Consider the following 51,384-nt stretch of genomic DNA (forward strand, 5'->3'; position numbering starts at 1 on the left):
AGCTCATTGTCTTCTGTGCAAGGTTTTATTTTATTTTATTTTATTTTATTTTATTTTATTTTATTTTATTTTATTTTATTTTATTTTATTTTATTCATTATAGATGTTAGGAATCTACCCTCTGCAGCTGCTTTTTGCATATTTTAATATTTTCAGCAGATTTTCCCTCAGCCTTCTTTTCTCTAGTTCATACAACCCACGTCTTTGCATTCTTTCTTATAGGCTGTTCTCATTCCCTTTGTCTACTGGAATTTCTCTCCTCTATAACAGATGAAGCTTTGCTAATGCTGAGTAAACTGGAAGGATTGCTTCAGATGCCTCACAATGCCTCCAAGTATCACATGGAGCTTTCTCATAACAACATGGTGTTACTGAATAATGCTTTGCAGTAACCCACCATAAGCTCTTTATCTCCTCCTGGAGAATTGCTGTGAAGGCTTGTATTTGTGCAGCTGATTATTCTTTCATGACTGCTGCAGCTTGCGGGTCTCTGTTCTGGAGATTAGGAAAAATTCAGGTTGGACATTGGGAAAAATTTCTTTACTGAGAAGATGGTCAAACACTTGAACAGGCTGCCTAGAGAGGTGGTTGATACCTATTGCTTGCCAGTATTCAAGAGACGTTTGGACAATGCCCTTAGTTATGTGCTTTTTTTTAATGTACTTTTGGGTAGCACTGAAGTGGTCAGGCAATTGATCTCTGAAGGTCACTTCCAACTGAACAATTCTGTTCTAATTTAGGCAGCACCTTCAGTTTGTCAGGATCTCTTTGAATACCATTCCTCTCTTCCAGTATATTTGCAGTCCCTCTTGCTTCATGTCATGTCCATGTCAGGTGAGTTGACTCCAGACTCAGTCATCTCAGCTGGATCTCTGCTGACTGCAGTGGGAAGCCAGACATCTGGCTAAGACACAGGTCTAAATCGAGGTATTTTGGTCTGTGAGCCAAATCCCACCTGCTAAGTTCTGTGCAACACACAGCATATATACACTATTTGGTATATTCTAGCCATGTTTTGGTACATGTTTTTAGAGTGCAGGAGAAAAGAAGTGAGGAGGATAATAGTTACAGTACAGAGGTAATGCTGCAACACTGGAATTTTTGGAATTTTGCTGATCTGAGTAGCCCCTAACAGTAATTAGCAGTAGTCATGTGAAAGGGATAGTAGGTCTTTCTAACCATGACCTATGAGATCATCTTAAATTACTGATGGTGTTTACATTTGTAATAATTGGTCTTTATCCCATGAAAGAAACAGGGGATCAGGGAGGAAAATAAAGTAATAGGAACAGAATGAAAAGCATGTATCAGCAAAATGTTAAAGTCGAAATTTGTTTGCCTTACAACTGGATTTCCTTTTAAAACTTCTTACCACATGCAGGAGAAATAGGTTTGGATGCTGGTAGGAGAGATCACAAAATGCAGAAGGTTATATGGTGCAAATGTAGTTTCAGCTGACAAGTTTGTCTAGAAAACAGCTTATATTTATGGCTATTCACAACCATCAGGTTTTGTTTGTTTGTTGCTGTTTTTTCTTTTTCTTGCACAAGTGGCATAAGGCCAGCAATTCATGAAAATGCAGCTGAAATAAATAAACACCAATATAGGAAAGAAGAGCATCTCTGTAGGATGCAGAATTTTAAGCCTATTTAGTTTGGATTTAGGCTTTGTCTTGTTTGTTTTTGTATTTTATTTTGTTTTGCTTTCAAAGTTCCTTTCACCCTTCTGGACTCTCCTTTGTCTACAGTGTGGTTGCACCCAATTCTTCCATGGAGGCATCACTTTAAGTATCCTCTTCTACCTGTTAGTGATTCTCACCTGTAAAGGCTCAAATATCATTTAAGTATGAAACTGAAGCTGGATCACAAAATTTGCTCTTCAAAAGCCTTGGCTGCTAACTGAGTGTCTGAGCTTTGTTTCACTTTTATTGTCCCAGCTACATAAAGCTAGGACGCTGGAAGGTAGACTATCCCAGCTGAAATTGTCTGAGACTTGCAGTATCAACTTTGTTTGATGCTCAACAAAACCTCACAACAACTTATGTTAGGTGCAAGAAGGAGCAGGAGCTCAAAGTCACAGTATTTCATATGAAATGACAGCGGAGTTAGAGAAACACTGCTGGTATTTCATGCCACCACCCTTGTAGAAACAATGCAAGAGTCTGTTGCATGCTGACCCCACAGCCCAGGCTCACTGTAGCCACCAAACATTTTAGTTTGCTCTGGGGCAACAAGCTAGGGTCAGTTGTTACAAACCTCACCTTTCCATTTGCTGCCAGTATTTCAATGGGACACAGGGCACCTGCTGATACCTCTTGGATGCCCATGTAAGGTTCTCACCACTCTACAGATACCAGAGGATGCCCTCAGTATAAAGCTGCTTAAAAAAAAAAAAAAGTGCTGCATCCCAGGATGCTGGGGAGTATAAAATCATGGTAGGCAAGATTCGAGGTTATGTCAGGCTCTTCTGAGAGTATGAATTGATGTTTCTGGCAGCTTTACGAGAAATAAGAAAAGTGGAGTGCAGTGTTTTTGCCTTTTCATGTCTTGCAGGTTCAAGGACTCTTCCTATCCCCTTCTGCTGTCCTAAGCTATCCCCTGATACTGTCCAGGATGTCCACATTCTTCATTCTCCTGAGCTGCCACAGGCCTTGCTTGTGGCACCACTGAAAAGAGCCTGGCTCCTTCCTCTTTGCACCCTCCCTTCAGGTATTTATGGACATTGATGAGACCCCCCTGAGCCCCCTCTGAACAGCCCCAGCTCTCTCAGCCTCTCCTCACAGGAGAGGTGCTCCAGACCCTCCGTCACCTTTGTGGTGGCCCTGCACTGCACTCTCTCCAGTATGACCATGGCTGTCTCATACTGGGGAGCCCAGGGGTGGACCCAGCACTCCAGGGGAGGTCTCACCAGGGCTGAGCAGAGGGGAAGGATCACCTCCCTCCACCTGCTGGCAATACTTTGCTTAATGCAGTCCAGGATACCGTTATGTTCTTTGCCACAAGGGCACGTTGCTGGCTCATGTTTAGCGTGGTGTCCACCTGGACCCCCACAGCCTTTTCTGCAGAGCTGCTTTCCAGCTGGGTGGCAGCTCCCTGGGTGCAGGACCTTGCACTTTGCCTCGTTGAACTTTACCAAGTTAAATAAAGAATTTACCAGCATCCCTATGTGCCCAGTCAGGACAAAAGTCCTTCTCAAACAGATTCCAGAAACCTTTAATTTTATTTTTTTTTCAACTGGCGGGGAGCGCAGCAGTTAACATAAACTGTGCAAATCAGGAGACCAGCACTGCTGCCTGGCTCTTTCCTCGCAGGGCTGTGCCCAGCAGGAGCTGCAGTACGTGAGCTCCACCTAAAGGCTCAGCCCCAGCCCCAGCTGCCGCCCAGGAAAAGGAGGGAGAAGCCGCAGGGACCTGGCGATGTGCGAGGGGAAAACGTGCATGACTCTGCAAAACGCAGGAGCAGTGTCAGTAATGCCCTTTGCCTCCCTCGCACTGGGCATGCTGCTGATCCAGCGTCATTTTGTATTTATCGCTTTTGATTTTATTGTGTTCTCGGTATCTAAGCAGTTCAAGGTCATTCACGCAGCAATTTTGTCTGGCAGCAATGGCACTATTAAGGTTTAAATGCATACAAATGCATTTATGAATATATAAAGGTAGATCTGTGTGTCTCTGTATTTTTCTCTTTTACACCTAGTTGAAAAACTATAAGATAAACCATTTCCTACAAAGCTGTGATTATTAAAATCACGGCTAAATACTAAAATGTGCGGCTTTTAAGTCTGCACGGTCTTGCTGCAGCAGGTCACAGGTTTCTTCTGCCACCCTCCCATGTCCAGTTACTGAGTGTTTGGGTGAGCCCTCTGTGTGACACCGTGGAGATGTCTCTGATATTAGCGCCTAGATCCCAGCATCATGATTGTTCCCTTGGGTTAGAGGTTCAGTGGAAGCAGGGCAGGGGAAAGGAATGAAGAAACTTTAATGAGCAAAACTCTGAATTTCCCTTAGTTAAGGGCAGCTGATTTATGAATATCTGATGCTGAAGGCTAGGCTGACAACATCCTGAGCACGTGCATTACAGAGCTAGATCCTTTTTCCCTCACTTCCCCCCGGCCCTACTGTAGTTTTAGCAAAGTACATAATATGGTGTCTTTGTTCCCCCAAACTTCCTCTGCTTTGTTTCATTCTCTTCTGCAGTTACATCCTGTAGAAAATAACTAAAATTTTAAACAATTTCAGAAATGAGAAATAACACAATTTCTAAACACCTTTCTAAAAATTAATTGTGCTAATAATTCTCTGTCCGTATCCCAAATGGATCAAAGCAAGAGTTGGGAAAATCTGCAATTTATATTAATATTAATTTAAATAAAAAGTACAGGTGAAAAGAGTAAATGTAGACATGCAGCTTCATATGGGATGACCCTGATCCCTTTTATAAAGGCAGCAACAGGACTTTGTGCCTGGAATATTTATTTGGCTACAGCAAGCGTCCCCTAATGTGACCACAGAGAGCTGTATCTGAGATTCAGCTGATGGATTTTGGTGGACTTGGGTGCCTACTGTGAGGTCTCACTAGTGGAGAATCATGAGAGAGATTCAGGCTACCTGCTTGCTAAATTTTGTCCGTGCCATTGGTTGTGAAAAGTAGCTGCTTTCCAAGAACAGTGGAGAGGAGCTAGGAGATGTGCTTGCTCCTCTCCAACTAGCTGCCACTCAAGGAGGGGTAGAAGGCTGTGAGGTTCAAGAGACATGGCTGTGAGATAGAGCTATTTTATGCATGTATATACATCTGCATTTACACATTGGTATAACAAAAAGATCAAGAGTTCTTAATTTTAATAGCACCAGATTCGTCCTTGATAAATCTATGGGGCTGATCACCCTTATTAATGTTTAACTTCTGCAAGAGCATATTTATTTCATTTTCAAAGAGCAAAGCAAAGAGTCAGCAATTTCAATACTTGAAATACTTCCGATGCATTTTCAATACGATTCGTGTGAATTTTGCAACCAGAATTTCTAATATATTCAGACACCTGCCTGAGATGTCCTCAGCCCTCAGCGTTTTGGACAGAAGCCTCTCTGACCAGCAGAGGTTACCTCTGCCTTTTCTTCAGGGACTACCCAGGAACTTGCATCTGCACGAGGTCACTTGGCACACAGAACACTGAAGCCCAAAGAGAAGACTGAATTTTCTGCCAATGTCCAGGATATTCTTGGCTTACTCAGACTGCACTGCCTTTAGTGACAACTGTGTCAATGATTGTGCTGCCTCTCTTTTACAAAGCCTACAACGCATACTCACCCAAGCTGGTAGAGACTTTGATTTCAGACCTTCCTACACATAAACAGAATGTTTGACCCAACACACACTGTCACAGAGAAGGGGCAGGATACTTAAAATATGCAAGATCATGGGTTCTTTGTCAAATCACAGGTTATTTCTGATAAACACAAAAGGTAGTGGCACTATAAGTTTTTTTCCTGCAAGCAAAGGAAGTCAGCAACGTTTTAGTGTTTCCTGCGGTCTCCATGAGTGCACTCAATGCATCTGAAATGTAACACCCCCACTGCTGGGATGGGTGGCTTTCAAAAGCAAACCAAGCCGGACTCAAAAACTTAATTGAGAAAATAGAGGGCACAGGAGTTAAAAAATCTGTATATCACATCTTGAACAAACTGCAGGACCACCACAGTTGAACCAGCCTTTCTGTAAGGGAAGACAGTGCCTGAAGGGTGAGGCACAGCCAGTGGAGGGAAAGGAGAAAGCTGTGTCGTTGGAGTCTCAGGGAGAAGATGCTTTAGCAAAGAAAATGTCCTACAGTATTATCTGGACAAGTAAACCTCTCCCTCCATTTGTTGTTCAAAACCAACCAATTTAAGAAGCACATACACAGTTGTCACACTTGAAAAACAGAGCTTAAGAATCTAGAGTGGGGTAAGGCTAAGAAATTAGGAAACTGCTTCATCTCCAAACACCATTTAGACTCCTTCTCATGAGCCAAACCCTGTAGTTTTTACCTGAAGCCTCATTTTCCTTTGTTTCAAAATGATTTTTGAATCAAAATTTGATTTTTACCATGAGTAACCTTGTGTGCTTCATTCAGCACTCACTTGCCTAATTTTCTTATGAAAATGTACCAAAATATAGTTTTATGAGAGTCTTTTGGCAGAAGAGCTCTACCTTTTGTTAATGTTAATGTAAAGATTGCCTGACAAAGCTAAAAGAAGAATTTGGAAGTTTGATTCCTTATTTAATATCCATTTCTAGCTATTCACAAGCATGTTTTGCCTCATGACGCCTAATTTCTGTTTTTATTACTTCTGTGCATTTATTTGACTCAGCAGTTAAATTAGATGATGTGGAATTCACTTCACCTTTACACCCAGCAACAGACTTTATGATCACAAGGTGATGATTTCACTAGAGGAATCAAGCAAAAGGGGAAGGAATGTGGGGTGTGAGAGGGGGAAAAAAAATAAGTATCTTTGGTTGAAACACCAATACACAAATACCTTCTGTGCGACCTGTTTGAGCAATTATAGCTCTTACACTGTGACAGTGAAGGGATGTGGAAATAAATACCAGCCAAGCTCTTCTCTTACTATAAATATTCTTTTTTTTTTTTTTTTTTTTCTAAATTGGCCCAGGAGGGGGGGGTCTCTTCTCAAAGCCCTCTTCTGACCCCATTGCAGGACCATCACAGGGTGCCATGCTGCCCACGCAGCCAGCAGAGCTACCAGGAGGCAAATTGTCACCCACACCTTGTGTCACAGCCCTGTGGCCTCCTATTTGCACTGGCAGAGGAGGCCAGTGGTGGCTAGATATAGCAGCTACCCTTAAAACATTTCCCATTCCTCAGAGAGCTGCTTGGACTGCTTGTGTGCTTCGAGGTTTCACATATTTTTCAGTGCAGTTACTTGATTATTGTTGATGTTTTGGATAACGACAGGAAATTTCTCTATCTAATGAACAGTAGAGGTTGGTGCTTTTTTGGATGATGGGGTTTTTAGACACTGGAGGTTGAAAGAATCGAAAAGGGATGCCCATATGATCTTCCATATAAAGCAGTCTGGTGATAATGCCCAGCTCACGCTCCCAACCTTCACCCTTTGATGTTCAAACCATTCTTTAGAGAGGTGAGAAGAATGGCTGACAGCGTGGAAACAATGCATGGTGTCTAATGAGCTCACTGGGGCTTGTTACACATGGTTTTGACATTTTAATCTGAGTCCCCCAGCTTCTAACAGTTTGATTCACCTGTTTGTTTGCCTGCAGTGCTGTGATGTTAAGAACTGGCCACCTCCAAGCCATCTCATGATGACAAAGAGAGTTCATCCCAGGCAACACAAACTCCTCCCTAACCAATGACTGCAGGTGTATTTGTCCCCTCTAATTTTCCACTTAGGACTGATTGCCATACTGCTCAAGGATTTGGCTTGTGAGGTCCGTATCTGTCACCCACCTGCCTTCGCATCCCAAGCCTATTTGCCACAAGGAATTAGTGGCAGAGGAGTTTGGCTTTGCCCTAGCAGCCTCAGTTACTCCTGTGTAGACCACAGGACAGCTGCCATCCCTGGCAGACCTCGGGGACCTCCTGCTACATCAGTGTGTGTCTCTGAGCTGCTGCATGTGGCATTTGCTACAGACAGACGGGATGGAGCTGAACAGATGGACCAAACGCTGGGCTTGGGTAGGACTTTCTGTTCTCACCACGGTGCGTCAGACACTGCTGAGCAGGAGAGCAGCTCCAGCCTGTCTGAGAGATTAACTGTGGGACAGTGCATGTTGATCCTACCAAAGAACAGAAACTGCACTGAACCTGAGTCCTTACTTGATAGGGATGTCTCTGGCATCTTCATTTCTGTCCAAATAATGGCTTATCTAGGTCATTGTGGGCCTACAGCCCATCCAGCTGCTGCCAAGCTGGATGGTGAATCCACCAGCGCCCCAGGTAGCAGATCATTAGGTAAATCAAAACACAGCCCTTGTGGCTCAGTGGATAACACTGGGGTTCAAATTTGGCTTTAAAACTCCTGTGGGCACACCAATGGGATTCTCCTGCCTGTCATTAAAAGCAAAAGTGATGCTCAGTGGTCTACAGATGAAAATAAACCCTAGGTTTGGTCATTACTGTGTTCAGTTTTGGGCCCCTCGCTACAAGAAGGACATGGAGGTGCTCAAAAGAATCCAGAGAAGGGCGACAAAGCTGGCGAGGGTTCTGGAGAAAAAGTCCTACAAAGAGCAGCTGAAGGAGCTGGGTTTGTTCAGCCTGGAGAAAAGGAGGCTCAGGGATGACCTTATCACTCTTTATACATGTAAGTACATTAAAGGAGGCTGTAGCGAGGTGGGGGTTGGTCTGTTCTCCCACGTGCCTGGTGACAGGATGGGGGAACGGGCTAAAGGGGTGTTTTAGGTTGGATATTAGAAAGAACTTCTTTACTGAGAGGGTTGTGAGGCATTGGAATGGACTGGCCAGGGACGTGGTGGAGTCACCATCCCTGGAGGTCTTTAAAAGACGTTTAGATGTAGAGCTTAGGGATATGGTTTAGTGGGGACTGTTAGTGTTATGTCAGAGGTTGGACTCGGTGATCTTGGAGGTCTCTTCCAACCTAGAAATTCTGTGATTCCGTGATTATTTTAGTGGCTCTGCACATCAAGAGTTCTACCCAAGTCAAGAAAATACTCCACTTATTATGTATCATTTTAATTTTTTTTATTTTCTAGAGTTTGAGTAATGGCTTTTGTGACAGTTGCCATGTGTCACATTTCCAGGTTTTTAGAGGGGAAAAATGAGTCTCATGACTTTTCACTTCTAAATAGTTCCTCAGCCACTGAACTGCGATGCTGTGTACCACAAATAATCATTTTAGCTGGCACTGGGTAATCCCAGCACTACATTTCATACCGGGTTCACTTTTCAATTATATATTTGCAATTTCTGCTAAACCACAGTTAAAGTTATCCAGCAGTTGTCTGCTAGATTGGTAACAGGTAACCCTTGCCAACGACACAGTTTGTCTGAAAACCAATACAATGAGGAGACTGAGAATACACTGACAGGTTAAGAGGTGGTGTGTGGGACTGATGCCCACCCTCTGTCCAAACGCCGACTTCCAGAGAGCAGCGCTGCCATCCAGCTGACCTTCTTCCCTGTTCCCTTGCTGCCCTGGGCCTATAGAGAAGGCACCCCTCTGTCGTCAGGGCTGGGCCTGAAAAAGAAGAAACTGGCAAAAATATCCTTTCAGGAAAAAAAAAAAAAAAAAAGGTTTCTCAAAAACAAGTCCACGTGCTTTTGCCTTTATCACAGACTGTGCATTGGTACTGGCAGCATCCAGGGCCCCAGGAGGTTTTCTGCGTTAGCTCTTGGCTCCAGCCCAGCTTGGTTAGTCGTGTCCTTCCTGCAACCCCATGCTGGGAGCACTGGCCTCACCCAGGGTTACTTCTCAGGAGCCTTCCCCAGCAGCAGCATCCTGCTGTGGTGGGCAGGCCCCTAGGAGTTGCACTCCTCGCAGTGGCAGGAGAGGATGTAGCGGTAGGTCGCGGTGAGCCGCATGCCACCCGAGCAGCGCAGCCGCATGGCTTTCAGCTTGGAGGTCTGGGGCCGGCAGCAGTGGCAGGTGGAGCGGAAAGGCTGCTTTAGGACGGTGCTGAAAGACACCATCGGCTCCGAGCGCGACGTCTGGCTGCAGCGTCCTTCGCAGCGAGCCAGCAGCACCATCTGCGAAGGAAGAGACAACGGGTTAGGAAACGTGCCTTGGTGGCTGCGAGAACGCATGCTAGCACCTGCAGATGGGGCAGGCCCTTCCAGTCTGGCTGACCTTCATTCACCTCCTGCATCTCCCCGCCGGGGTGGTGGCACCTGGCCCCATGCATACACTGCCCTGGAGCTATGCCCGAGTGAGCTGAGGAGATAATGTGGATGGGAGGAAACAGGAAAAGGTCCTTCTGGGCACCCAGACACCATTACTGATAAGAAATACAGTGCCTGGCTTTCTGAAAGCTGACCTGAGGACTCCAAACAGTTGCAGCCGGCCCCATTTTCCAGGCACAGTGACTGCAGGCGTGGCTTGCTAATCCTGGGGTTGCGGCAGCCAAACCCTTAAATCATCAGCCAAACCGATGCTTCAGCTGGATGTTTTCCAATGTTTTGAGTTCATATAGTAGTGATCAGCAGAACTGGTCCTCAGGGCCAGTAAATCTCTCAAATGCTTAGATATATAAACATATAAATTAGCAATATAAAGAAGCAGCTTAGTTTATGGCTTCTAAAGCAGTAAGTTTCTAGCTCTGTTGTCTGCAAAGATCACCTGGAAGATGTATTTGCAATTGTGTATGTATATGTTATGTATAATTATATCAGTTGTGTCTGTATAAAATGCGCTGCATAGCATAAGGCAGTAAAAATGTAAATAGATATGAACTCCTTGCTAAGTGTGAGGGTTCACCAGTGAGATTTTCAAAAGCAGTACAAGCTCCATGGATCTTCTCCTGGGTGCACCGACTGAGCTGTACCCAGGATAGGATAACCTGTACAATGGGAGGTGCTAAGGAATGAAATCCCATGAGAAGCCACCTGCTTCCCTTCCCAAAAATCCCTTATTGAGCAGGTGAGATAGCTACAGTCTCCCAAGTTCTATATAAAATGTGGAAATGATGTCTTCATGATCAGGTGATCATGTGGCTAGAAACAACTGGTATCACCTTGCAGAGCTAAATTTTGTAGAGCTATGAACAACCTCTCATACCTTCTTGGGGAATTAAATATTATTTAAGTCCAAATCAGCTAATTCTGGCTAACGAATACAAAGTTCAATATCAACTTTTTGTAACATCCAAGCAAGGTAAAAATGTAGCAAAGGTTATAAAATATCCACTAATAGAGTAGTAACTCTATCCTATAACCAAAGAAGATAATTGCATTTTAACTCTGTTGCACACATCTCATGACTTCTCCAGACAATCCAAAAGGACAACTACAGATATGACAGCAAATATTTTACAATGTTAAACACCTCTGAAATTCTTTCACTGCTCATACTTGACTGGCTACAAAACACCAAGTACAATATACCATCACTGCCGGTGTCCTCGGGAAAGGCACTTATCATCCATAATGAACATACTTTGTACAGTACTTAAAAATGTCTCTTCCAAGCATAGATGCATGCTAAAATGGTTACTTGGAAATGCACTAATATATTAACAATTACACTTCAGTCAACATGGGCTGACCACAAAGAAGTTGCCTTCATGAGCTGATGTGCTGGCTTGGTACCTACCACCTTCTTCCTCAGTTTAATTAAGAAAGAGGTTCTTGTTGCTCTCCAATAAACTTGCCATCTTTCTTGATTCTTAGTATGAATTTATTGCCCCCTTTCTTTAATTCTGCCTATTCATAAGAAAATTCACTTCAACTGTTAGCAATACAGGTATGGGAATGAAATTCCTGTATAATGTTGAGCCACATGTAAGCTTTGGATGTATCAGCAACGTCAGGTTCCATCATGCCAGTGTATTTAGTGTGTATGAGAAGAGGGCAAGGGACAGTTACTACAGTCCTAGCACCCCGTTACTGACAGATGAACATCCACTTTTATCCCCTGGCAAACAAAACTCCCTTCCCATAGTGAGTCAGGCAGCTGGTGAAGAGCGACATTGGTGTCTAACCTTGTGTGCATTGCAAAGGAAAGACAGCAGATTAGGACATTTAAGACAATCAGTTTCCTTCCCTGCATCTTGAAGCCCTTCTTAGGCCCCCCACTCTGAGCAGGTCATCAGAACATGAGCAGTCTCTTCCCCAGCTTCTGGCCGATGAGGAGACCGAGAAGCAATCCAGCTGCAGCCTGCAATCACTCAAAGGAGAGTTATAAAGACAACACAGACAAATGGTCTTCAGGAATGCCAATAGGGGACATAAAATGGCCACCAGCTGCTTTCTGGGAGGTTCAGGGGACCTCCAGAGTCCCCTCCAACCAACATTTCTATGATTCTGTGATTTTGGATCGAATGTGACAGCACACATTTCTGTACGATGGTCATGACTTCTAATGTTTGATGCATCTGGAGCTGGAACAATTAGTCACTTCTAGCACTTTTATCCTAAGGAGGTTATGGCACACATCTGCTCCTGTATTGGCAGGTACTATTGGAAACACCAGGGGAAAAAAAAAAAAAAAAAAAAAAAAAAAAAAAAAAAAAAAAAAAACACATCAACTCGCTAAGGAACAGGATTAAGGACTACAGAAGAGCTGCAGTGCAAATAGAGCAATAGGGCAGAATTATCTGATGTGTCGATACCTATCTCACCCTTTCTAGTGCAAAACCAATCAATATTTCTTCAATACGCAACTGCATTTATAATTGCTTAGCGAGCTTTTTCTTTTAAAACATGCTTCATGCTTTGGATACTCTAGTTTCAAACTCAGATTTTGCTGGCTACCTAGTTTTACCATACCTCAGAAGAGGATGGTTAGTATTAATCACATCAAATGCACAGTGCTGGTTTTACGCCTTATTTTTGGATTACAGTGTAAATTTTTACAAAAGGCATTACTCCATGGCCCTCTAGTCAAGCTTGCAGGAGAAAAACTGTTCAGATTTCCCATTTTGATGCCTTTCTAAACTTCTGGACTAACCTGAAGCCCTCGGCATAATTTAACCTCCTCTTCATAGATCCCAAACAGCACCAGCAGATTTTAGCAGGTGTGCAAATGAGCTGGAAATAGCATGTACTTTAAAAGCTTTGCTTTGCCATTTAATCAATTGCACCAGCTGTTTATTGCAGCGTATACCATAGCGCAATAGAGATTATCGCCTGAATAATTAGTAATGATCTGATGGCATAGCACAGTAATACAGTAAGTGTATATATAGTAAAAATGTGTGGGTACTTTATAACCTGATATCCGTGCCTCTCGGCTCCCCTGCTCCCCCGCACATAGTAGCCTGTGCATGTCACCTTGCGGTGCTATTCACGGGAGCGCAGTGTGATGCAAGACGAGAGGAGCAGGGGTTCTGCATGCTTGTTTGAGCAGCTAGAAAAATATATTTTCTTACTTAAAGTCAGCAAGCTCATAAGCATCTGATGGCTGGAAATTTAGAACTGGTTTGTTACAGCGGGTGTCTGTAGTCCTCTGCTCCACACCCCTCAGCAGCACACCGAGGCCTAGAGAACAGATGTGCTGAAATGCACAAGCAAAGGCTTGACTTGCACACAGCCTAGCCACAAACAGGAATAGCTGCAAAGCTCACAAGCCACCTCTTGAGCAAACGTCTTCATCCATTTCCTAAATCTTTCTTCATCTGGCACGTCTCTCTGGCCTGGATTCTTTGCTCCTAGGCTGTCAATGGTAGCACTCCTCCAGCACATCTGGAGGAAGCACTTGTGACAGCCAATACTGTAATTTATGAGGATCTGATTGCACTGGTGAGATGATCCAGCACATTTAAGATCAGTGACAGAGGTCAGGCAGAAACCAGTATGGTCCGGAAAGGCAGTATTCATGAGCTGACACACATATTTCCTTGAAGTCAAAGGAAAACAGAGTTTTTCAGGAACAAATTTCTTTCTTTCATCCCTCCTTTGTATCTTCTATACATTTTGTTACTATAATGGACTACATTTCTGAAGGCTTTGGAAACCTGTTTTCAACATCTGCTCGAAGTCACAAGCAAGAGGGATTTTAATGGCTAAATTACATTAGCTGGACATTTCCAAATGTAACCCAACTACTTCCCATGTGGGTACAATTGGCAGCCTCCACAGAGAGTTATGGCGGACACAATCCTTTTTTAACCAAGACAGGCAGCAAATGCAATGCATCTTGCAATTTCTGAAGCCATTTTTAACTTCTGTAATTCTACGCTGCACTAAATGGGAAAACATACAGAGTGAAAAGGGACGGCTTGGTGGAACCAATGCGTCATGCCAAAAATGGGCAAAGTCTCTGCTTGACAGAAATTGTCTGTCCAAGCTCCACAATAGAAACTCAGTGGAAACAAGAGGTACCACAATTCCCACAGCTATGCCAGCAGAACTTGCCTTTTTTTGGCTTGTTTATATTTTATCACTATATATATATAGGAGCAGGCATTGTGTCTAATTTTCATTAGCAAGTCTAATATCGATCTGTGTTTATATGCTAAATCCAGAACAGAAGCCATATGTCTAGCAGAATGATTCAGATTCCTGAGACCTTAAAAAAAAAAAAAAAAAAAAAAAAAAGCTTGACTTAACAAGCAGAAAGAAGGTTTCTAGGAAAAGTCAAAATTGTTCTGCTTTGTATGGAAACTTTTCAACTTTTTTCATTTTCCACTTCATGAGAAAATCCATACAACTTACAGTATTGTTAAAACACTTTTCTTGAAACTGTTGTGGAATTTGGGAAGACAAAAGATGTGATAATATTTTCAAACATGATTTCCATTAAAGGCTTGATTTCAAAAAAATGTCACGGACGTTTTCACAGTTAGAGTTACATCATGTTTATGTCAACAGCTTTTTTTTTTTGCTTTTTTTTTTTTCTCAAAGCCCTATTTTAAAATAATATGTTTTTCATTAGATTGTCTTCCTTGTTCTTATTTCCATCAGTCTTACTCCTACAAGCTTGATTGCTTTTCTCTGTCATAGGGATGATAAGAAATTGAGTTGGTGGTGGGATTCCTTCCTTCCTTCCTTGTCTCTCAAAGAGAAGGAAGTATTTGTGTTTCCTTCACAAAACCAGTGCCCTATCTGATGCCTGCACCAGCTGGGATTTTAAGAAAAACTAGGAGAAGAAACAGAGCAAGGAAGGCAGGAACACAGTAAAAGGGCTTTGTTCGAGTGATCAGGAGCATGCACATCTCAGCCATGGTGCAAAACAAATGACAGCATGCTGGAGAGGTGCAGTCACAACTCCTGGTCACAGGGACACAGGCTCCACCTAACACAGTTACCCTAAAAGCCACTGAGACGCCCAGCCAAGGAATCAAAGCCCATGAGTTGTGCAGGAAGCAATGCCCTGAACAAATAAGAAAACCACAGATGGGGTGCTGTGGGGGCTGTTTTGAGGGATGTGGGAGTGTGTTTAGCACAGAGGCACCAGTCCTGGGGACAGGAGAGGCTGCTGGAGAGGCAAGAAGCAGAGGCAAAGCTGTGCTGTGGGAGCTCACTGCAGCCAGGGATCGGAGGGGTGCCAGCCCACAGGAGAGGACAGACTGGGACATGAGAGCTCATTCTCCACACAGCCCAGCAGGCTGTGAGATGGGTGTAAGGGAGCCCCAAGTTTGGCCTTTCCACGTGCCCAGTTTGGAGGCTGCCGGGCCCCCTAGCCCCACTGATGGTACCCAGCCACTGCCACAGGCACCTCTTGGTGCTTGGGCACTGGGCTGGGATGATTTTCTGTTGATGCGTCTCTCTGTGCTTTATTCTACACGTTATGGCCTTCTGCTGCCAGTGGTATTGCCTCATCCACACGTTGAGCCCAAGAAACAAATATTCTGCATGCAAAGGGACTCAGGTGGAGGAAGAGGGGTCTCTGCAGCCAGCGTGACTCCTCCCTTCTCAAATCTCCCAGGCTTGATGCTGCTGGGCTTTGCTCCTAGGCAACACCACAGCTAGCCTTCCTGCCCTAAAACCCACCATGCACTCATCTTTGATTGCTCTCCTACATGTTCCAGAGCCAGCAAAAGTGCTGCCGTGGGCTGCTGCTCCCTTCTGCCAACCCAGGGAGCTGGGTGTGTGAGGCAAATCTCTTTCTGAGGGACAGAAGGACGGCCAATGTGGAGACAGCATACACACTGGTTTAGTTCATTTGGAACAAATGAAGACAAGACAAAGAGGACCAGCAAGGATTTTCCCATTGTTTCTCCCTATTCTTTTTCTCTGCACAATGAAATAAATGACTGTGGGCTACATATACTGACCGTTTCAACACAAGATTTTTCAGGCTTGAAATCTCAAAGGAAAGGCAAGCTTGTATTTCTCTCTGTGAAGCCCTAAAGTAAACATCCAATTGGCATTCTTCACAAAAACAAAGGCCTTGAAACTAAATGGGGAAAAAAAATCAGAAGTGTTTTTCACATTCTTTTTTCATTACCACTTTATAGCTTGATTCTTTATCTCAGTGCTCAGTCTCACAAGCTGTAAGTTTACATGCTCTGGATTAAAGACTCACTTGCAGGAGGGGTCTCACTGGGATGATCTACACTTCCAAACTTGCCCATCTCCTTGGTGCTGGCAGCTGAGCCCCGAACTTGCTCCTTTGACTTGATTCACTTAGTGCATGTTACTTTGACCCATCACTGTGTGCTTCTCCTTTTGAAAAGGTGAAGAAGAAAAGACCCAGGAGACTTCCTCTCCACCTGACATGTACGCTCAGGTGTCTCTATCTCTGTCTATCTCTGCATTTGCATTTTGGTCACAGGGAACTGATACAGAGGGACTCACGCAAAAAGGCTCATTTTAACAACTCCCCTGCCAGTCAGTGAGGGGGGTGAGAGGAGCCCTTACCTTCGAGCTGCACTTGTACAGGGGGTGGCTGATGGAGTCCACATAGTGATGCCTCATGCAGCGACTGGGGTCAGCGTCGATCATGAAGGAACTGTCTGTTTTACTGTCCGCATCTCCCATCATTGCCAGGAGCGAGAGCATGGAAATAGAAGCCGCAAGTACATGATTTCCCATTGTTGAGGAACTTCGCGGTGATAACAGCAGAGGGAGGTAGAGTATTAAAAAAACTCCAAGTCGTGGGACCCAGTTCCTCTCCAGGATAGCAAAAAGTCTGGTTTAAGTCTCTTAGCTGTCATTCTTCTGGAGTTAGAGTTTACTGAGATTGTAATCCATCAGAGAATCTCCCGAGTAGCTGGAATAAAAACACCATAAATCACAAACCTAACCAAAAAAAGCTCTGGAGAAAAACTGACATAAATAATAATAAGGCTCATAGGATTTTTGCTTGCCAAAATACACTCTCTGAGCAAGCATCATTCCCACAGTAGGTACAGCATGCAACATTAGGAATGAGATGTCAAGGCCTTGTTCCTTTAAGCCCTGCTCTGTCTTTCTACTAGGGAGAACCTTTTAACTTGTAATATCATCAGTGCTGCAACACCCATCTTTTTGACTTGGTGATGTCCCTAATGGGGTCCCCTCAAAGCTGGTGATCAGTAACACATCAGAGCATGTTGCAAATGGGAAGGAGTGCTTATTCTCTCAAAGTGTCAAAAATATGCTTGAGGTGCTGGGGGGGCACAGCCAGGCTGCCTCCTGCAGCCCTAGGGGGAATTTCCCAGGCAGTAAACAGGAAGGATGCTCCACAGGCTGTGTGCTGCTCTCCTGCAGGGACAAGGGATGCACTGAGTCCCAGCCCAAGCATAAGCAGAGCAGTGCCTGTTAGTTAGAGCAAGATCTTAAAAATCACATTATATTCCTTAAGCTCAAAGTACCTCAAAGTAAGCTATTGATTGGGGAAAAAATAAATATGCAGGTGGGGTCACACAGATTGCCACTTGGTCATCTAGCTTCTGATGCATGTTGGAGACCACCCCCTCAAAACAGGCACAGGACAACCCTGAAGAGAAGCTCCCCAGGTGGGCATCTCCCTGGGCTGCTCCACCACAGGCCCTTGGGAATTATTTCAAAGCTGGTAGGCTTAAATGGGCGATTTACTTTTGCTTTTACTACAGACAGCAATGGCTTGAAAGAGCTGTGAATCTCCCACCCAAACATAACCTGACCGAGCAAAGAGCAGCTGTCAGTACAGCTAAAAGTGTAAGGACTTTCTGAAGAAAATCGGGGTAAAAAAGTTCACCGCTCATGCAGAGACGTTCTTCCCGAGTGCCTTGCCTATTTAAAGAGATGCTGCGTGCCTTTATTGCCTTACACAAGCTCTTTCAAAACCGCTCTCTGCTTTGCTGGCGATGCTCTGAAACGACTGATACTCATCTCCCAAACAGCCTGAAACTGCGAGGCCTCCCCACCAGAGTGCTTAATGATTTGTGTACTGCTTGATGGCTCGCTCCAACACTTTTGCAAGAGGAGTGCATAGCAGTGGTAAACACTTCCAGAGCTCGTCCAAGCTGGGAGTCGGGACTTGTCGGGCTGAAGTGACATACAAAGTCTCACGCTGTGAAGAAATGTAATTAGGGATACTCTGTGTGTTAGACAGTTTTAAAAGCCTTTTTTGGGTTTCAAACTATTGTCCAAGTGCCTAAATAGAAAAGGAAAAATTATGGGACTGCATCTAACTGACGATATGTATTTTTTCCCAGACTGTTACCTATGACCTGCTGTATTTCCTTAAGCAAATGTTTTTCAGTGGATATGGCACTGAAAAATAATACCATATTTTCACAGTATATGGAGTTTAAGCAACATTAAACACTCAGGATTTGGGATACATCTGTGCACAATCTCCTTCATCTCAACAAATATTCCTCCAAACATTTTAGCAGGGCAAGACAGAAACCTCCTGGTCATGGGAGCTGGGACAGAGCCTCCACAGAAGCGAGATGTACAACTGTGGTTCATAGAGACACTGTCCAAGCATTAGCTAACAGGACGAGTGATGCACTTTTTTGTGTTTAACCTTTTACCTACTTTCCTATTCTTTATAAAGAGGCTGACCAAAACACTCGGCTTGGCAAGGTCTCTCTCCAGCATAGCTAACCAGTATTACACACCCAGTAACTCCCTCTCTGTCCAAGTAAATTTACTTGATATTGGATGGTTTCATCCCATTTACCACTATGTCCAGGGATCCCCATTTCCCACTCTCTCTGTCCCACTGTCATTTTGTTTGTTTCTCTATCTTCCTATGGTTTTGATCAGCGTGATCTAATACAGCGAGAGAAATCTGGAGTCCTGGCTCAGCTTTCAAAGGCTTATCTTTCTAGTTTTCTTCAGGAAATAATTGGATGACACAGAGTCTGCCTCATGAAAATACTGTGAGAAAGCTGGAAAGGAGCAGGGAAAAATGTGAGAAAAGGAAAATGTGTGTACCTTCTTTAGGATAAGTACAGCACAAAATCTGTACAAAAAGTATTAGCGCTCTCACAATCTTTTGAAATCTCTGTGATACTCTCCTGGCAAAGGCGTGTAGTGAGATCTGATAATAAAACTCCAAAAGAAGAAAAGAATGGTGCTATCACATTACTTGTTAGTAAAAAGAGAGGCGTCTTTTGTGACTCATCTTTTGTGAAAAAGCTGGGTTCTGCTGTTGATGGGCATATTGGCAATATGACTTTGTCTGCATTGGAAGCAGGTCTGCGAGCAATATTGGGATGTTTGCACATCCAGTATCTACTGCCATACTTATATGAGGCATACATATACATTTCTCAAGTACAAATACCACATATAATTGAGCTATACAGAAAAAAAAAAAAAAAAATAATCTCACAGGTAAATTTAAACATACAGAAGTCAGTATGCATTTGGAGCAGCAGAAAAAAAAAAAGGTTGGGTAAAAAGGGTCTAAATATTTTCCCTCAGGTACATCACCATAGTGAGTATTTTGACATGACATTTCCATTTCCAACCGAAATTATGCACTGGCATTTCACTTTAAATTAGCATTCGAAATTTATTTCTTTAAAAGAAAAAAAAAAGTTGTAATCCTTTTGAAATGTTGTCTGAAATTATAAAATCCTACACAGTACATGATATCAGGAGTGGCATCTGTAGCTTCCTGTCTATCCTTCTATCCAAAAGCAGAAGTACATATGTAATCATTAATCAATATGTATGTTCTTAAGATGACATTTTGTGTTCTGTTTCATTTTGTCAAAATCAAGAATTTCACATGGAAAATTTTTATTTTATCTGAGCTGCCTTTTTCCTGGTTTCTTTTCATGTGAAAATTTGTGGTAAACAATCAACCTGCCAAGCTACCAAAGAGGAAGCTAAAACGCTTCTGCTTTACAGCATCCAATAAAGAAAAAGATGCAACGGTGACTTCATCTTCCTAGGCTGAAAATTGGCTACAAAAATATTTGGCCCAACAGTGGATGAAAACCACTCCTCCCCGTTCTTTCAGAATTCACTGATACGGGCATTACACGTTGTTAATAAAAGGCTTACAACGCACTTCCCCTATAAGTACTTTTGGGGAATTCATATGGACATAGCATGCTAACTTACAGCTGTTATCCAAAACTGCTACAGCTGTTACCTAAAAACTGCAGGGAAAAATAGAAGCCATCCCAAAGCAAGACCATACAAACATGTAACCCAAGGTTGTATGACACATGAACATCAGGGCAGAGTTAAGGTTACTTTCCCAACTTTTCATTATCATTAACTGTTTTTTGAATGCTGAAATAAAGATTTGTCACCATTGTCTTAATATAATTTAAAGAGTAGTGAAGGTTAAGGAGGTTTTTGTTTTCCTTTAAGGACAGTGGAGAAATTCCATCATCTGGAATTATTTAGCCAGTTGCTTTGAGAGAACGTAAACAGAAATTCCCTTTCGCTATGTATCTTGGAAAAAAACAGGAACTGAGGAATTCTCTGAAGGTCTATTGGATCTGCACAGCTTTTACTCTGGAAGATAGGAAGGGAGCAATGGAAAAGCTCATTTCTGGTGTACTTCTGCTAAGCTGTTCCCTGCTCATGAGCCCTGTGAATTAGGCATGCACGTATGTTCAGCTTGGCCTTCACTTGCCATGTATTTTCCATGCTTGAGACTCCTGCTTGACGACGATGGTGCAGTTCAATTCACTCAATGTCTTTTATGTTTCAGAGGCTGCCAAAATCCAGTTGGAGCAGCAGTGTGTATATATAACTAAGCCTGGCCTTGCATGTTGTGCATATTTAGTAAACACAATTACTTGGATCCTGCCATGTGGTTCCCTCATTCTGAATTTGTTATGTAAACACAAAAGTTACAAGACTACTCAGTTTCTCCAACTCCAGCCCTAAAAAAAGTGTCACTACCCACATATGCAACTCTGTGTGTGTGTGTGTGTGTGTGTGTGTGTGTGTGTGTGTAGATCACCACTGCTGTTTGGACAGAAATGCCACAAAGATCTTTAGGAGGGCAAAATGGATTTCTCCAGAACTTTGTCATACCTGAAAAAGTTTAAATCACAAAGGTTAGGATTAGGGGGACGTGTGCTCTGCCAAGATCTGAACTGGAACAGAAAGGACTGTGTTGGTCAAACTGTGTTCCAGTGTTACAGGATTTGTTCTGCAGGGTTAAGGTCTCCATTGCCATGAGAAGGGGCACAAAAGGGGCTGGGCTGGAGAGGTGGGGATGGGCAACCTGTGCTATGCAAATAAATGTGTTTTTCTTCTCGTTGGGTCTGTTTCTGTTACAGTAATGAAGTAGCTGCTGGCCTCTACTTGCATTTGAAAGCCTTGCTCTGCTCCACAGCCACCTTTCAAAACACCTGATCAAGACACCGAGCGGCCACATGGCAGCAGGTGAACTTGAGTTTTGGGGGGAAATGTCTCCATGCAGCACTCGGATGGGTTTCTTCCCCTCCCTTCTGCCTCAACTGTGGCAGAGGGGCCGTGGGGTGGCCATCAGGGCATGGGGCTGGGGAGTGGGCCCACAGGGGCAGTGGGTGCTGAGCCTCAGACACAGCACAGGGCTTTGCATGCCCACAGCATAAAAGCAGTGCAGCTCTGCACAGGGAGGAAAAAAAAAAAGAGAGAAAAAAAAAAAGAGAGAAAAAAGCCTTAAGGCTTTTTTTTTGGCTTGACAGGAGCCAGTACCAGCTTGTAGGCAACAGGAAGGAGAAAGGAAGGAAACAATGAAAAGGAAAACAGGCTCAAAAGAAGGGGTTGGAGCCTCTCCATCTGGATGCCCACAAAAAGGAAGCACATCTTCTGGTCCTACTGAGGCTACTCTGTCCTACAGCCTTGACCCTTGAAAACCAAGAAGAGAAAATGGGCACTGCCTCTGGGCAGCCAGAAATGTCAGGCACACTGGTGGCAGCCCAGAGAAATGCCTACACTTCATCTTCTTTGTTGAGGCTTTGCTAGTATGTTAATATTTCTGGAGATAAATACTGTGCTGGTAAGCAGACTGAAAAAAAATAAACAAACAAAAGAAAAAGAAGAAAAGACCATGGTAATTAAATCAAAAGAAACAATGAGACAGTAGTTGCAGCATGTGCAAAGGAAGAATGCAGTGCTGCAGGCATGGGGCTCGCTCCCATGTGGCCTCTGCACAAGACCCCACGAGTGGGGGCAAGATGGGGGACCTGGCACGTAGGGTGGAACACATGGGGCACTCGAGCAGCCTGAGCTCGGCTCCCCCTCTTGAAGTTTCCAAGTGTACTTGCAGTTCTCCAGGTAGCTACGAGAGGGGGGAGAGCCACCGGTAGGTTTCTGCTGGGTTGAAATAACAAAGCCTAGTGGGTGCCGCAGGCTGGCGCCCGGCCAGCAGACAGGCAGGGACAAAAAATCCAGAAAGGTTTTTAATACACTCGCAAAGAATAGCTTCTGGTGGACAAAAGAGCGCTTGTATTTTTGTTCTTTCCTTTTCCTGCCTCCAGGAAACTTTAAATAGACTGATTAGAGGCATGCATAGGATCCGTCTCTAATGAGCTCTGAAGCGCGCCGCTTAATGGCGAGGTGATGCCAGCCTCGGATTCTTTCTTTATTCTTGCTGAATAGGAGAACAGTCCTGATCCGGAGTCTGGGACAAGAATCGAGAGGAAGACAGTTTTGCATTTGCTCATCCGGCGGGTGCTGGATGGCATCACCCCTCGGAGAAGCACCTGGCGCAGAGCCGAGCTCTCAGGAGGTGACCGGCGGGGTGGTGGCTGCTGGGTAAATGCAAATACTCCCAGCCGAGCATTAGCTATAGGATTTGCTTCAGTAATTACCTCTGCTTTGGTCTTATGACCCAACATAAGGCAGAATGACTCTTGGCCAAATTACAAGTTGCTGAGAGGTCTAGGGCATTCGGGCATGTGTCCTCTACCTGTTGGAGTGTGCTGCAAGCCAGTGGGCATTTCTGGTTCTCTGGCTTTTATTATTCTGCATGCCTGATGACTAGAGGCTGCTTTGAGGCACTGACTAGAGAGCCTAAAGAACCATAGTTATCAATAGATGTGGGAGCAGGAATGAGTTTCTTACTCTTTAATATGAAGCAAAGACATCCCTGCCACCAGGACCAGTAGAGAGCTATGCATGCTAGAGACAACCAACAGCGGAAGGGGATGTTCCCTCTTTTCTGGCCCTAGGGACAGAGTCCTCTCTTCTTTTACACACAGCAAAAATTCCAGCCACCATCCGTACACCTCGGATAATAAGGGAACCTAAACATTTGGCTCATGGCAGCAATTTTATGTCTTCTAACAAGGGGAACAGCGTTCCCCTAGGTCCCACTCTCTTTGAGCCGTGCTGCTATGACAGTAATGCGATTGTCACTGCCATGGTATGCTTAACCTTTGCCAAACCAGAGCTGAGGCATTAACTCAGATCTTCAACTCACATGTCTTAAAGGGCAACATAACCTGTGCTGCCTCTACAGGCCCGTAACAACAAGCATGAAAATGTGACAAGCGTAAGCCGTAACAATGATTGATGCAGATAGAAAAATAACAAAGAGCAGCTAAAAAACACTGATGCAGTGGAATTCCTGGGAGCGGTGTCTCCATGGCATCAGCAGCCAAGTGCTGGGACACCAGGAGAAAGGTTGGATTTGCCCGTGGTAGAAAGGATCGCCACACTACACAGCGAAATTCCAGTAAATGGGACAAGAGCCGATGGTGTCTGGAAGTGGTAGTGCCACTGCTGCCCGGATAATGGTCTGAATTAGATTATGTGAAAAAAGAAGGAATATATAGACCACCAGCTGCTCAAAGGCTTACAACAACCTTGCTTTTATTGTTCAGCTAAGTTAGAGGTGGGGCATCAGAGGGATTCCACGCATACCACTGCAGAGAAATTTTAATATGTTCCACGCTGACACATATAAAAAGGAAATAACAGCTGATCATAGCCAGCGGAGCCTGAAGCATCTCTTCATACGCCTGCACAGAAGAATGGGCAAAGAGGGGTGCTTTTGGTCAGAGAGATGGCCAACCGAGCTGACCTGGCAGCAGCCCCACTTTTCTCCTGCCACCAAGCTGGCCTTTGGCGAAAGGGCTGTTGAATGGGAAGCAACGAAAGAGTGATGGAAAAAGGGTGAAGCAGGCACGGCTACTGACCCCATCCCAAGATACCAGGGTGTGTAGAAGGGCAGGGGAGCGGAGCGGCTGAACGCTTAACATGATGAAAAGAAACACGTGTTTACACAACCCACAGCAATCCAATGGAACAAGATATTGCAGAGGGCAAAAGTTTAGCAGGGCGCAGCAAAAGGACTTGATATGTGTGAGAGGGTTGCAGCCGTAAGGGTTTTATTTTTAAAGAGTTTGGGGAAGGGTTGTAAACTCTCGGGACTCTGAGAGCTCAGTTGATGGGGTTAGGGGAAAATCCTTCACAGCAGCAAGTTCCCCTGTAGCTGCCTGCCCCGGGGTCTCTGTGTCTTGCTTTGATGTGGCCGCTTCCAGCCACGCTCAAGAGGTGGATTACTCAAATAACAGGGGGCTGTGGTGTGGGCTCATGTAGCAAAACTTTCCTAAGCCGCAGAGCAACAAGTCTGTCCCGGTACTCAGGGGGACATTAGAGGCAGAGGAACTTGTCCTGTTTGTAATATAACTGTCTGATAGTTGTAATTGCATTTACAACAGCAGTATTTGGAAAATAAATAAATAATTTTTACTGTCAATTAAATAAATAAACTGCCAGACTTGTTGCAAAAACAAATGTCTCATTGGCTTCACGCAAACTTTGCACCCTAGGTCTTCAGCTCCTTTCAAGATCCAAGGACAGCCTTGGTCACTTCCAAGAGCATCTGGGAGCAGAGGGTCAGGGAGGAGATAGGATCAGCTGCAGGAAATGGGGAATGAAGTCACTCCATGAGGATTCCCTGTCAAATGAGTCACTGGGGCATTGGTGCCAGACCTCCAAGGAGGTGGTTCGCTTCCCTCCCACCCTGGCAAAAAACGCTGCAATGCTGGCAACTCAAGCAAGCAAGAATATACACGTGGCACATTAGGAATTGTTCCCTATGGCATGTTAGGAGTTGTCCCCTATGACACATGAGGGGTTGTTCTGGTGGGGTGGATGGCTATTGCCAACATCAGCCATGCTTTTGTGGCTACCTGGGGTATTGCTACTGATACCTGTACGCAAGACTGTCCATAACAAGAGTCCTGCTCTGCAAGGAGGAATCATCTGTTCAAGAAAAGGTGCTGCACAAAACCAGGAAACTTACACAGGACACCTTCATGTAGTGATCTGAGCTTGTAATTGGAATAATCAGCAGTAGCCCCTAATTATATGCCTTAACTAAATCAAATCACATTCTATTTTGTAAGCCTGAAATGTCTTCTATTCCTTCCCCTTTTGCTTTTAAATGGAAAATCTTAAAACATCTTCTTATAATACCAGTATTACAAATAACACTGCATTGTTCCAGCATGAATAATGTCAAGGTACAAGTCACATTGGTAACCCCTGATTCAAGCTGGTAAGTAATTACTCACCAAATAGTTGTATTTAAGTCAAGGGAATTATTCATGTGCATAACTGCTCACAGATATGAGTAAGGTCCCACAGCCTGGGCAAAAGCGAACATCATTAGCAATTCAAAAGAAAAGAATAGAGGCCCTAAAATGTAGGTGGAGGAAGGACAAATAACAACACTGCGATTATTATATCCAATTCATTGACCCCCCACCAGGCATATGGGCTGCTTCCAATAGGAAATAATTTTACAGTGAGGAACTGGTTTGAAGTGAGTTTGTACCCACTGGTGGTTTTAAATAATCATTCGACTGTTCTCTTCCAGTATGCAGTGTCCTCACCTCTCAGCAACTAGGACAGAGTCACAAAGCTCTAGAAACTGTGACAGTTAGCATTTAGGAAATGTTTTTTCATCTTTAAAGAACAGCAGGAACTTTAGCAAGTTACTTGTCAAGCCGCTAGTCCAAGGTAGAAACAAATAAGATTTTTTACAGGGACACTAAGAGAGGTACTTAAATCAGCTTAAAAGGTAGGATAAGAAATCTGCTTGACAGTCCCACAGGGGTCAGTCCACACACACTGCCTTGCAAATTCATATTTGCCTCGAGAAAATTATCCCCCCCAACACACATTTGGTGTGAGTTACTCTGCTGTCACTAGGACGTTTTGCTAGCATAGCACAAACAACTCAAACAACTGAGATTGCCCTTCACGTGGTTTGTCTTTGTTACTCTTTTTTTTATTGCTATTATTTCTTGCTACTGGACCCATTAATTTGAACTTTTATAGGATGAGTTCACTCACCTGAATCTCAGCAGGGAGATGGGGCTTTCTTCCACAGCAGGGCTCTCTCGGAGCAGTATCCACACTGGGGGATTGCACTCACACTCCTCTGGTACTTTATCACTTGGCTCATAACAGCGAAACTCCTCTTTTCCCCCAGAGAGGCAGAGAACAGCTATGCTTGCGCCCCTGACACCGAGGCAGAGTGAAGAATTGCCCCGGCAAGCTGGGATTTCAGAGTGCTGAAAGCCTCCCCCTGTCCTGCAGTGGGCGGCCAGGGGGTCCCGTGCAGCATCCTCCCACGCCACTGACTGCCTGCACGGCCACGCCGCACGATCTGTCGTGCCGAGGGGGTAGGCTACCTACTAAATATACCCCTCGGGGCTACAGCACAGGCAAACACCGCGGCTTTCCTCCTAGGCTTCAGCCAATCATGGATGTGTATTAAATCTAGTCTAATCCATAGTCAGTGCTGTCCAGTCCGTAGTAAAGCTTCCCAGAAGTTTGGATAAATAATAAAGTGCAAATTAAAAGTGCTCCTGCAAAGCATGACACACAAAGCTAGAAATAAATATTGCCTGTTGTTTCAAATTATTCTGAGCACTCCAGCAGATGACTGGCAAGAGAACAGCATGCATAAGTAGTAATAAAAGTAAACAGTTCAGCTTTAAACTAGCAGGCTTGCCTGTGTTCATAGAGCCCTATTGTAATGGGACAAAGGCAGTGCTGGCGGTACCGGCACTCTCGCTATAAGCTCAGGGCAGCACCCAGCTCGTCCATTCACTCCAAAGCCATACAGTGACAGCCAGCACAGAATTGCACGCATGAGCCCAGCATGCTCACAAAAACAGAAGTTTAAGCAAGTTGCTCAAAAGCACACTGTGCTACCTCTCCACTTGCTTACAGGCATCCTTCAGGCAGAAGACAGAATTAAAGATACGATGATAAGAAGGAGGCACAGGTACTAGAGCTGTGTCCAGTCTACATTATCACATTCCAGTTAAAAACTGGCACACAGGGAACATGTATTTGTCAGATAAAGAGGCTAAGGGCTCAATTTAAGTCCATGAAACACTCAAAATCTGGAGGAATCTCTTATTTGTGTGCTTACCTTCGGCAAATGCTCTGCTCCTTCCTTTCCTCCAACTCTTCAGAGAGCTAAAAAGAGGTCCTGTTACTTCCAAATGCTTTGTTCTTCTGTCCCTCTGTCACATGGCTTGCCTTTTATATTTGCAACACACAAAAGTTAGGGCTGTTATTTAAGAGAGAGAGGGAGAGAGAGGGAGAGAGAATGTCAAATGGAAAAGTGCCATTGCAGTCATATATCAATCAGGGCAGCGGCAGCAGCAGCTCGCTGGCAAATGGGAATTCCACAGAAATGCGAAGCTCTTGTTATCTGAGAAATCACAAAACACCACCAGCCAAGCTCCCCTCTGCAGGGACTTATTAGTGGCAAGCTGGGAAATAGAAGGAAATGTAGTTTTTCTGTTGATGTTGTTATTGTTTCAGATCTGGAGATATGTATGCGAGGGCACATATGAGACAGTGGAATATAAGTCCTGAATAAAATTCCTTTCTAAATAAATGCACTGTGTGCAAGATAAAGCAAACCACTGTGAAGTGGAGTAATTGGAGCAAAGTGAATAATCTCAAAATAACAATTTAAAAATTTGCTATGTGTTTGCACTTGGAAAATATCCATAGGGAAACTGCCCTTTCCCTGGATTACTCATTAATATCCTTTTTTTTTTTTCTGATGATTTTTTTTTTTAAAGAAAATTTTTACCTGTGATTGATGTCAGATATCCTAAATTCAAGCTGTTCTGCTTTACTGCAATTGGTCACCTAAATCATCTGACACTCGCAGGCTTTCCAGCTGGGTAAGCAGGCAAGCATTTTCTGTACTAATATTTGTGGGCAAATCTGCAGTTCAGATGCTTCAAACAGTCTGACCCAAAATTCAGAAACTTCTCTCAAATAAACCCTTGTATGCTCACAGAAGCTGAGTTATTTAAGATTTCAAACTGACATTGTCTTTCTGCTTTACCCACCTTCTTCCGAAGAATGCCAAGTTTGAAAACGCTCCTCCTTCAAACCTTTTACATAACTGTTGTGCCTTTTATGTAAAAATGAATGCCCTGGAGGGCTGAAGGCAGACTCCATCCAGTGGAGAAACACACTTACAACGAGCGCATCCCAAACATGTTTGGATGTGCATAGCTCTGGATGCACTGAACCTCCTTCTCTGTTCCCCAAGAGGAGGACGTTTCCCTTCCTTTTGGAGTGCCCCCTAGTCATCCTGAGGCAGTACGGGAGCCCGAGGAAGAGCAGACCTTAGCCAGTTAATTAAAAAATAGGCGACATAGCTGGCCATTCACAAGCTGGATCTGTTCAGAGGCACTGGCCAGCAGATGGATGGAGTCCTGTGTCGATTGTGTTTGAACTCTAAAGGAAAGTTGGTATTTGATGGATGATGTTATTAGCTAAATGTCTTATGTGGTATAAGATCAAAGAGCAGATGGAAATTATGCCTTAAAAATAGAATAATCTAAAAGGGGAATGGCTTGTAGATGAGTAAGCATCATGGAAACAATAAAGGAGACATTCTTTGGCTTGCCTTGCTGCAGAGCCAGGTTTGGCTGGTGGGATAAGCTAATGATCCACTTAGGACCCAGATCCTTGGGATGTGAGTTTTGCTGCACATTTTTCCCCTCATATTCAGTGTTTACTTTGCTTGGACTCTTAAAGAGAGGAATGGCCAGCAGGTTGAGGGAGGTGATTGTCCCCCTCTGCTCTGCCCTTGTGAGGTCTCACTTGGAGTGCTGTGTCCAGGTCTGGGGACCCCAGCACCAAAAGGGTGTAGGACCATTAGAGTGGGTCCAGAGGAGGGCCACAAAGATGCTCAGAGGGCCAGAGCACCTCTCTCCTATGAAGAAAGGCTGAGGGAGATCTGCAGCCTGGAGAAGAGGACTCTGGAGAGTCCTCATTGCAGCTTTTCAGTACTTAAGGGGGGCTTATAAAAAAGACAGACAGAAATTTTTTGCTTGGGCAGATAATGACAGGCCAAGGCAGAATGGTTTTAAACTAAAAGAGGGGAGATTTAGATTAGAGATTAGGAAGAAATTCTTCACTCAGAGGGTGGTGAGGCACTGGCACAGGCTTCCCAGAGAAGCTGTGGATGCCCCATCCCTGGCAGTGTTCAAGGCCAGGCTGGATGGGGCCTTGGCCAACCGGTTCTGGTGGGAGACATCCCTGCCTATGGCAGGGTTGGAACTGATGATATTTAATGGCCCAAGCCAAGCCATTCTATTATTCTGCAATTCTATGATTAAGCCAGATGTGGGTTTCTCTCACAGACTGCATGTGTCATGGCCCTCCGCCTCCCTTGCCACATTCACCCAGGGTGCACAATGGCACAGCTCAACAGCATCTTTGCCTTGTTGGAGTTGCAGGCTGAAATGCCACCAACGTTCTGACATTGCACTTATATTAAACAAATAGACTACTCGGAACAATAGTTTTGAATTTAGCCAACTCCTGCTTTTTGAACTGAAGTCATTGGCCCTTTGGTCATTCAGCTGCTATATCCACTTGTCTCTTGTTATTTATTTTCCATGGAAAAAACATGGATATTATTTTTCCATGGGAAGGGTGTGGTTCACGTACCTGGTTGCTCACACTCAGGACCTGCCATGTCCAAGACAAAAGCCAGGCTAAGTAGCTCCTGGGTGAAATTTGCCAGGAGATAGTAGACAACTCATGTGCCATCCTTACTGCAAATTATGTTCCTTAAGTTCTTACTAGTGCAGCATATGTTTTCTTTGTGTCGTTTATAGTAGACAATATCCATATTAGTTACTTGTTGGGTGCCAGGCTTACTTTAAATGCTCATTAATTATCATTTACATGTCAAAAAGGCATTTTTGAGAAGTAGTACTCAGTTGTTTCCTACCACAACTACAGCTTTACAGATTCCTAATACAGGAAAATCTGCAGACATTGGACTAATTTTTATTTTTTAAATTAAAAATTGCTTTCAATCTTTCATCTTCAGCTTCAAGTCCATCTTTAGCAGTAAGTAGGAGTTAATCAGCAGTTAATTAACCACACAGGCAGGCAACTTATAAACTGACACCCTCATTTGTGGTCTGAATGAACTTACACACGATTGCAAGCACAAAAGCTGAAGTATAAAATATAGCCTTTCCCCTCCTCCCAAACTCCCCAAAAGTAATGGCCTATAACTTTTTCATAGTTGTTCATAAATCTTCATCTTCTCTTAGCCACTGTCACTTAATCCTTCCCATAAAAACAGTATTTTAAATAAACAAACAAGAGCAGAAAGAATGGATCAGAGCTAAGTTTTCAAAGATGATTAGACATTTGAGAAGACCACAGATGTTTGGTACGATTTCCAGAAGATCTAAAGATCCCGCTGCCATCCCAGTTTTAATCTGAGTTCTCTTCAGGGGAATTTATCTTACCTTGCACAGGAGTCACCTGAAAACTAAGTTTAGTTTAGGCTTTCCCAACAGGAAATTGAGAATTTCCATTCCAAATTGCATTCATTTCAGGCCAGTGTAAGGTAGTCATCAGTAACAATCTTTCTCCTCATGAACAAAAAAGGAAAATTTGCTAAATTAGTAGGACTAAATACCAATTTTTTAGATAGATAAAACTAAGCAGGATAAATACCACCCAGAAGTACTGAAGCAGTAGTTTTGAAGAGATAGAGAACCACTTCTGAATGGAGTTCTACCAACATTCATGGCTCTATCCTCATGAAATGCATTGTAGCCCTGCAGCCCTAATTTACCTGCTTCCCTTTTTGACCTCAATATGCCCTACAAGATGCGATGTTTGTTCTCAGAAAAACATTGTACTACCTTTACCTGCAACTTAGTAGAACTGAATTCTTTGCCTCATTGGCATTGTCAATTTCTCATTGCCTCCTCAAAAGAGAAGGATTTCACCTCCACATAGTGCGCTAGTGAAATGCATTCTGATTTCTGCAGCAAAATAAGCCTCAAGTTTCACTTTGAAGTATTTTCCAGTGCTGCAAGTTCATAGTCTTTTTTGTGCAATTTTTGCTTTCTGAGATGATGGGTGGCAGACCACAATACCATCAAATGTACTGTCAGAAGAGGCACAACTTGGTATATGTGCTGGTTGCACCTGTGAAGGCCATGAATAGAATAAATTTGCAAGGACAATTTTTAAATTTAGATATATACTCATGCACAGACACAGACACGCATGCTATTTCTGCAAGCAATTAGAGTGGGCAGGATGCATAGGAATACAGCTCATGGAAGGATGATGCTTTGTTCGATTATTGAATTGGTAAAGGGTGGACTTGGCTATTAGTATTTTTTTTACAGCTGGGAATGTAAGGGGAACTGAAAGAATTGTAACGATGGGGAAGGGTCTATAGTAACAAGTAACATAATGTTTATATAAAGAGCATATATTTTGTACAGACAAAAGATACCCAGAATCCTAAGAGGAGCTATTTTCTATCTCTTTTAATAATCCAAATAAATATCAGGTAAATAATAAACCCAACACATAAAATTACACACCCATGTACATTAACCCAGGATCAGGTGCCACAAATGTCTTTCCAGCCAACAGATGCTTTTCACACCTTATTTCATCCTGCCATGCATTCCCTGAGATGCATTTTGCAACGTTATTTAAACACCTGCCTGCATATATTCTTCCATAATCTAAACGGGCCTCTTCTTTTAGTATTTCTTTGAACACATGAATGGGTATTGTTCAGAGACAGTATCTGGAAGTGTTTATTCAGTGGCTTACACATATGTCATTACTAGAGCAAAGCGCCCTTTATTTAGGGACTAAGGCTGCTATAAAGAATACTGTGAAAATTGGGTCTGGACTATGTGCTTAGACGTTTTACCACAGAATTCAGACAGACATATTACTTACAGATGAAACGCATGTTTTTTTTAAATGCTGTGAAACTGCATCTGTACCATGACCAGAAGTTGGTGTGCCCCCCGCGTTGGTGTCCTCTTGTTTTCTTCAGCAAAGCAGTGGGAGCCAGTCATGTAGGTCTCCTCTGAGGTATGCTGCCTACAGGAGGCAAATGATGCTGGAGTACCAGTGCTTAAAAAAGCCAGGCTTAGGAGCCTGGCTGGGAAAACAATGTACCAGGGAGAGATCTTGGATGAACATGGCTTGGACATGTCTGTGGAAGGAGGGTGGGTGGTGATTTGGATGGGGAAGGTTAAAGTGATCTGAGTCACTGCTCTGCCCTCCTAGCAAAAGGCTGCTCACCATTAATGCCATTCAGGCTCCCCTGCACTCAGCACAGAGCCTTGAGAATGGGTTGTATTGGAGAAGTGAAGAAGCCTGGATTCCTACACATTTTTAAGCCTATGTCCCTCATAGTTGCCCACTCAGGTTTTCATTACCTTCAACTCCCCGTCCCCTGCATCTCCTGAGGATGTGGTGTCCCACCATGCCTCAGTAGTGCCTTTTGCTCCCACAGAAATTTCTACTTCTTTTTAAAGCTCCTACCAGAATACTGAGCAAGGGCCAGTGTGCCCTCACTGGTGAGCATGCACATGCTCATCTGTAGTGTTGCAGCTCCTCACCTCAGACTGATGAACCGTGTGTGCTTCAGTTCCCTTCTGCCAGATATCAACAGCATGCAGCACTCTTGTCTAGGGGCCATGCCTCCTTACATGTCCAAGAATTTATCAATAAACTTAGTTTTCTCTGAGACCTCTGCCTTGCTGTAAAATTGGTTGAAATTAGTTGGCTGGCTGTAAAGCCATTGAGAGAGACTACAGTGAGGGGTGGTGGACAGAAAGGCAGCTCAATCCTATAAGAAGATCATGAACGTTAGAGTGAAGATGTCTTTTTTCCACCTTCAGATTTTAGAAGATGGTGTATCTTTGTCCTCAAAGAGACTGTGGCCACCATAATCCCTATCTCCATCTCCTTTGGAGTGACTGGATGCACCACTCTGGATGCCCAGGCAAAGGGTAAATCATGTATAAACAGCACAGGCCTGACTACTCCATGGGACTGCAAACACATCATCCTACCTCCCCAGATCATTTTAACCATTAGTCTGAAGATCTGGTGCTAATGTTTTTTCCTAAATTCTTGTTTAGGAGTCAAATCTTAGGGTACTGCAATGACAAAATGCTGGCCAGCATTTCTACCACACTCTGCCTGCCACTGCCACTTCTTTGTATCTAATGAAGAAAGAGGAAAGCTGCTGTGCTTCTGTGAATCTCAGTGATATGGATCAACAGTTCTGCAGATACTTGTGGGATTACTCTGCCCTTCCTGAAGTTAGAAATCTCAGACTCAGCTAGTCGCTCTTGGTTCCTCTTATTGTTGGTGGAAACTACAAATAGGTGCTGCTCAAAGGGCTGTTTATTCGCTGATGCTAGGCTGAACTGCCTCTTGGCAGTATCTGTTTCTTTCCATTAATAACAAAGGAAGACAAGAGTGTTGGCCAAGATGCCAAGAGTTCTGGTTTACTAATCCAGCTGTTGGATGCCTTGGTTATGGCACATGAATTCCACCTTAAAGGTTGCTTGAAATTATCGTATAACCATATGCTGTGTATACATAATATGCCAGATATCCATAGTTGTGCATAGGTCAATGCTAAGTATTTTGCTTTTTTTCCTGAGGCTGCAGGAAAGTTTTGTGTCAAACAGTATGGGATAATAACACTTGATGTGCAGTGTAGAGTTTGCAGTGTATTTCTTCCATCTGTTGGAGGGAGGAAGAAATACACTGCAGAGATTTGTAACCTGTCAAATGCTTATCTGAATATCAAAGAGCAGTTATGATGTGTCCTGTTGGATCTCCAAACCACATCTAAAAGTAGGCTCTATTAACCCTAATCTCTTGCGTGAAGGAGTCTTAATCATGCCCCTCATGGGTTTCTCTTGTGGAGTTTGATACCTTGGAACACAGCCTACCTGTGGTGTTTCTTCTCCCAAGGAATTTCTCCCATGCTTCTCCAGCGTTTATTTACATCTCTGCCTCCCCATGCAGGTGATACATGATGCACCTTGGGTATCAGAGTTGGTTTATGCCCTACCATCCCAAAAGTTTCTGAGGGTGAAACTGTAGCTTCATCTCCAATACAGTTTGCACACAAAAAAAAAAACAAAAAACCCACAACTCAGGTGGCAGGAGTCACTCCACTTACTTGAAGAGAGCTTTTTTGCCTTCCTCAGTATATCAGGTGTAGGAGTGTGATTTGCACAACATTTCTGTAATGACAAGAACTCTTCCGTAGTTTCACTTATAGCAGCAAAAATGACCTGGCAAGATACAACCAGATTCTAATAATGGCAACCTTATTTTGTTATAGCCCCCTGCCAATACCTACATGACATGATTTTCTTTCAGTAAAAATGCAATAACCAAAGTGGAGATGTTTTTCCATGCTGTTTATTATCTGAAATTAAATACAATTAATTTGTTTAGTACCCAACTTTGTGTGGTCACTCCCTGTACAAAACCTCACATTTAAAAAAGAAGCAGTAAGTGAAAATCAGCACCAGCTGTACAATTTGGGTTAAAATTGGAGGGCAGCTTGCCTTATGTGAAGTTGCTGAGAAGAAATGCTATTTAGAGCAGGAAATTTGTGATTCATAATTGACATTAGCTCTAGTTACCCTCCAATGTGCATGCTGTATTTCATGTGGAATTATTATAACCAAAGAAAGGCCCTTCCCTTGAGCAAGTTCAAGTTAATGTTTAGGAAACCATTTAAGTTATTATTAGGACAAAAGTCATTATGGTGGAATGGTCGGATGCTCAGATTGTGCCCTCAGTTGCAAAACCTGTGCATTTAAATACCTCTTTTCAGGTAGCTCTTCAGACATGCTCATTTTGGCCAACCCACTGAAATTTCAGCCTTGCAAATGTCCCCAGTACAAACTCCCAGCGGTTTTAAAAACAGCTAGAGATCATTCAAGCTCTCCCTGTGGGCAGCTTCTTAACTGCGCCCAAATTTGTGCTAGCCTTTGCTTTCACATGTCCCTTTGCACTCAGATGAACTCCTCAGGCAACAGCGGCTGGAAACAGGGCCCCAAGGACATGTCTGTACCCAGCTGTGTGCAGGCCCCAGCTTTGATGCACAGTGTGTGGGCAGACACCAAAATTGCAGAAGGCAGCTTGTGGAAATTCAGAGACTGTCCAGGGGCCAGATCCTCACCTAACGGGAGCCAACAAGGCTCTGAGGCCTTTGGGGCAGCCTGTGACCCTGCTGTATGTGCTAACCTGGTACCAGGCTGATGTCCACCTTGGCAGCCGGCTGCTCTACCTCCTGGTCTCCACAGCAGAGGAGCCCACCGAGCTTTCTTGGAGTGCTGCAGTTTATCCAGTCCAAATGAACATATGAACTTAATTACTCCACCGTCCTGTAAGCTTAGAATAAGGAATTAAATAGATCTTGTTATGGATTTGGATATGAGTGAAATTTTGGCAAGTTATGCAATTTTTATAAGCTTTTTTTTTTTTTTTCACATGAAAGCAAGAACATCTTTCCTTCTGATATAGAATATGCCTCAAGCTGCAAGCATACATGTAAATCAGAGGCAGACTTCAGGCACAGAAAGAGAGAAGAGACTCACACGGTTATAAATTCAAGCATCTTTGAACTTGAGAAAAGCACTGTAAACCACTGCCACCCTATTACCACTAAAAAGGAGAGATCTGGATTCCTCTCTCCAAGGCGAAGTCCTCTGCAGGCCCAGGGGACTGAAGATGCTGGGCCATGGCTGCTTAAGATCTCCTGGGGCTGAGCTGGCTGTTTTCAAGTAGAGGACAGACAAAGGCAAGTTTGCCCTCATGTGGCAGAGCTAAAGCTTCAGAGCCTTCCCTGAAGGAAGCAGAATTAACTCCAGGGAAAGGAATTGGGATTTGCCAAGTGCAGGAAGTCAGCTAGGACAGACAAGCTGATGAAAGGTCAAGCAGAGACTGTGAGACACCTCAGGAAAAACCCCTGAGGAGGAAAGGCAAGCCAAGCCTGCACTGGGAGTTGCTGGAAGAGCACATACGATAGCCATGTCTTCTCAAGCTGCAGCTAATGCCCAGCATTTGGGAAAAAAAAAAAAGATGCAAGAATTGCTGCAGATTATGTGGTCTGTGAAAGAATACACATGAAATTATGGTGAACAGCATGGGTGAGGAGGATGGCAGCAGCACCAGTAGAGGGAAGGGGCTTACTCACAGGAGCAATGAAAAATGTTGTTGCACTAGATAAATGGACAATCAGCCCCTCGGCAAATGGAAATAATCAATTTTCGGCTGGACAGAGCTGCACAAGCTGATAAGGGGTCTGACAGGGTTACGAGCACTGAAAGAAAAGCTACAGACAGCATAACATAAGAAAAGAAAGGGCCCAGAATGGGTTGTTTTCCACTGAAGGAGATAAAGGCATGTGTAAATGAAAGAGAGTTCATAAGAGTGTCAAGGATTTTTAAAATGTTACATCCTTGATCTCATCCGAAGGGTGAATGCTCTGGAACAACAAAAAAAAAAAAAACAACAATAGTGGAAAAGGCAGAGGAGCTCCAGGGAAAAGAGATGCTCCCCGCAAGCTGCAGAGCAGAGCACAGCAGCACCTCTCCCTCTCCATCCCCACCCTGGCCAGGGGCACGGGCAGCAAGCCCAGGGCTGGGAAGCAGTGGTCCAGGGAGAAAGCCAACCCGTGGGGAGCCCACACCCACCCACAGGAGGGAACATGGCTTACTGAGCAGATGAGGAAAATGGGATCAGAATGTGAAGAGAGAATGTTTTCCTCATCTCCCAGAGGGCAGTGGCTTTTAGGACATGTCTGATGTTATACGCTATACTTGACACGCCACCCTTGGGCAGGAGCCCTTCTTAAAACTGAGCATGCCTTCAGCATTTAGGAGATGTTCTTGCCTCACTCTGCAGTGACTGAAGCTGGAGGTGTTTTTCAAGAAACCTGCCATGAAAACCCACCTTTGGACTGCATAAAGCTTCCTGGTGTTCGTATGCAGTCTTACTGTCAGAAGGGAAGAATATGTACAGACCTGGGAGCTTGGTCAGTGACTGCCACAGATGCTGCCCAGGCTGCTGCCCCACAGACAGTGGCTCAAGCTGTTGGCCATGGTGAAGGCACCTGGTTTTCCCACTCCCTATCAAACACTGAAAAGAAAATTTTAAGAAGTCTTTGAATATTAAAGGACACAGGAAGGGCAGGAAAGGTCTGGGTACGTTTCTATGTAGAAGAGGCTGAGGCACCAAGCTCAGGTGTGGTTCCCTGCTGGTCTATGCTGTGTTAGTCTTGCCCACTCCTTGGCTCTCTTCTAAACCACCCCACTCAGCTGCCTTCAAGCGAAATCTCACAGAGAAGGAATTCAGTCTTACCGATGCTATGTGGGCCTGTGGCTTTGGAGCTGGAACTCAGATGCATCCACACGGATGGCAACTGAGGAACTGAAAAACCCTGGAGAATAGGCAGAAGGTTCTGGTGCACCTGACATAAGAACATCTGACAAGGACACAGCCTTGTGGGCATCTGTCAGACCATGGGGTGTGGAAATGCAGCCACTGGTGCTCGTAAGCCCCTGCCCAGTCTGTCTCATCACAGCAAACTGGGAACTGTGCTCCAGAGCACAGGTGGGTTTGCTGCTTCCTAACAGCACCAGTGCAAATACCTCAGGTGAGGCCAGCATCTTCACTCAACTGTGAAATAATTAGTACATTGCCTATGTGCTATTAACTTTCATGTTGTAGTTTGCTCCTTGTTATGGTTGTTGTGTTTAGCCTGGTAGGAAAGAAACAGGAAGCTAATTTTGGAGGTTCTTGTAAGACCTAGCTGCAGTTATGGTTGTGAGTTGTAGAGTTTCTTACTGTGCTGTGATGACTACTTACAACTCAGCCATGAACAAATGCATGAATGCATGAATGAATGAATGACACAGACCTTCGTCAGGTTTCCTGGCCATGAGGTCTGAACCCTGAGCTCCATACACACATCCAACGATAATAAAAGCTCCAGTTATCCACTCCCTCTTTTACTGTGTTCCCTTTGCTGAATTGAGACACTGCGAAACTTCAACCTATGTAAGATCAAATTCATGTTGCAATCTGCTTCCAGCCTGTAAATTCCAATGACTGTAGGAGATGCTTTGTAACCAGAGTGCCTCATCCTGCTAGCTCACCTCTGCAATTTCAAAGGACCACTCTGGAAAGTAAGGTGGCAAGACTGTAACTCCAGCTTGCAAAAAGTGGGGGCCGGTTTCATGGTTAAACCTGCTTGCACTTACGCAATCAGGGAGGATTTCCTAATTTTGCAGCTGGTGTAAATTTACCCTTCTGGCTGTACTGCGATAGTATCTTATTTGTTATTTTCAGTACATATTGATCTAATAAATCCAATGAATGGGATGGAACAGTTTTATTGTTTCAATACTTAAAACACTGTAGGATTCTAATTTCTCATAGTAAATTTGGGAGGGGATCATAGCTGTGCTCTAGGCTTTCTAAAAAGCTCTGGAGATTGTGGATGCAATATTAATAGTTTATTATCGTGTTGTTGAATGTGGAAAAAGTATGGTCAGTCTGCAGGAATTATCATTTTGTTATTTTGTGTTTTGTTTTTTTGTTGTTGTTGTTCTGGCTCAAAACAGAAGGCCCTCAGATTTAAATATTGAAAAGAGAGGTAGTCATAGCCAGCAAGACTGATTGTTTTAGTGACGCTGAACAGTGCACAACACCATATGATATCGATGCAGTAGCAGCAGAACATACTGATGTGTACCATGAAGGCACTGTGGCACTGCAGCCTCTGTTACCTCTTCACTCACCATACATGCCTGAACTGCCTGTCCCTGGGTTCATAATCTGGAAATAGTCATGCAAGCTCACTGTTCTGGTATATCTAAGACATGAAGTAATGCTGCAGGGCCACCCTGGAAGTAGGTCAAGCCCATGCAACTGTCTGGAGGACCTGTACTGTAGACAAAACGTTGGCTTTTTGGCACTATGTCTTCTAAAGATGCTTACAGCATAGTTAGGTAACACAACAGAAGAAATGCCCATCTTTACCACATCCAAACACTATTTACCACATCCCTACACTATTAACACCAGGGGTGAATTAGTTTCCGTATCTCCCACAGGAATTAAAAGCGATCCATTGCTGCTGCTGTTGGAGACAGGATGCTGGCTGATGTGGATCTCTGCCTGGTGTGGTGCTGCCATTCTTAGGGTTTTATGATTGATATAGCATGATATGGTACAGCATGACACGGCATGGCACAACAGTTTACTGAATTACATGAATCAAATTAGGAAATCCAGATGGTTTTGCTTCTCCAAAAGAAAACCTTTCAAAATTATTAAAATCAAATCTCTGATGAATAAAAGCAATATCATGGGTTGTTGATGTTGTCTGTCTGGGTATTTGGGTTTTTGGGTTGTGGGTTTTTCTGTTTGGTTGGTTGGTTGGTTTTTTGATGGTTACATTTTCACAGAACATTCCATTTACATTTATTCCGCAATTTCCTGGAGAAAATGACATTGATAGACAACAGAAATGATGTCTTCTGGAATTTTATAATACTAAAATTACAATGCAGATTCTCTGTAGTGGTAAATCAAATCAATTTACTTCAATTGACTAGTCTACCAAGCTTGAGAGGCTAGCTCTACGTCTAGTTTGTAAGGAAGTGAAGAACATCTTTGTTCAGCACAGCAGTCTCAGACTGCTCATAATACTCAAGCACTGACATCTCTATATAAGCATTTTCTGTAAGTACCATTGCCAATTCTGATTTTCCAGGTGAAGGCAGACACCTCGCTAAAATGCTAAAATCATTTATTACATATCTTGAAGGAGAGAGTTTGTTGGCATCCTCCTGTGCAGGGAGACATGCTCTGATCCCAAAGTATTCCATCCATGGCATAGATGAAACACCACCTGCTTTGAAGTTTGGAAGACTATATAATTTTTAATTTATGCAGATTACCATCTTCTCTGGCACAGGAGCAGCACAGGAAAAAAAAAAAAAAAAAACAAGAAGCAAAAAGCTTTGTAACTGTTTCACAGCAGGCATAACTACATCTCATTTATGTCAGACAGCTAATAACGTAGTTTTTCTTCCACATATACAACTCCTCCCAGGAGCTGTGCAATGACTTAATTTCTATGGCCTTAAATGGAAGGATTGTCTGCAGTCAACACACTAATGCTACCAAATCAGAAATATTAAAAAAATCCAGAAGATCTGATAAAACCCATCTGGTAATTCTGATGTGTACATCAGACCGGAAACCTACAAATAAGAGAGAAACCCACCAGTCAACAGCTAATTCATTTGCTGACCTGCAGCTGGTGGAACTCCATCAGCAGCAGTGCCCCCCAGACACACCAGAACAGGCAGGGACATCCTCAGGGAAAATGGGCTCTGGTGCTCACATCACCATGTCAGAGGCCTCCTGATGCCCTTGAGTTGCCATCCAAGTGGTGGTGGGTCCCAAGAGAAAAATGAAAATCCTGTCATTCTCAGCAGTTTTTACAATGGGCAGGGGGCCAATGTGAAAAAGGGACAGAGAAAATAAAAGAATAATAAAAAAAAAAAAAAACGAAAAAAAAAAAAGAAAAAAAAAAAGTGGTGGGGGATAAAAAATCCCTTCAGCCCTTTGCAGGAAACTCTGGCTGAAGCCAGCATCATGCTCCACCCATATGAAGAAGTGGGGGTCCGTCAGGTCATCTGGGAGCAAGGTCCCCCAAAAAACAAACCTCCCAGCTTCAGCTTTTATGCCTCGCCAGAGACATGCAGTAGGGCACCACCACTCACAACACAATGGGGCTATTTTGGCATCTGGGAACTGAAATCACATGTGAGAAGGAAAAAATGCAAGGAGTTGGGCAGAGAAGCTTCAACTTGAGGCAGGCAGTGATGGACCCTCTCAGGAGGTCACCCATCCCGCAGCTACAGAAAGGAGGTGAGGAAGGAGCCTCCTCCTAACACATGTGAGATGCCCACACCATCCAGACACCTGTCCAGCACCAAATGCTGGGAATCAGAAGGCAAATGCCTTCAGGGAGTCTATGGGGTCTTGAGGTTTTGAAACACTGAGTCATATATATAGGTCTGCAAAGGTCAATGTAGGGTTGGAAGCTTTGGGGAATCACTGCGTGACTTTTTAAGTCTTGGTTCATGTGTGCTTTGGATTAAACACAAATATGGTGTAAGTAGGGTTTTTTTTTTTTCCTCCTTTGCCACATAACTGCAGAGGCTGTACACTCAGATCAAGGCAATGTACAGTTCTCATTTAGATTCAAGAACAGTGCCAGTAACTGTTAACAAGTGTTACTCAGCAAATTCTTCTCTTTTTTTGTTTGCTTTCCAGATGGAGTCTGTGTTTCAGATCTTTTCTTGATGGGGAAAACCAACCTATCTACTGTTCTTTTCTCATTTTTTTCTCCCCTCAATAGTGAAACACAACCTTCATACAAGGCTCTCAAAGGAATGTAAAGTTTTCTTGGTTTTCAAAGAGAATCAAAGTAATTTTTTTGTGTTAAGAGTTTGTTCTGACATTAAACATGATTAAATGTCATCTTCTGTTTGCCTGCTATGTCCTTATAAATTAAGTTATCAAAATGGTGTTCTGAAAATTTAGTTTTAAGTAATCCCAACCTGTTTTATTTCCTTTGCCCCATTTCTTACTTTAGATTAAATTTTGAAAATTGTTTTTAGAACTTCCTGGAACAGGAACAAAAATGATTCATCTCACTGCTGGATGGAGGAGAAAAGTGTTTGGTAGGAAAAGAGGTGGGGGGAGATAGGAAGAGCAAACAAGGGAAAAAATGTATTTACTGAATCTCTAACTTTCAAGTGTCCAACCTACAACTGGTGTTGCCAGCCTGGCCTGACAGTTCTACATTTTCTTTTGACATTTGAAGATTAAGGGAATCATATTTATATGCAATAGTACCAGCAGGCAGTCAACTCTGGTCTCTCCCCACCTCTTTGGGACCTGTCGCTGAAGTGATACCATGGAAACTGCATTGCAGAAATGGCAGGGAACATGCACCCATACCAGAGACCAGTTATTAACTGATCTCCTGATTTAAGGCGATATTGAAATCATCCCCAGTCCTGCTTCTCTTCTATACTGAGTGGTTGCAGATAGGCATTTCCTTTTAACTCTATGTTTGTGTTTTATTTCTCCCTTAAAATTTTGGTAAGGACATAAGTAAGGATATCACTTAATGGCTGCTATTTATTTTATAAAGTAAACATGAAACAATTGACCGTAAGTTTCAAGTTCATAGTGCTTTACTGGGGTTTGATTCGAAAACCACTAAAAATCTACTTAAAGGTACTTCACATTCTAAAGGTTTCTGAAATGTATCCAAAACTGAGTTGGAAAAGTAACATATGGACATTGCCTTTATTTATCATTTACCTTTTGATCCTGTGTCTTGTGGCTATAAGTTCATTTAAGCTACATGACTTGTTGGTAGGTAAGATCAACCTTAAAGCTTTCTCTTCACTGGAAATACCTACCCTAGGTGGCAAATGGAAAAAGACGCATGATAGGCTTCAAAGGAAGGAGGATTGGGAGGGAAGGAGGGAGGGAGAAAAGAAGGGAGGGAGGGAGAGAAGAATGAAGGGAGGGAGGGAAGAAAGAAGGGAGAGAGGGAGGGAGGGAAGATGGAAGGAAGGAAGAAAAACAAAGAGAGAAAGAGAGAAAGAGAGAAAGAGAGAAAGAGAGAAAGAGAGAAAGAGAGAAAGAGAGAGAGAGAAAAGAGAACGAAAGAACGAAAGAACGAAAGAACGAAAGAACGAAAGAACGAAAGAAAGAGAAAAGAGAAAAGAGAAAAGAGAAAAGAGAAAAGAGAAAAGAGAAAAGAGAAAAGAGAAAAGAGAAAAGAGAAAAGAGAAAAGAGAAAAGAGAAAGAAAGGAAGAAAGGAAGAAAGGAAGGAAGGAAGGAAGGAAGGAAGGAAGGAAGGAAGGAAGGAAGGAAGGAAGGAAGGAAGGAAGGAAGGAAGGAAGAAAGAAAGAAAGAAAGAAAGAAAGAAAGAAAGAAAGAAAGAAAGAAAGAAAGAAAGAAAGAAAGAAAGAAAGAAAGAAAGAAAGAAAGAAAGAAAGAAAGAAAGAAAGAAAGAAAGAAAGAAAAAGAGAAAAGAGAAAGAAAGGAAGAAAGGAAGAAAGGAAGAAAGGAAGAAAGGAAGGAAGAAAGGAAGAAAGGAAGAAAGGAAGGAAGGAAGGAAGGAAGGAAGGAAGGAAGGAAGGAAGGAAGGAAGGAAGGAAGGAAGGAAGGAAGGAAGGAAGGAAGGAAGGAAGGAAGGAAGGAAGGAAGGAAGGAAGAAAGAAAGAAAGAAAGAAAGAAAGAAAGAAAGAAAGAAAGAAAGAAAGAAAGAAAGAAAGAAAGAAAGAAAGAAAGAAAGAAAGAAAGAAAGAAAGAAAGAAAGGGGAAGGAAAAGGAAGGAAGAAGAGGAATGGCATGAAGGAAAATGAAGGTTTTTTATAACCTTGATTTAACATCCAGTCTGATCCAAACCTGTTTTTCAGAATATGTTTCCTTGGGGGCTTATAATGAGACTACTACAGAGAAACCAGCGTGATCTGACACAGCATAAACTGTTCAGCAGCCTGCTGAAAACACAAATAGCTCACAATGACAGGAAAATCAAACTGTAACTGCCTGGAATGTGATATTATAAAATGTGAGATTATAAAATATCAAGATCCAAATTAAAATTCAATATATTTGTTGAAGTTGTCAGCAAAGCCATACGGACTATTGGAAATTGCTCAGTGCATTCCGTACAGTTGCTAACAGCAGCCTTTGGACAAGGAAAGAAGTTGCAAGTTTAAAAAAAAAAAAAAATGTCTTCTGATGTCAATCCAAAGTATTCCAAAAATGGAAAATGTAATGGGAAGCAAGTAGTGAAAAGCCATCTCTGGAAGGGGGGGGGGGGTGAACAAAGGCAACTGTAGCCTCTTACAATGATGCCTCAAAGGCAAAGACAACTTACCCTTAAACAGAGGGGTTTTCAGGAGGTACTTTCCTGTGTAACCATGACCTTGCAAAATCTGTGGTACGTAGAGATTGCAGTATTTAAAGGAATTTGCTATCAGAAATTGCTATCAGATTAGGTAATGTCTTATGTACAAAGTTAAATGTCAAAGAAAGAACTAGCCAGCCTGCTAGGCTAGCCATTAGAGTTAGTGAAGGTAGCTAACAGTACTAAGGTATCCCTATCCAGGAAAGCAGTTAAACAAATATTTAGATTGAGCATACAACTTCAGCATTCACTTAAACGATTTAATACACTGAGACCAGATTAATGAAATTCGACTGCTATTCATCCTGCAGCACAAAAGCGTGCTCTATACCGTAGATATGAAAGCATATAAGATAAAAGGAAAGATGGAATAAAAAAAGAGGTGCTACTTACCTGTGCTATACATTTTGTCTTTTTTATGGAGCCATTTGTAATCATTCCTAAGCATGGTTTGCATTAAGGCTGGATCAGAAATGACACCTACCATGCAGCTGTTTACATCTGGCTCACAGGTGTTGGAGTGGTGCTTGCCAGGAGCAGATGGACGCCTTAGACGGACCTCTCAGAGCCGAGATGCAGAGCCAAAAAGGAGGAAGGGGAGTGAGTCTGTTCCCTACTGCTGTTACCTCCCCATTAAGCCTCCTCTTATGAAACGCCAGTCAAGTTGAACAGAAATACTGGATGGAAAGCTCTCCTGATTTCCCTCTTAGGTACTGAAAAGTGCAGTAGTGAATCTAGTGAATACACCCAGACAGGGCAACTCAACTAGGAGAAAAATAAAAATAAAAAATAGAGAGAGAATGGACATTATTGTATGGTAATTCAGGTAAAGCTGCCAGCAACAGGAGTTCAAAGCACAGCCTGTGGCTGCCCTGGGATTGCAGTCAGCTGTCCTGACCCAGTCTCCTGCCCCAAGGGCCAGAATTGGGCCAAAAAGCTGCCAAACACTCCCTGGTGCCTGGCAATACGACTCATACACACCCCAAGGAGCCCTCCACATGGCAAGTCCACATAGCCCCCCGGTGCTTCCTTCTCTAGCTGCTCTCCTTTTGCTTCACACTCTGTACGCTCTATTTTTTTTTAGTGTATGTTGCTGTTCTCCAAGTTACCCTAAGGTTTCAGTGAGGAAGCAAGAGCCTCCCAGTGCATCCAGCATGTGCTAAAAACCCTCCTGTATCACAAAGAGCTTAGTGCTTTGGCTCCCCACAGGCAGATCAGCTAGCCCTGCTTTTGAAAGCCCATTTGCTGCACCTAAGAGGCCAGATGCTAGATCTGACACCAGGCAAACTTACCCAAACCTGTCTGGAGGGCAAGTCTTTTGCCTGCCCAATAATGTATTGTTGGTGAAAAATATAGGCTGGTGAAAAATATGAGCTGCAAGGAGCATGCGCTGCAACATCTTGCCTGCATTCATCCCACCCATCTTAGCAGAGAAACAGAGAAGTGGTGGGGCAGGAGGACCCAGGGAAGCTGAGGGGCAGGAGGAGCGGGCAGGAATTCGCCCCCTCTGCTGCCAGCCTGGCACTTTCAGAGCCAAGCACGCTGGGGCTTTGGCACAGGAGTTTTGTCAGAGAGGAACGATGCAGCAGACACGGGCCTAACAAAGAGGCCTTTGTGAGCACGACTGGCCTGTATTACAGGATAAGGCCTTCTTTTCAGACTTGCTGCCTGGAATACTGAAGGAGGGCAAACAGCTTCCTGAGTCAGGAGATTGTGCCTGAAAAATCTCCACGCTTTCCCCTAGCTCCCTGTCTGTGCAGCTCCTCAGCCCTACAGCAACTGCTTCTTCCTCCACAGGACAGCTGGAGCAAAAAGAGGGGGAAACGCAGAAGGCCAGGCAGACACTGAGGATGCTGCTGTTTGCATGTGTAGCACCCACAGCCCAGAGCCTGGCTCCTGCAAGAGGCTGGTCTGCTGCCCTGTTGTGAAGTTTGAGGAGCCCTGTGGCTCATAAAGCCCTCACTGACACAACAATTCAGTGCCTTTGCTCCCCAGAGCCAACCAAATAAAAAGCAATCCCAAACGTTGGCAGATCTGCTGCTTCCAGCTTGCCTGGAGAACTATCACAAAGCAGAGAAACTATTCTCAGCCCTTCTTCACACAGAAATCAAGGGATTTTTCCATGGGCTGTGTAACTTAAAATACCCCAAATTGGCACCATTTGTGCTACTACAGTCGGGTACCACATGCACAGCAACACCCCCAGCAAGAGCATTGCAGCCTGTCTTAAAAACCTACAATACAAAATGTGGATTCCCAACCCGAATATACCACCAAAGTCACCCATTTCACTCCTGTTCAGGCCATAGGAACCTAGTTTACCCTAAACTACACCAACTGCTTCACAACCAACTTCACAGGAGATTTTTTCTCTTCATATAACCACGTCTCCATGCCTGTGCTTTAACCAACATTGGGAAACCACATGTTCACCATCTGGAGTGGAAGCCTGTACTCTGTTACCAACTCCCATCACAAATCCAGTAATCAGCAATGCCATCAAGCTGTCTTTGAAATATTCTCACACCCCTAGCAGCTTCATGGGCAGTATCATCCCGGCAGTGACACGCTGAGTCTCCCATGTACAGACATGCCTGCAGATCAGCCCTTGTTATCTCTGCCGAGCTGGCAAGCACTCAAAACCTTACTGGTTGCTGGGCCTTGCAGCAGGCTCTCAGATCCTTCTGGTCACTTGGAGGAGAGTGCTCAAGACACTTGGTTCATTAACATGAAACCAGGCTTTGCTTATCAGGGAAACTAATCTTGCCTTACCTTGAGTGAGCAACCAGCAGCTTACCTTAATGCAATAAATAAATAAATGAATAAATAAAACAAAACAAAACAAAAAACAATCAACTGACTCTACCCTTCAGTTTTCACATACTAAGCTCTAATGACATCCACATGGAAAATAAGCGAGCAACTACAACCAGCATTCAAAGACCTTGTGTTTTGAAAGAAACCTTGCCCAGCAACTGACTCCCTAACTTTTAAATAACTCCCAGCCTCAAAGAACTCACGGTCAGAAGTGAAACAACCTGAGCCTACCCCTGACAGAAAGCAACAAGCAGAAAACCTGTGAGCCCACCTCCAAAGCCACTGCCACAACTGCTCCTCAAGCAGCCCTGCTGCCATCCGGGGAAAATTCTTCTGTAATAAATAAATAAATAAATAAATAAATAAATAAATAAAGTTAAGAACTTAAAAGAGACGCTCTTTTTAAGGTCTATTTTCATCTTCCTTCTATCTCACTGAATCATGGTATCTCACAAACCTTGCATGTGCCTTGAGCCCTTCACACCATGACCTGTCACGGTGTGCATTGCTCTGGTGTTCTGCACACTATAGGAGGAACATGCCACATGTGCACTGTGCTGGGCCATGAGGAAAAGAGTTAAGGTCCACCTTGTGTCCTGGACTCACTGGAAATCTTCCATTTCTCAGTGCATTCAGTGAGCAGCACATGAACAGCAGCTTCTTGCCCCACCAATGCCTGACCCCATTTTGATGCTTCTATGCTCTATTGCTCTGTGCTGCACTCGAAGTGCACCAGCACCAGCCCCAAGCTTGTGCCAGGAAGATGGTAATCCTGCATAGCCGAGGGCATGCTTGCTACCCCTAGGGATGGTCTTGGCTGCAGTAGCAGCTTTCCTGAAATGCACGTGAGACGTGGTGCTCTAGTTACTTTCAGGAATGTGCCTCTACCAAAGATTAAGTAAAGTAAATGTTATCTGTTATGATATCTGTTTTCGTGTTTGCATATGCATACCTGCCTCTAGCCCTGTCCAATGCTCAGTCCTGCCAACTGCTTCTAGTTATTAGAGAGCATCTTAGCTTTACAGGGTCACCCTCCACTTTTCAAGAGCCTTTTCTGTAGAGGACGCTTACATCTGCCTGTTCACATTCCCTCCCTAAACTCACAAATACCATATATAGAGCTACAGTTCCCTACAAATGTACTTCAGAGACCATCCTTGCATCATAAAGAAGTAATTCAAACATAAAAGGTCACATTAAAAAAAAAATAATATGTATCGTAATACCTGCATTATAAACTCCTGCAAGACTTCCCTGGGTGCCCTAGTGAACTAAGAGTGCCCAGCTTTTTTTTTCTCTGTGGGATTTCGGTGAATTATTTTTGTAGAGCTTTCATTCATACTTTCTTTGAGCTGTCTCTTCTCAGCCATAATAACACAACTTAGCATTGCTTTAGCATGTCATTTTTTGCTAAATTTCCAAGCTACTGGAAATTTACAAGCCACTAATTCTCATGGCTGCTACTGGTGGCATCTGCAGAATGGTGCTGCTCTGGAGTTCAGCCCATGGTTTTTATTGAATCCAATGGTGTTGATTTTTAAGGGGCCTCTTGCTCCACCCAAAACTTGCAGTCGTGCTATTTCCTGGGCTTCCGCATCTGTAAAAACTCTTGTTGGCCCTAAGGGAAGAAAGAGTCCAGTTCTCACACTTGGGGAAGTGGGGATGTCCAAAGTGGTTTTCTTGCCAGCCCATGCAAGGGAGGATGGTGGGCTCATGGATCCATGGTGAGGATCTTTCTCTTTGATCTTGTCATCAGAAAATACTAACAAGTTTTATTGTATAATGTACACTGCAATGTATACTGTAATTCTGAACCTAATAGATTTCTCCTGACAGCAAAGACAAGATCTAAGCCTTGAAGGAGACAGCTGCATCCAGTAGATTAAAGTAGAAGAAACCCTGTCCGACTTCTTCTGGGCAAAAGCAAGCTCATAACAATCCTCAGTATTGTAAGTCCCTCCACACATATAACTAGTTTTGGGTAATTGGGTCCTTGACACTCTTTTGGTTTATGCCAACAGAGGGTTCAACCCAGACAGTGCAGGTAATTGTAAAAAACACAGGCAGCTCTTAAAACTAGCTGTTGATGGGTTGCTTGGGCATTTCTGAGAAGGACTAAGACCCAACTCCCCTGCAACCTCTGAAAGCCACAGGACAGCTGCACCGTGCAGGCCCGCAGACAGATTTGCACATCACAGCATGGAGCTCTGAGAAAACTCCCCCAATGCTTTTTGCACAGGAGGTGTTTGACAGTGCTCAGGGCAGGTCATTGTGGGCAATGCTGAATGAAATTGTCTGCCATTGTTTCCTGTGGAAAAGGCAGGCGAGGGGACACAAAGTGCCTCAGTTTCCAGGCTGGGGCAGCAGCTACATTTCACTACTGCCCAGACAAGTTACTCATGCAAAAATAACGAGACTGTCACCTTCTGAATATTTATAAACTCCGCGTGTCATGATCCAGATGAGTGCTAAGTGTGGAGCCCTGCAAATATGCAGCTTAACAAGTGTGCAAAAGCATTTGTTGGTCCCATTACCAAGCTAGCAATTTTGACAGCAGCCCAAGAAACGGTGCTTCAGGGTAAATTATTAAAAATGTGGTCCTGAACTTTTTCAGTAGCACCTGTAGCTGGGCATTTTCAAAATGAGTTGCAGGTGCATATAAGAAAGTTTGAATTTCTCATTATCTGCCTTGGGTGAAATTCAGGTATGCGGCAGCCCTGGGAGACAGTGGTGGCAGTCGCAGAGGATGAGCAGGCTCAGCACAGGAGTGGAGAGTTTGCTCCCATTCCCTTCCACCCCGTCAACCAGACCATCTTAATTTCTGGATGCTGCATGTCAAGACCAGCACGGAGGAGGGGATGAAACTCTTTCTCAGGAAAAAGTTTGCTTAATGAGCCATAAGTAGAAGATTTGTACCTGCTAGGACTTCAAGGAAAAAAAAAAAAAAAAAGAAAAGGTGGATCTTGCAAGCTGTCACTGTACAAGCAGTGAGTCACAGAGCTGTGAGAAACCTTTTCTGAGCAGTCCCAGTCGTGCTGGGCATTGCCAGGCCAGGCACACTCGCTGCTCTGCAGCTCAGAAAAGAAAGGATCCCAGTTTGTGAGAGAGGAGCCATGGGCAGGGTGCCAACCCCCTGGTTCCTGGATGCTGAGATGGGTAAAGGCTGCTCCCTGGGGAAAGGCTGGGCCTGAAGAGTGAATCCAGAGCGGACAGGGAGATTTAACCCTTCCAGGGTTTCTCCTGCAGGGAAATGTAGGGACAGAGAGCACATCCAGGGAAAGAGCAAAGCTCACCCAGCTGACAAGGCCTGGCATGCAGGAGCTGATGAAGCTCGCATTTTTCAGCCTTTGCCAGCTCAAGTCTTTATCCAGTAACTTCATAGCAGGCAGGCACCAATTTAATAATTTGCAGAGTGGTGCCAAATGAAAGACACAAGAGAAACTGCACTATTCCCAGGCATTTAAACAAAGCACCTACCAAAACTCATATGGCAGCATTGCGGTCTCCATAATTCTTACACAACAGTATGGCCAACACTGTCCAATATTACTTAAGTCAAAAGCAATGCATCATGTTGAAAAAAACTTAAGATCCAGCCTGTGTAGTGCTGCCAGTTTGTTTTTCCTCAGCAACTAAACGCAAGTGGTGCTGAACTTTAGATGTTAATTTTTGTCTGTTTTCCCCTGCTAGTTTGTTTGTTTCTGGGATGTGTATGGGCATGCTTTGATCTGCTTCTTTCTTTAATCCATTCACAGACCACCCGTCTTCTGCCTTACAGACCACCGCAATGTGTGTACCATGGCCTGAAAAGCCCTCTCCTTTTCCTTCCAACGCCTTACCTTTACAAAATGCCAGGCGTTAAACTAATGCTTTATGCTGAGAAAGATTATCTGTCGTATACTAAGAAACTGCCTAGCAGGATACCTCTAACTGGTGCAATGACGGAAACATAAAGGAAAACAGAGGGGCAGAAAATGTTGCTTACTTCAGAGAAAATGCAAAAGAAACATTTTCTCAAATTGTGAATGTTTTGTAGCAACTTTATGCAAGCAGGAGGGGACTGGTGCAGTCTCAGAAGATTGTACTGTAGTTTATTAAGAGTATGGAAAGAAATGTACAAGAAAAAAAGGAACATTCTCACTGGTCAGTTGGTTGGGTCCTGATAAGGAGCACGAGCCTCACACAGACACTGCAGCTATTAAGAAGTAAC

General features: G+C 43.7%; 1 protein-coding gene across 5 annotated transcripts; it reads right to left on the reverse strand.

Moving 5' to 3' along the window:
- Window positions 1-8,706: 8,706 nt before the first annotated feature.
- Window positions 8,707-44,856, reverse strand: NDP (norrin cystine knot growth factor NDP). 5 transcript variants are annotated; one of them, XM_027448992.3, is made up of 5 exons: window positions 44,842-44,856; window positions 27,407-27,547; window positions 26,317-26,834; window positions 16,495-16,846; window positions 8,707-9,723 (listed from the first exon to the last, which is right to left on the reverse strand). In XM_027448992.3, exons 4-5 carry the CDS (start codon window positions 16,666-16,668, stop codon window positions 9,496-9,498), a joined length of 402 nt encoding a protein of 133 aa, XP_027304793.1. In that variant the 5' UTR covers window positions 16,669-16,846; window positions 26,317-26,834; window positions 27,407-27,547; window positions 44,842-44,856; the 3' UTR covers window positions 8,707-9,495. The 5 variants fall into 5 exon arrangements, with proteins under 5 accessions (XP_027304793.1, XP_071884067.1, XP_012948425.1 ...); XM_072027966.1 differs by lacking the exon at window positions 44,842-44,856 and adding an exon at window positions 28,082-28,225; XM_013092971.5 differs by lacking the exon at window positions 44,842-44,856 and adding an exon at window positions 25,533-25,606 and having other exon boundaries at window positions 27,407-27,647.
- Between the last annotated feature and the right edge of the window lie 6,528 nt (window positions 44,857-51,384).

This window comes from Anas platyrhynchos, chromosome 1 (genome assembly GCF_047663525.1).
Source record: "Anas platyrhynchos isolate ZD024472 breed Pekin duck chromosome 1, IASCAAS_PekinDuck_T2T, whole genome shotgun sequence".
Taxonomy (NCBI): Eukaryota; Metazoa; Chordata; class Aves; order Anseriformes; family Anatidae; genus Anas; species Anas platyrhynchos.

Excerpts from the sequence above, each read along its gene's own strand:
- NDP (XM_027448992.3), bottom strand. The coding sequence starts at position 16,668 with ATGGGAAATCATGTACTTGCGGCTTCTATTTCCATGCTCTCGCTCCTG. Across the intron at positions 9,724-16,494 it reads TGTACAAGTGCAGCTCGAAG|ATGGTGCTGCTGGCTCGCTG; the intron begins GTAAGGGCTCCT and ends CTTCCTTCGCAG.